General features: G+C 33.6%; 3 protein-coding genes across 7 annotated transcripts; 1 reads left to right on the top strand and 2 right to left on the bottom strand.

The window, feature by feature from the left end:
* Positions 1-9,284: 9,284 nt before the first annotated feature.
* Positions 9,285-10,576, bottom strand: LOC110649507 (uncharacterized). Its single transcript, XM_021804096.2, has 2 exons — positions 10,097-10,576; positions 9,285-9,961 (listed from the first exon to the last, which is right to left on the bottom strand). Exons 1-2 carry the CDS (start codon positions 10,506-10,508, stop codon positions 9,450-9,452), a joined length of 924 nt encoding a protein of 307 aa, XP_021659788.2. The 5' UTR covers positions 10,509-10,576; the 3' UTR covers positions 9,285-9,449.
* Positions 10,577-17,562: 6,986 nt separating this feature from the next.
* LOC110649503 (oxygen-dependent coproporphyrinogen-III oxidase, chloroplastic) lies at positions 17,563-38,710 on the bottom strand. Of its 2 annotated transcripts, XM_021804089.2 has the most exons (8): positions 37,939-38,710; positions 37,784-37,859; positions 37,376-37,470; positions 20,239-20,322; positions 18,321-18,408; positions 18,116-18,240; positions 17,908-18,006; positions 17,563-17,806 (listed from the first exon to the last, which is right to left on the bottom strand). In XM_021804089.2, the coding sequence occupies exons 1-8, from the start codon at positions 38,506-38,508 to the stop codon at positions 17,738-17,740; spliced, it is 1,206 nt and encodes a 401-aa protein (XP_021659781.2). In that variant the 5' UTR covers positions 38,509-38,710; the 3' UTR covers positions 17,563-17,737. The 2 variants fall into 2 exon arrangements, with proteins under 2 accessions (XP_021659781.2, XP_021659783.2); XM_021804091.2 differs by lacking the exon at positions 20,239-20,322 and having other exon boundaries at positions 37,939-38,689.
* Positions 38,711-38,833: 123 nt separating this feature from the next.
* Positions 38,834-42,518, top strand: LOC110649504 (jasmonate-induced oxygenase 4). Of its 4 annotated transcripts, none has more exons than XM_021804095.2 (5): positions 38,834-38,987; positions 39,722-39,774; positions 40,281-40,798; positions 40,962-41,283; positions 42,138-42,518. In XM_021804095.2, the coding sequence occupies exons 3-5, from the start codon at positions 40,302-40,304 to the stop codon at positions 42,384-42,386; spliced, it is 1,068 nt and encodes a 355-aa protein (XP_021659787.2). In that variant the 5' UTR covers positions 38,834-38,987; positions 39,722-39,774; positions 40,281-40,301; the 3' UTR covers positions 42,387-42,518. The 4 variants fall into 4 exon arrangements, with proteins under 4 accessions (XP_021659787.2, XP_021659785.2, XP_021659786.2 ...); XM_021804093.2 differs by having other exon boundaries at positions 39,722-39,770; positions 39,843-40,798; XM_021804094.2 differs by having other exon boundaries at positions 39,722-39,770.
* Positions 42,519-70,963: the final 28,445 nt, after the last annotated feature.

Here is a 70,963-nt window from a genome sequence, read left to right on the forward strand (position 1 = left end):
ATCAGCAACAATTTCATCTATTGAATCTCAACCATAAATAGTACTTCCTCCAGCTCATAGTTTAAAACAGTTGCAAGCCTTAGTAGCTAACTCAATTTAACTCCTGTCATTACTCTGTTCGTCCTTTCATACTTAATACTAGGTATGCACTTACTGTTATTCTCATATCAGGAAATTATGTATGAATTTGTGCCTACTAAACTCTCAATAACTAGGTCTCCTTGACTCAGTTTCTGTTCCTTATATAACCTTCTAGAACCAAAAGCACAAGCTAAACTTGAAAAGAAAGAAAATATCCTCTTATATTCAACTACACCCGATTGTCATATTATAACGTTTCACCTAAGTTTCTTGGTCTTTCTCTCTAAATTTCATCATCTCCTAGCACAATTATGCTCTACCTATAAGGTATCATCTGCATGAACCCTTTACCGTACCATTTTCCTTCTTGACATAATATTTTATAATTTATTAACTTTACTTATACTCGACCTATGATTCATATCTATCATCGTTTTTATTGTGCCCTTAACTTTTGTTGATTCCTGAAAGATTTCTCTCACTAATAAATTCTTCCAACACTAATTCCACCCTTATCTAGGGTCATTAATTTGATCCTTGAACTTTCTAGTGATTTATAACCATCCAGACTTGTCACTTTTCGTTCTACCTCTACTATTGTCCTGTCGTTATTGCTTCACTACAAAGTGATTCTGTTGATCACACTAAAAATGTTTGCCCGACATTCATAACGAACCTCTAACTACCTTCTCACTATCTCAAAAGTCTAACCTAAAACCTATGTGGCATTATCTAGAATTCTTTTCCTCTCATCATACCTATTTGATCCTCAGATCGACTTTTATTCAACTTACTGCTTACTAACTTCTCTTTCTCTACCTATTTAGGTAGTCCGCAATACCATCGCACACCTTCTAACATTTACTCATTATTGTTGTATTCCATACCTCCATCACTTTTCTCACTAATGTGGTCCCATTTTGGGTTTTCCATCCTTGTCATTCTCCTTGCCAAGAATAACACTTAGCCTATCCTATATCTTAACTTTGTTCCTTTTATTATGCGCTCTTTAGGTTGTCCTTTCATTTATTTCCTTTGTCTTACCCAAAATAGAACTTGACTATTCTATCCCCGGTTCCATTCTTCTTCCTAACATAATAGCCAGATTTGCTAACTATATCTTTCAGAGTCTCTATCGCGTTATCATATGTCTGTGCTACTCAGATTTGGTCCTTTGACCACTCTAGCTAGTACTTCCACTAGCATTTAGATTATATTGCATCTGCAATCAATTGCCCAAACTTTCATTCTGCACTTTCTTTATCCATTGGCCTTCTGTGATTTATCTTCGCTAATTTATTACTCTTAACACTATTATAATTAGATTATACTATTGTTTTGAATAATTTGAAATTAGAAAGGAACTCAAAGAAATTACAGTCATACTTTTATTGTATGATCTCTATTCTTATCCTTTAACTTACATAATACCCTTACTACCTCGAGAACTGATTCTGCAGTAATTTTATTTATTATTATTTTTATTATTATTATTATTATTATTATTATTTTCCATGTTTACTCAATTCCAAAACTTAAGATTTCGGGCACCCAAACCCGTCATCCAATTCAAAGGATTTACATCCATCGTGATCTGATTATATATGATTCTGTAATGGAACTTGTATCCTCTTCGTGATACCCGAGCCAACTACTCTCTACCACACTCTACTCCCCATCCGGGACACTATTCCATAAGTCATCATTATCAGTAATAACCTTCGATCCATTCTGAAAAGATAGGACTATATCCTAACTTGCTGCAACAAAGGTACTACATCTACCACCTTGCCAGAACCATGTCAAGTTAATGACTCTTTTATCATATCATAGCTCTATAAATCATCAATTCATAGTTTCGACCTTCTCTAGGTAGTAGAGTTGTACTTTATTCCATATTGATACACACAAGGTATACTATTCTCACTATATAAGTGTCACCTTTACTTTGCAACTAGTCCAAACCTGCAGTCCGATGGCAACTCTTGATGTAACTCTAGCTCATCTCAGTAATCGAGTCACGACTCTAGTTATCACCCAACCGTGACCTTTCAATATTCTAACTCTAGACTCTTAGCCGAGTTCCCAACTCCTCTGCAAATATAGAACTCTGCTCGCATAATCGTACCAAAACAGAAGCCATCTCAAACACCCTCATTATGGAGCACCACAGGAATGCACGCAGCTCTACACAATAATCTCATGTCGGTATTGTAATCTGCAGCTTACAGAGCAGACATCGAGAACATTGTATAGTTACTACGATACGTCCTGACAGACTAGGTCTCCTAATTTCTTATCTCTCCTGAATCTTTTATTATCACAAACTTATTCTGACTGGGTCATCTACTGATGACTGCAAGAGTGGTATCCTCATCCTTATCTAGGCAACTGCATTTTTAAGACTCACTTTTATGTACTCGTGTCTTTCACGAAATGGGCACACCATTTAAACCCATACTGACAAAAATATAACATTTCTTGGAGTACGTATCCTCATGATAGATCTCACATGTCTACTAACTCTATTTCACATTTCTGTGTACTCCACGAAAATCAAGACACTAACTGAGGTAATCTTATATTTCCCGAGGTATAACGTAGAATCTAGAAACAAAGAATTACTGGAAAAGACGAAACAGAATCCTATACTCCGCATGTGACTCCTAGTAGACTCTTCCCAACACTTAGATAATTTTTCCCTATGAATGGAGCCTAAGCTCGATACCACATTTGTCACGACCCAACCTATGGGCCGGACCAAGACTAGGACACAGGCCACCCTAAAGCCCCGAGGCCCGTAGTAAGCCTAACTGCTCATTAACCCAACTCTAAGGCCCATTTGGGCCCAGATCAAGAAAACAAACGGACAGAGTCCGCCATAAAATGGACTTTCCAACGGGGAGTTTTCGACTCACCCGACCTGTAAACACAATAAATACTCAATTGGGGAGCTCAGCTCACCCTCCACATACTCATATCCTCATAATAATAAATGGGAGCTCAGCTCCCTCATCCAATCCATCAAACATGCATATCATTATACGTTTACAGGTCCAACATGATAATAATATTACAGACCATAATCAATAAATACTTCTAACACATGCGGAAATTCTAGGAGTAAATAAAATTACACAAATATTGATAAACAACCTGCGAAGTAGAAAAGCAGGTTAACCTAGAATAAAATATCCTCCGTGGCTCAGAAAATTTTTGAACAGGAGTGAGCGTTCGACTCAGAGAGTAAAATATCAATTTTAACCATAATCTCTATAACTATCTAAAACTAATGCACCCTGTAGAGTGAAATGCAACATCAACAACATTTTCACATCATAACATCAAAAAGGTAAATTTGGAGCACTCACGCACCCTGTAACATCAATCATAATATATGGGAGCTGATCCCCTATACAGCTCTCTTAAATCCAACACAGTGCCAAAGAACTCAGCTCGGACTTCCACTTAATAACCAAATCGAGGGTCCCAGCGAAGAACTCAAGCCGTGACTACCCCTCGAAGGATCGGGTCCCAGCGAAGAACTCAAGCCATGACTACCCGTCCTATCCATAGTCCACACCACATCACACGCACGCCAACGCACGCACACTGCTCCAAATTACCGGAACAACATTCATGGCACTTTAACAGTTATCAATGCAACATAAATCGTGCCTAGAGTTTAACTACATAATTATATGCATATAAGTGATGCATGGGCATGCTGACATATAATAATATCGAAATTACAATTAAAATTAATATTTTACTCACAGACTTGACGGCAATCACTGTGGCGGCTGGGCGGAGGAAGAAGGCTGTCCCGGCTCACCTGACAATTATATTACAATTATTTAATACAAATGACTCAATACAAATCAAGAAAAGACCCAATACGTCCTAAGTCGTGCCGAAAATCCGGCAGAGTCTCCCCTATACCTAGGACCTACCCAACCTGCAAAAGGGCTCAAAACACACTTCTATATCCACAATCCATATATCCACAACTCAATCACATCACACAGCCCCTCCTGGGCCCATCAAATCAATCATTCATCACAATATGTAAAATTTCAATTTAGTCCTTATAATTGATTATTTTTGCAAAAACTGCACAAATAAGCTCTAAAAATTATAAAACTCTGCCCCGCGGTCCTTAGAAATATTACTAAGCTATTGCAAAAAGAATCGTAATTTTCTAAGCTACCACGAATATTTTATGGATTTTGAATATTTTATGGATTTTTAATCCTATTTAAGCACTAGAAAATTACGAAAAAGCAAGGTTCGGGTTTACCTTTGCCGATTCCGACTTCGGGAACGCGCTCGGGATGCCTGACAATGGTGGGGTAGCTAAAACCTCGATCCAATTCGGAGACTTTTCCGGTAGCTGGTCTGTCTGGCCGGAAATTCACAGATCCGGACAACTGTCGAATTTCCGCGAATTGAGGATACCTACACGAAGCCCAATAATAATATATAAAAAATCAGGGGTGTTACACGACCTATAACATATAATATCAATATTATGGGGAGCTCAGCTCACCCTCATAATCCTCAAAATGGATAAATAAACATTTGGGAGCTTAGCTTCCTCCATCCACAGAAATAAATATCATATACACCCAATTAATCTCCCATAATTAAGTTTACATTTCTAGAAAAATTAAGTTATTATAACCCCATATAAAAAATAATACATTTACTAGTACATGCGGAGTTTTAGAATTGAATGAAAGATAATAAAAGTAAAACTAAACTTTTCTGATTTAACCTGCGAGAAAAGAAAACAGATTATTTTTATTAAGTCTACCTGTCACCTGAGGAAAAAAATAGTTGAACAGGGGTGAGCGTTCGACTCATTGAGTAAAATATTGATTTTAAATATAATTTTTATAATAATCTAAGCCTAGCGAATTCCTATGTATGAGATGCAACATATTCACATAGTTTCAAATAATTTAAACAATATTCACATAAAAGATAATTTGGAGCACTCACACACCCGTGTGTCACATCAATAAATATATATGAGAGCTGATCCCCTACATAGCTCTCTTAATTTCAATACCTGCCACCGAGATCAATTCAAGTTGAACTTTCTCTTAATAATCTAAGTGCGGGGGTCAGCGAGATTAACTCAAAGCCGTACTCACCCCGACTTATCCATATATAAGGATTGGGTCCCAACGAGTTAAGTTTCAACCGCGACTACCCATCCTACCCATATCCATATTCACACCACACGCACGCCGACACACGCACACAACTTCAAATTACCTTAAGGCGACATCCACAATAATTTCATCAAGTAAATATGCAATACAAGGTGTGCCTAGTAATTAACTATATACATATATTTATAAGTGAATGCATGGGCATGCCTTAAATATATAATTAATTTCTACTCACAGATTAATCGAAAATCACTAAGGTGGCTGGAAAAAGGAAGAGGGTTAACTCAGATCATCTAAACAATTATATTAATGAATTTATCAATATTAAAACAAAATAAGGATTTAAAGAGTTAATGATACCCTAAATTTATGTCGGAAATTCAGCTAAGTTTTTTTTCTGTATCTATAACCTATCCAACCTGCAAAACAGCTCAAACAACACTTCCTAATCTAAAGGCCTTAGGCTCGAAATTTAATAACATCATAATGCCCCTCCTAGGCCTGCCACAACAGCCAAAACTCACATATTTACATTATTTAGCTATTAAGTTTAAAACTAACATTTTGCAAAAACTATTCAAACTAACCCCAAAAATTCTATAATCATGCCTTGCAGTCCTTAACAATGCTATTATACTAATACAATTAGAATCATAATTTTCTAGCCACCCACGAATATTTTATGAATTTTATTCTAAACTCAACCTTAGGTAAAATGGGGTATTTGGAGTTTGGATTTACCTATGCCAATTATGACTGCTGAAACATGTCCGGGGCATCTGAAAATGGTAAGAAACACTGTAATATTGACCCACTTTCGAAGTGGGTCCGATAGGCCATGTGTTTGGCTTGAAAATACAACCCCGGTCGCTGATGGAGTTTTCTCAAAATGAAAATACCTACGCGAAACTCACAACACCAGAAATTAGAATATAATTTTTATTTAAAAATTTGAGATGTTACAATATATGATTGATGTTACTTTTACTCAATATAGGTTTTGCTCGACTTGTTAGGCGAGCGACAACATTGCTCCCTTATTCAGCTTGTTGTTGCTTGGTCTAGGTCTAGATCGAATTATCTTTTGTTCGACTGAGGACTACTTAGTTTAGGATGTTGAGTAGCCTCTCAGTTTTAACTCTCTGAATACGCATTGACATTTTGACTGTCACATTAGATATTTTGTTATAAGCGCTGACTATTTAACTCAGCCTAGGGTGAGTAGTATCACTATCATAAATTTATTTTTTATGAAATAAAATTTACTTTATCAATAATAATTACTCTTAAAAGGGTTGAGAAAATTTAATTTAATAGTAAAAAAATAAAGTATAAAAATAAATTAAAAACAAAGTAACCAAAAAAGCATCAAATTATTTAACAATTTTAAATAAAATTATTTCAAACAATATTTCTTATTTTAAGGATATATTTTACTTATCTTATCAATAAAAAATTTACAAAATATCGAATATATATTTTACAGGTTTAAAGGGTCTCATCTCATCAAATACGTATGGTTGAATACAAGATGAGTATCACTCACGATTGTAAATTTTTTTTTTTTAATTTTTCTTTTGTTATGCATCATGTATTCTTACTTAAATAAATATATATAGATTTTTTTATTGCTAAAAAATTAAAAAAAAAATGCTAAAATGTATTATGACCAAATAAGAACCTTAATATTAGGTTCTTTTTCTTTTATTTTTCTTTTTGAAGAAGGTAAAATCATTTTTTTTCCCTAATCGATGTGTCATTAAATTATCATGTCTAATGAAGAATTATTTTTTTTAATCCATCCTTAAAATTTTCTTTCTATTCTTTTTTATCACATGGAAAAATCTTCATAGAAAATTATTAGCACAAAATCATATAAAATTTGACAAGATGCCTAAATCAAGATGGAATGTGATATGATTTTTTTTTTTTTTTCTAATAAGCAAGTAATCTCATGTTGTTAGTGATTAAGATTGCTAAAGGTCTATTCAAGACTTAACAAGGTGCAAATCTAAAGGACAAAGGTTAGTGGCAAAAGAATTATGATACAAATAAAGCTATTTCAAGACTTGACGATGTGCAAATCTAAAGGACAAAGGTTAATGGTAAAAGAATTATGATACAAATTGAGCCATGCACGTAAAAAAAGGGTGAAGAGGGAAAAATTATAAAGTGGTTTGCAATATAAAAAGGGACTAAGGAGAAATAACATATTAAGTCCTTACTAAGTAAAATATAATAATTTTTTAAAAAAATTTTTTGCTCGATTTTTATTATTTTTTTTTGAAAGACAAAATATTAGTGGCATTTCATAGATAAAATATAAACATTTAACGTAAAAGTGTAATTTTTTTTTTATCAGTGTTTTAAATACAATTAAGTCTTAAAAGGAGATTCATTTATCAATGCAACCAATTATCAAAAATTTTGGCCATCTAATTGGAGTAAAATTGCACTGTGTTAGTTTGAAGAAAGGAAAATATTAAAACATGTTAATTTCACAAGTACCTCTAATGGTAATGGCATGGCAGAGTTAGTGGTGACCATATTCCTATTTGAAATTATCAAAATGGATTAAAATTAAATAATTTAATTTAAAATTGAAATTTGAACCACCAAAACCGAACTTTAAGTATTAACATGTATTGAATTACATTATTTAATCGTCAATTGAATTCCTATTTCATTGGCTAAACTTTAAATTGTAGGACCATACAATGAAATAACTATTTTTTTTCTCCTTTACATGCTATATAATAATTACCTTTTGAATTAAAAAACCAATCACTGTAAACAACAAAAGTTAAACTTTAAAATAATTATAAATTTAATTTAAATTAAAGAATAAAATTTACAAAAATAAAAAATATTATTCTAATTCAAAATGCTGTATCTTATTAGAAAACTAAACTCACCCAAGCAATCATGCATTTTTTTTTTCCTTTATATTCCCAAATCATATATAAGGTTTGTTTGAGATTACTATTAAAGTTATTGTTCAGAACAACATTTTTGAAATATATTAGTTAAAAAATATTAAATATTAATTTAAAACTAAATTTAACCTGCTTTATTTATAAGAACTTTAAAATAATAAACACAGTTTTTTTTTTTCAAATTATTTTTCCCAACAAGATTTAAAATAATTTTTTTTTTTAACTCGTAATCTCAATGTCAAATAGGGAAAGGTTCTATATCAAAACATTTTAATAATTTAAATGCTAATTAATACGATTTAGCTTTTTTAATTTTTCTTACATAAGAGTGTATTTACTCTTGTTGTCAAAATTAAGTAAATTCATTTAGATGTTTCTTGCATATCAATTTATTATATATATTTATATTATTTTTAATAAAAATAATTTAAATTTAAGTATTTATTTAAATTAAATAAATACAAATGCTATTTAATAATGTTCCTTTTACCTTTATAATTTATAATATGATCAGCCTATTAATCATGTTCAATCTCAAAATGCTTACATTTACACATTGCAACCTAATTAATTAAAGAAACCTTATTATTTTATACAAAATTAACAATAATTTTATTTTATTATCCCGTTGCATCACGATGGATTGTCAGCTAGTATGATATATTTAAGAAGATATGGTTTTTTAAAGCATAGCTTTGAGTCTTTGACCTGGTTTAAGTGATGGAATCAGACTATTAATAGTGGCAATTTATTAACAATTTACGTGAATGATTGGGGATTTGAAACATCTCCACTTGTGCTCTGATTTTACAGCTCCCAGCAAACATATCCATTTCAATTTAGTGATAAAATGTTTTATGTTAGGGCCAAAGGCCATTGAAAAATTAATCCTTGTTGACGTCGATGAATTAAGGTTTACACTTTGATATAATTCGCGTATCATGATTTTGCTCTCGTAATCGATAAGTTGTATGCCGTCCTGTAGTTTCACTAGGCCTGATGAATTGGGGTCAGGTCAGATATATGGCACCTCTTCTGTGCACAAGTCCAATATCAATCCAATTACTTTCAGAACTCCCAGCACAACTTCCTTAACTTGGGCAATGTAATAAAACAAATATAATAAATGATCATCTGAAATTATCTACTAAAACAATGCATGCCACTAATTTTCCTATACAAAAAGTTCAGCTGCAGCAGCCAATCCATGAGAGCTTAATTTTGGCATGCAGTGATGTATTCTTTTCTATTATTACATATCCAAGCTGCTGCCATTTAATGCAGCAGTCAAATAGCCAACTTTGAAGCTCATCTTATTACTGGCAAAATCATCTCTGCAATGGTAAGCCTTCACTGGGAAAGCCTCAAAACCAGTTAACAGTTTTGTAGTAAAAGAATCGTCGGGTTCTGGTCTCTTTGAAGCCGGAATTTCATTGATTGTCCGCTTGTAGTGACCAAACCATTTGGCCTGCATGAACCCATTTCTCCTCCATGGTGGTACATGCAAATCCCTCTCTTTCATCGACCTTCTTATTGCACTGCACATTAATCTCACAACCTGCTTGAGCTCCTCATGCTTGCCAATGAATACTTGTGGAAAAACATCAAGCATTGCAGCGTAGCCGGTGGTGGGACGAGCAATTTCGAATTCTCCGGCTAGAAACACTTCAACTATGAAGCGATTCCCACCAACATTCACATCTACATACTCGTATTCTCCAGGTGGGTGCCTTCCAAATTTCTCCCAGCGGGATTTGCAAAGACCTATATGCAAGCATACACAATTGCACTTAATATACATAGGACTTTATGAAAGGCAAAAATTGAAAAAGTAGGCAAAAGGTAGACTTTTATTGTTAATTTTTTTTTTTTTTTTTTTTTTTTTTATAAAGCACTAACCAGCATCAAAGCCCTGATCGCGTAAATGAGACATCAATCTTCGCTTGAATCTATGTGAAAACTTTTCCCCTAGGATCCCACATGCAAATTGTGTTTGGGCGCGAATCTTTCTCTTGGCATCGTCGTCTTCATTGTCATTAAGCAAACTCTCCAACATATTCTTGTAGTTCTCAGAATCAGAGCAGTAACTTTCCAATGGTTCGAGTTTGGAATCATATTCAGGATCATGATTGTTTGCATTGTCTACTTGAATTCTACAGTCTCTTTCAATAAAGGAATTGACAAGCTCAGAAAGATCAGCAGAATTGTCGGGCGAGTAGTGCTCTCTGCCGCTGCTATCGCAAAACCTCGTTTGAGAGGCGTCGTTGAAAACAGCAAGCGTGTTCTTGAACCTGACAGGTCGCTTTGCCATGCTGTATTGAGAGAGAATGAGACCGAAGTCAAGGACGATAGGGTTCCAAGCCTCGTTTACATAAGAAGAAAGAGTACTGATTTAGAAGGAATAAAGAGGATGTTGTAATGATAACGATATATGTTGTGAAGATGACACTATTATGAAGAAATTATGTGTAGAGCTATAAATATGAACAAGGCACGTGGAACAGATTGACAGTGAAGTCGTTTGAACATGGGCTTGATTACGCTACTCTTTAAAGAACACGGCTGACAAACATGAAGTCCAGGTTCACTACCGTGGAATATGTAATTAGGATTCATTATTACTGATTGACTTGATTAGAAAGAAATATGAATCATCATATAAAAAAAAAAAGTTATATTAATAAACTTTTGTGCGGACTTGATGATGATGATCATTACTATTATTATTATTTCAATAGATAAATTTATTGCATTATAAAGGCTTATGATCCATTACATAGAGAGAGTCCATTTAGGAACCATACATTACAGGTTAGAAATATAAATCCATAAATCTAAACATTAGCTTGAAAAAGAACCACATGACCCCACGCTAATTTGAGCTGAATAACCCAAAAACCCCAAATACAAAGAAATTATAGGGTATAATGGGTATCCAAACCGGATTGATCTTGACCCGACGTTCCACAAAGCTGAACTCCACAGCGCTATTTCCATCATTAGGTTTGCCTTTCGTCCTCAAAATGACTCACTCAAATCAGCACCAAAGAGTCTCATTGAGCTAAAAAGTCAATCATGCAAGGTGTTGTGTTGAAGCATACTCGGAGGAACTCTTCCCAGACGCATCCAAGGACCTCCCAACAGTTCAAACAGGGCAGGGCATAAGCACCTCCAATGGCTGCAGAAATCGATAAGCACAGAGGTCAAAATGGCGATGGTGTTCTTTGGCGTCCCATTGGCACCTTCTGGGCTAGCTTCCTAATCCGAAAGCAGGGAATGAGAACTCGGGGCGGGAGGAAGTCGCTTGGTTGACAGAAAACAAGGCTGGAAGCCTCAAGAATGAAAGAAATGCAGAGAGAAAATTTTCTCTCTCCATCGCAAAAGAGACTCTGTGATAAAACTTTTTTGGACTTAATTAATTTGGCTGCCATTGAATTTAGAATTTTTTATGGACATTGTAAAATTTTGAGTGTAAGTATTAATCATATATATATTAATCATATGATTTTTATAAGCAATATAAAATTTTTTATAGATAAAATTAAACTAAAATAATGCGGTTCATGCATGTTTAAATTTGCAGAAGAAATTGACCGAGTTTCAGCAGCAAGATGGCTTGAGACTGAGTTGCGAGTGAAACTTTACCAAGGGTTGTTAGATTTAAGTTGGAGATGCCATAAGGAATATACCAACTATAATCATTTTAACATTCTGATATACTATCCACCATATATCTGAACGTGGAAAATCGACGCAGTGGTAGCATCAATGGCGACCAGATCCAATGAATCCTTTTTACTTGCGTCTAGATACATTGAATCTTGTTTTCCTCCAATTGAGCTTTAAGCATCTATGGGTCTAACTTCCAGAGTGTGGGCTTTTTAGGCCGATATTGGAGATAAAAAAAAAAAAGTGGGCTTTTGCCCATAGTCACCTCACACTTCTCTCGCCCAATTCCAGAGTTCCAGCACTCAACAATCAAGTAATCAACAACATGAGACGAATAAGATAGATTCCGCAGCCAAAAGCAAAAAATAGCCCCAATTTTAATCGAAGCGGTCACTGCTTCTAATTACTCCTCTTTCTGCCTCGAAATGCCGAAAGAGATTCTCGTCTTCTGCCCTCGTGACAGAGTGATATTTCTTCACACAGAGAGAGAGAGAGAGAGAGAGAGAGAGAGACTGCCAGGCACAGCGGAGAACAGTAGAGCACCAATGCCTTCTTTCCGATGAAGAAAGGGTCAATTTATTTTATGTGCGCGGCAGTTTTTAATATTTCTGTTTAAATTTACTGGGGAGGCTAGGGTTTCGAATTAAGGAAACTGAAAACGAATGTTGTTTTCTTGCTTATTCATTAATTATGGTAATATCAAATTATCATGACTTTATTTTATTTCTGATTAAAGTTTTTTTTTTTAATTTTTATATATAATGCTAAACAATTTTTTTAAACTATTATATGTTTGATCATACTATTTATATAATTTACAAATTTTTTTCTACTGTTTATAAATATTTATATAGTTTAAAATTAAATCATCTTCTTTTATTATTATTAGCAATCCACATTCGATTTTTTTATTTTTATATCAAATATTTTATAATTTATAATTATTTTAATTAAATAAAAATAAATACTAAAAATTAAATTACTTGATTATATATATATATATATATATATATATATAACTTTTTACAATGAATTATTAATTAATAATATAATTTACTATATAAAAATAATTAAATTAATATCATAAAGAAAATAAAATATTGTGAAAGTAAATAGAAGAATAAAAATTGCATTTTTCTCTATAGCTTTATTTATGAAAATAAGAGATTAATATAATACTACTCCATAGTTATAATTTTTAGTATTTTATTCATATTTTAATAGAAATTTATGTCAATGATCTTTTCATAAAGGTAACATATTTTTACTTAAAAAGTTTACATTAATTAAATTTAGATTAAAATAAATAATTAAACTCAAATTAAGTAAATAAATGTGCTTACTTTCTGACATAGATGGTGTTAATACATACATATTGGATTTAGTCAAATATTTTATATACATGTTTCGATTTTTTTTTTTAATTTTGTTAAACAGTCAACTTTCTTCAAATTAATTAGTTAATTGATTTTATTTTTCATATTTATATATATCAATCCAATTCAAATTAATTAATCAATATTGACCATCTTCAATTCAAATAAATTAATTTTCTTAATAAGTTGATATAATGTTGATTGGATTTTTATCATATAATTTTTTATTTAATTGATTAGTTTATATTATAAGTTTTTTAATATAATTATTTCGCAAAATTTCACGCTTGCTTAATTTATCATAATTAATATGATCGTTTTGATTATAAAAAGAAAAGAATTATCTAGCTGTCATTTAATTTAAGCTCAATTGATATGCTAATAAAGAAAAGTTATAAGCAAATGGATCGATCAAGTATAAAAAGATAAATCTATTGATGCATAATTAGCATATTTTGATTATTATGTGCAGTTGGTGTTTTCAATACATACAAAATTTGATATCATTTTAAGTGATGGCAAGTTCTTGTTGCATTAGAGCTTAGGCAGCAGCCGTATCGCATTTGATGTTAGAACTTGTCCATGGAAAATACATGCAGGTTTAACAAGTTTTGAGCCTAGTGTGATCTCTTTGAAAGAGAAGCAAGGTAATCCATTCCAAGAAGTAAGCATCGCTACTTTCTAATGTGGAAAATTACCTCCACATCCACCTATGAATTGAAACAGCATATATGCTAGCGAGAAACTTCTCTGTTGCAATATATTATAAATACATTATATATGTAGTTTTAATTAAAAATTAAATTTATAAGTCCTATTCAAATACTAATACATTTATTGAAGGTATTTTCTAGGAATGGCAATGGATCAAATTTTTTTGGGTATTTGATCCAACGAAATCCTAATAGAACATATTTGAATAGTGTATAATTGGGTTTAGGACATATTCAAATTTGAAAAATAATATATGTTCAAATTTTATATATTGGATATCCGTTATTCGAACCCGTTTATATAAATACTTAATTAAATATAAAATATATATTTTTATAATAATAGTTATAAATTTTTACATATTTTATTTTATATAAAATAAAATTTAAATATTTTATGAAATTATTAAATTTTTTAAATATAAGTTACTAATCAAAATAATTTTTTTTGTAAACTATTGATTAAAATCTATAAAATTAAATGAGTTCTAGTTTTTCCGAGTAATAATAATCTAGTTTGGGACGGGTTCAGATAATTAAAAATAAATTTTATTCGGATTTGAGATATGTTTGAATTTTGAAGATACTAATATGGTTCAGGTAGAGTGATTTTTACAGATATTCTGTTCATTGTCATCCCTAGCATTACCTTAATATAATAAAAATGCAAATAGGATTTTTTTAAATATCATAAATAATATAAAAAATTTTACTTATTTTAAGATTAAGTTTAATTTTTGATAGTTAATTAAATTTATTCTTTATTATCATAATTAATTTCAAATTACATAGCCAATTAAATTTAATCCCTCATTATCATAACATTAAATTGCCATGGGTATTTTAGAGGAATCTAATGTCACCCCTTCATATATGTATGTGATAATATTTGATAATAAAAATATTTAAAATAAAATTTTTATAAAGCAATAAATAAAAAAATTTTATATACTTTATGATATAAAATTATAATATATACAAATAATTTAATATTTAAATTAATACATTAATAAATAAATTATTAACTTAATTAATTAATCATATCATCATTTATACATATATATATACTCTTCTTTGCGTGGGTAATGTCTATCTCAATACTTTTTGTGTTGTTAAATATAAAAAAGGACAAAGGTCTATTTTGCCCTAAACTATTGCTCAATAGATAAATTGCACCCTAAATTTTTTTTATCCAATTGATCCCTAAACTATTTAAAATAGCTCTTATAACACTAAAGTTAAACAGCTTTAATTGCTAACAGTTTCCCAACTAAGATGGTACAAGCCCCACTCAATAAATTTCTAGACAAGTCAAGCACTTCAAGATTTTCCAATTGCCCAAGAGTAGAAGGAATATCATCTTGCAACAAATTTGAAGACAAAATCAAAGATTGAAGCTCTTTGCATTTTCCTAAACTAGAAGGAATTGAAACTAAGAGTGAATTCGCATCAAGAAGAAGATGCTCAAGACTCCCACAATTGTCACCCAAATCATCTGAAAAGTAATCACTTAATGAAATGTTAACACCACTCCACCATTTGTCGCTGTTAAAGTTGAAGAAAGATAAACAAAAGGGCATGTAAAATTGTTATTGGAGGATAGATTAAAGGCTTTGACTTGCCAGAAAAGAGAGTGGCAAGTAATGCCATACCAGGAACAAAGGTATGGATCCTTAGGGTACCAGTTGGAGGTGAGCCCTAATGGATCTTTAATGAGTGCATATTTGAACAACAACAATGCTTGCTTATTATCAACGCTTGAAGCAATCAAATCAACTAAACTGTACACAATTGGAACAAAAATAAGAACAACCACAAACAAAGATTTACAGAGCAGACCACAGTGAAGATGGTAATGATTAAAATTGAGCAAGATTTTTTTTTTTCTTTTTCTGGTTTTAACTGGAGAGAGAGAAGAGATGGTGAAGAATAAGAAGCTCCAAAGCTTCTACTCCAACTTTAAAGAGAAATGACAATCTGAGGTCTCTGATGGAGGAGATGATGGTAAGGTTGTCAATAATTCAACGTCCATTCATGATCACGTGATCATGTTACTTGTGTTCGGTTCTTTCTAAATTGATTTTTATCAATTTTGGTTTCAAATTTTCATTTTAAATAGTTTAAGGGGTGAATTAAAAAAAAAATTTTAAACGTAATTTAATTATTGAACAATAGTATAGAGAATAAAATAAACCTTTGACCTATAATAAAAAAATATTGAAATAGACCCATTTTCTTGCAGTGAAAGGATAGGGCTCTGAGGTTGTCATCAGTTACTAAATACAAATAACTTATTCATCGTTTGTTTTGTCGGAATTGGCTTAGGACAACTTATTATGGTTTCAATATTATTACACCCTCCGAGAACTAATACAAGATGTAGCCACAACGTCCACATCACAACCACAACTGTCCGGCCGTTGTTGAATTGTGTTGCTATGGACTTATTTTCGTGCAAGCCTGTTTCTCGTCATGCCTATTGCCTAATTGGCAAAGTTACTTTGATAGGATTTTTTTAAAATAATTTTTATTTTTTTAAGTATAATTAATTTTAATGGGACTTTGTTTCCTTAGAAAATATACATTAAATCTATTATTCGTGCACTATGACTTTAAGATCAAATGAGTGTGAGAACTTGTATTGATTACTTAGGAATTTGAGTACAAAGTTGAAAGTAATTAAAAGCAAGATTTAGAAAATTAAATGATAAATAAAATAAAATTAAATAGACTGCTAGAGTTTATTGAGTTGATTAATTTTATTGTTGGTTTGGTTAACCCCTTTCCTTTTACATAGCTATGAATATTTATAGTAGCACTTAATTTCCCTGGAGAATTCTGGAATCATCTCACGTTGCACATTTTGTCAGCAAATGCTATCCATTACACATTTTGTCAGTAAATGCTGTCCATTATTTTGTTAAACGGCTGATAACTTCCCCGGCTGCAACTTCCATCACGATCAGATTACTTATTGTAATTTTTTGTTAGTGTATTAAATTTCTTTAAAAATTATCCACTAACCACTAGAAATAATTAAATTATATTTATTTCAAACATCATAATTAAATTAATAAAATTAATTTTTATAAAAAAGTAATTTAATTAATTATAAACTTATAATAAAATTAACAAACTGATTTAAATATTTTTAATATAAATAAATTCCAATGCAAAATTTCATGACTTTAGTATCTATTAATCATTTTGAAAAGATATTTGTTCAATTATCTTTGAGTTAGACAACTTGTCCGGAAAACTGCTCAACTTGATCCAAATCTGAACATTCTAAGCTTGGATAAGTAATTATCTAGTTATTTAGGGTTTATACCTACCATTTGGCCCAATAATTTTTTCCAATTGGATAGAACTAGAATAACTACTACTCGATCATTTGATCAGACCTGAGCCTAAATGTGAGCGGTCACCTCAACCGACCCTGCCTAGCCATGCTTAATAGTTATGTCTTCAAGCCGTTAATCATTGAGATAGAAACCTCACTCGCATGTAACTAATCCAACATGCGGCAGAGCAAAATGAATTCACTTATTCGCCAGATTTTTTTTCGTGATCATTACAAACGATAAGGATCAAAGTAAATAGCATGTTTTGAAACCAAAATCATTTTACCTTTCATGATTAGTAAATGGCAGCTTTTATGCTAGGCTTCTTATTTCAGCTACAAAAACATCTGCTAAATAAAATATAATATAGATAGAAGCAAAGCAGGAAAAAATGAGGAGAAATAATAAGTCTAAACATCATGCTTATTCGGAGGAAAATTAGATCCATTCTTTTGGATTGACACACGCATCCAATAACTTCCACTCTTCACTTCCCTGTTCAGGTTTCTGCAAGCCAAACAATAAACCAACTTATCACCGTCAGCTCATAAATTTCCACTCAATTTTTAAAGATGGCATTCTCATGCAGAATGTTCTTGGAAACTTACATGGTCATATTCCCACCGTGCAGTTAGTGGTAGAGAGACAAGAATACTTTCAATTCGACCCCCCGTCTTCAGCCCAAATGTTGTACCCCGATCATAAACCTTTGATAGAAAAAAAAAAAAAATTCAGCCAAAATGGCACTCAAGGCCTGACCTTCAAAAAAGTTATATAATTTGAATAAAAAAAGAGATCTTCAAATTTAGCTGATACCAAGTTAAATTCTACATAGCGCCCCCTTCGTAACTGTTGCCATGCTTTATGGTGATCAGTGAATGGCATATCCTTTCTTTTTTCTATAATGGGAATGTATGCAGGTACCACAGAATTCGCACACTCTGCAATTTAACAAAATGTTTGCACATGGAGATATTTGAACCCCAAGAGAAAAAAAAGAATATCATAATAAATTAATTACCAGTGGCAAAGGAAAGAAGCATATCTTGATCATAGTCATTTAGATCATCAAAAAATATTCCCCCAAGTCCTCGCCTCTCACCTCGATGCTGCATATAGTACAGGCAAACTAAAATCCAATTAAAGAAGGTCAATTTTAAAGCAAATTTCAAGTTATTGGAAAAATACTGAAGCAGGTAAAAAGTTATCTAGTAAAATTTTAAAAGATACAATAACTCAAATCAACCATGGATAGTATCGGATGCAAAAATTCGATTTAGAAGTTCAATTAAAATATATAATTTGTAAAAAATAATAAATATAAAGTGATGAGATTTTTTTTTTTTAAAAAAATTGACTCGCTAAAAATTAAATGGAATTGCTATTAACTCAAATATATATTGAATGTTTGATATTATGAATTACTAAACTTAATATATATTGATCCTCTAAAAAAAAAAGTTTGTCCAATTTATCTCAAATCTCATTTTTTAAAAATAATCATGAAAAAGAAATTCAATTAAAATTATAGATTAAATAATAAATGACATAGTTCTAACTTATGAAAGAAAAAACTTTTTTTTTTAAAATCTGAGTATGATGAAATTCTAAGAAGGAAGAGATTGCAACAATAGCAATGATATTATGAAAGGAAAACTACTAAAATTTCAAATTGATGAAAAAAAAAAGAGAAGGGAATTGTGTTAGATTTCCTTTGATGATCTTTTCTAATAATTCAAAATTCAAAGAATAAAAGTTGGTAATTGTGGATTTCTTGAAAGAGGAAACTGATAAAATAAAATTGATGAAAAAGAAAAGGCCAAGAGACAATGATGGCTTGGGTTTTTTTCGGTAAAAGTATTTTTATGTCACTGCTGATACCATTCTTTTGATAGAGTAGTAAAGAATTTGGAATTTTTTTTATAAAATTACCAATAAACCCTAAAAACTTTTAAAATACTGTGGGGCTGGTGGCCTATCAAAATCTGGTAGGCAAAAGAAGAAAATTCTGAGCCAGAGGCCCAATGCCCCTTTTGGCCCATGAGTAGGTCCGTCACTGACCACAGAGAAAATTACCATAAATTATACTTACACTATGTTTTGATAGGTGAAAAGGGGGGAAGAAGGAAAATAATTAGAGGAAAATCACTTTGAAAAGACACTTTACTTTGTTTGGATAAGAGAGGGAAAATAAGGGAGGAGAGGAAAATAAGTCTCATTTTCCTCTAGATATTTTCTCTCCAAATAAGTGAGAAAATAAGAAATCAAAAGAAAAAATTAGACTTATACCTGAGAAATTATATATCTACTCTTTATTTTTAGTGTCAACTTTTTCTTTCCCTACAGTAGTTTTTACTCATCCGAACACAAGGAGGGAAAATAAAGAATAAAAAATAAAAAAAATATTTTCCTTCTTTTATTTTCCTTTCTCTCCCAAAATTTTTCCAAACATAGTGTTAGTTAACAAGGGCATCTAAGAAGTAGATCTAGTTGGAGTAATCATTTAGGCTTATGCATTGTTGAAACCAGTCTTTTTGTAGTTACATAGAAATATTAATGGAATTTCTTATAATTTCAACATTTTCTTTTCTAAAACAAAGGGATAGAGAATATGAAGTAATTTTAGACAACAGATTTGTCCATTTAAGTATTTTCATTATTTATGTCTCAGAAATGCATATGTTACATGAGGATCAAATGTGAGAAACATAGAAGCACCAGTAGATCCAAATAGCACCTTCACTGTAATTTTCCAATTTCCCTCAATCCCCCATCAGATCTCCCCCCACCCCCAACCCCACGTAGACACAAAAATAAATAAAAATAAAGAAAGATTGTTAGCAGGAGTAGTTGATATAATAGGGGCATTTCTAAGATAAACTTCAACGATCAGAATTTCAATGCATCCACGCTCCAAAATAGTTTAAAAGGATGCTTACCTTAATATAGAAATAGTCATCACACCACTTTTTGAACCGGGGATAAAAAGTAGGATCAAATTTATCACAGGCTTTTTTTTGAATCTACAATGTAAGATAAAATTAATTTAAGTCAAAAAAAAAAATTCAAAATTGCAGATGCGATAACTCTTCAACTATGCAATAAAATTCCATTCATATAAAAACTGCAGCTAGTAACAAAATATGCGGGTGCAGAAGTGAATAGGTAATGGCAAACCAAAATTGAGAAATTACTTTGAAAGAAAATAAAAAAGAGGGAAAATCTTTTCCTATTTTTTGTCTTTTCTTCCTCCAAAAGAGAAGCATGAAGTATAAAAAATGAAAGAATTAGGTGCTTGTAAGTTAAGGTATTTTTCACATATTCAAAGGTGTTAATACACAATTATATATATATCTCCTATTCTACATGGACTGAAATTCTACTTCTACATTGATTATGAATCCTTTTCTAACAAGGATACCCTAAAAGAGTCAACTTCTAATAGGAAAAGACTTCTATAACACTCCTCCTCAAGATGTTAATCATGCCTAACTTACTACAAATGTAGTCAACCCGAGTTCCACTTAAAGCATTTGCAAACATATCTCCTAATTGCTCTCCAGTTTTAATGTGTTGTATTGAGATAATCCCTTGTTGAAGCTTGTCACGGATAAAATGATAACCAATTTCAATATGCTTGGTACGTTCATAGAACACAGGGTTAGAAGCAATATGGGGAGCAACTTAATTATGACACCATAATTGCACAGGCAGAGAGGTTTTAAGGCCAACCTCATCTAATAATTGAAGTATCCATTATTTTACACATTGATTGTGCCATAGCTCTGTATTCCGATTCAACACTAGATCGAGAGAATACTGCTTCTTACTTTTCTAAGACACAAAATTACCTTCAACAAAGACACAATATCCGGTAGTTGACCTTCTATCAACCTTGAAACTTGCCCAGTCTGCATCTGAAAAACATTCAACATTCAAATGCCCATGATTGCTATATAATAAGCCTCGCCCTGGAACTCCGTTCAAATAACACAATTTGTCTCAAAGCTTCCCAACTAACAACAGTTGGGGAAGACATAAACTGACTTGTCACACTGACTGACAATGCAATATCAGGACGAGTTATTGTAAGATAGTTCAATTTATCTACCAACCTCCTATAATTTTCTGGATCTTCAAATAACTTACCATCCTCTGCTCCAAGTTGCAAATTTGGGATCAATGGTGCATTGCAAGGCTTAGCACCTAATTTCTCAATTTTTGTCGGTAGATTAAGAACATACTTCCGTTGAGACAAAAAGATATCTTCCTTACTTCTCATAACTTCAATACTCAAGAAATACTTGAGTTGGCCCAAGTCTTTTGTTTAAAACTAGGTCTGAAGGCAGTGTTTAAGGGATTAAATACCTACAGAGTTACTCCCAGTGATAACAATATCATTAACATACTATAGAAAACAGAGAAATTGGAAAATTTTCTTTTACAAGTATTCTAATTTATATACAAAGGCTAGGACTAACTAGGAAACTAATAATAACCAATTAATATAATGATTCCTAATTATATTCTAATATACAGCTATTTTACACCAATTAAGGAATTTACACTAATTGAGGGATTCTAACACTCCCCCTCAAGCTAGTTTATGTATGTTGCACATGCCCAACTTGCAAACTAGGGTATGAAACCCCTTACAACTTAATCCCTCAGTGAACACATCAGCCAACTGGTCTTTCGACCCTACGTGAGAGATACTTAAGGAACCATTGACAACTTTTTCTTTTATGAAGTGTTTGTCAATCTCTATATGCTTGGTCCAATCATGCTGAACTGAATTGTGAACTATACTGATGGCAGCTTTGTTATCACAAAACAGGGACAAACCACTAGTTTCCAGCAATTTTAATTCCTCCATCAACTTTCGCAACCACAATAGTTCACAAATACCTTGAGCCATTGCTCTAAACTCAGCCTTTGCACTGGATCTAGCTGTCACATTTTGCTTCTTGCTTCTCCAAGTGACTAGATTACCACCAACAAAAGTACAGTAACCAGATGTCGATCTCCTATCATCAAGAAATCCACCCCAATTTGCATTTGTAAAGGCCTTAATCTGAAGATGGCCATACTTTGAGAAAAAAAGTCCTTTCCCAGGTGCAGATTTTAAGTATCGCAAGATGCGGAAAATAGCATCCAAATGAGGTTCACAAGGATCATGCATATACTGACTCACTAGACCCACTGCATATGCTATATCTGGTCTGGTATGTGAAAGGTAAATCAGTCTGCCAACTAATCTCTGATATCTCCCAATATCCACGGATTCCCCAACTCCAGCTTGCAATTTGTGATTTACCTCAATGGGAGACTCTGCTGGTTTACAACCTAGCATTCCTGTTGTTAATAGTATGCCCTAGAGCATATTATTTAGTGTGTATCTTGTACATGTTTTATTAATAAAAAGCATTTTTACTTTTCCATTTACATAATATATTTATGTGTAATAGAAAAGGTCCATTGATATTTTGTTAGAAATTCTATTCTTAAGTTGTTAAGAATATGAGTGACAGTATTTCTAGCACAAAGTATCATAAATTGGTTCACAATCAAGGGTACTTCATAATAAGGACATGACTTATCCAGAAAGATTGTAATCATGTTTGTTCCCAAGTTATTTATATGAGATGTAAATAAGATAGAATGGTGAGTCTCATGCCATATAACAAACATGATAGACACTTATGCATGATAAGTAGGCCGAACCAGTGATATTTATGACAAGCACATGGAGTTTACTCTTGTCAATGCATTATCATAAATTATATCAGTGCATATAATCTTTAGACCTGAGATAGCACAGTTATCTTGTATATAGGTGATTTGAGTTTGATACTGCTTTCATACTTGTACTATGTATGGGTATATGGGCATGTGTTGGCTCCTACCAGTTATATATAAAGATAGGTGTTGATCAAGATGGAATTTGTTACTCTAAGTAAATAGGGATAAAATCCTATATTCATTTAATTGTTCTTGATTTTTCAAGTTCCTGACTAGGACAGATAGATTTAATCAGAAAAGAGTTTCTGATGAGAAAATCTTTTTAATCAAGAACTGGAATTAAAAGAGAACATAATATTTATAGCAAATAGGGTTTGACATAAACCATGACTCCAACTTGAATTGGGATTTTGTAACAGAGAGATTCTAGTGCATGTTAACATATGATCATAGGTTCATTTAAGGTAAACCTTATTACTGATTGGGTGGCTTTGGCATGCTATGCTAGGTGTTAGCCATAGTCTATGATCTGCCTAAAATGATTTAGAGAAATCATTTATGGTAAGAAAGAGTTCTGATGATATAAAGAGTTGATATCATATCTCATTGCCAATTAGTGATGAGCCTAGTGAGTCACATACATACACAAGTAATCACCAAGTTAAATGTGATTTAATTAATTAGTTAAAGAGTTTAATTGATTAATTAAATAGGTTTGGTTTGCAATTAGATTGCAAAGTCTCTAATATGACTTGAAACCAAATCTAGATCATTGGATGTATAGTATAAGTTAAATTTATATTTAAATTATTTAAATATGAACTTAATTATGAAAAATTAATTAATAGAGATTAATTAATTAATTTATATTTAATATAAATTGATTAGAAGAAGAGAAATAATTATTTTGGGTTGAGAACTCAAAATTACAACACAAGGGTAATTTGGTCATTTTACAGGGTGACATGTGGCACCATGAGATGGTGACATGTGGCACCATGAGATGGTAACACATGGCACCATCAGATTCTCTCCAGTCCTGAGATTTCCTTTTTGCATGAAACATTCATACGGGTCCTTCGTACAGAGAGTACTCAATCTTCACAGCCTGCCAGTAGTGCTCTTATTAGCCGTAATCCAAATGGACAACAGAGTAATAGAAGAGGAAGTAGAGGAGGAATTACAGGCAACAGAAGTAATCAGCGTAATGGAGAGGCTAGTTCTAATCAGAACTCAAGAGTAGTCATTTGTTATTATTGCCATGAGTCTGGCCATACAAAATATAATTGTCCGCAACTTCAGAGGAAAAATCAGCGATCACAGATGGCAAATATGGCAACAGAGAATTCTACAGTATCTTCCTCTGAGAAAACTATTTTGGTATCTGCAGAGGATTTTGCACAATTTTCCCAGTATCAGGCATCTCTAAAGCCTACCAGTTCCCCTGTCACTGCGATCGCTGAGTCAGGTAAATCCACTACATGCCTTGTGTCTTCTTCATCCAAATGGCTTATTGATTCTGGTGCGACAGATCATATGACAGGTAATTCTAGTCTTCTATCTGCTTTTCAGTCTAATCTCACTTCCTCTACTGTTATTTTAGCTGATGGTTCTACTTCTTGTGTCATGGGTTACAATCGCGAACCCGACCCGTCAATTTCTTTGTCTTCTGTTTTGTGTCTACCAAAATTCTCTTTTAATCTACTTTCTGTTAGTAAACTTACTCGTACCTTAAATTGTTCTGTTTCCTTTTTTCCTGACCAGTGTTTGTTTCAGGATCTTACGACGAAGCAGATTATTGGTAGAGGACGCGAGTCAAGTGGTCACTACATTTTGGAAAATCATGTACCGCGGTCGCTTGTTTGCTTTAGTACCTTAACACCACTTGAAGCTCATTGTAGATCGGGTCATCCTTCTTTGTCTACCATGAAGAAGCTGTATCCTCAATTTCAGTCTTTATCAGTACTAGAATGTGAGTCGTGTCAGTTTGCAAAACATCATCGTTTGCTTTCTGTGTCTAGAGTCAATAAACGGGCTTCATCCCCTTTCGAGTTAGTTCATTCTGATGTTTGGGATCCTTGTTCTGTTACATCTAAAACTGGATTTCGTTATTTTGTTACTTTTGTTGATGATTACTCTCGTGTTACCTGATTATATTTAATGAAGCATCGTTCTGAGTTGTTTTCTATCTTTTGTGCCTTTTATAATGAAATCAAAACTCAATTTAATATTTCTGTGCGCATATTAAGAAGTGACAATGCCAAAGAATACTTTTCAGCACAATTTCAGCCTTATATGACACAAAATAACATTCTTCATCAGTCTTCCTGTGTGGATACCTCATCCCAAAATGGCGTGGCCGAAAGAAAAAATCGTCATCTTCTTGAGGTAACTCGTGCTCTTCTTTTTCAGATGAAAGTACCTAAACACTTTTGGGCGGATGCAGTTTCCACGGCATGTTTTTTTATCAATCGTATACCGTCTTCTGTCCTTAATGGGGATATTCCTTATACTACTTTGTTTCCTACAAAATCTTTGTTCCCTATTGAACCCCGTATTTTTGGTTGTACCTGTTTTGTGCGTGATGTTCATCCACAGGTTACTAAATTAGATCCAAAATCTCTCAAATGTGTCTTCCTTGGGTACTCTCGGCTCCAAAAAGGGTACTGTTGTTTTTCTCCTACTCTTAATCGTTATCTTGTTTCTGCAGATGTCACATTTTTTGAGTCCACTCCATTTTTTCCTCCATCATCTGTGTATGAGAGTCAAGGGGAGGAGGATCATCTCTTAATATATACTGTCCAACCAATGTCTAGTCCTCTCCCACAGCCTGTTCCTTCTGTCTCTAGACCTACTCAACCTCCCATTGTTCATGTTTATTCCAGGAGATTGGAGATTCCTGACTCAGATCCTCCACCAGCTACTTCATTGGGAGATCCTGTACCTCATACTGACCATGATTTCTTATCTAGACTTACCCATTGCTCTTCGTAAAGGTAAACGTTCATGTACTTACCCTATCTCTTCTTTTGTTTCTTATAATCAATTGTCTTCTTGTTCTCGGTGTTTTGTTACTTCTTTAGACTCTGTTCCTATCCCTAATACTATTGATGAGGCATTGTCTCATCCTGGCTGGTGTGATGCTATGAAAGAGGAAATGGAGGCTTTAGATGCTAATGGTACATGGGAACTATTACCTTTGCTCACTGGTAAGAAAGCTATTGGTTGCAAATGGGTATTCTGATGAGTAAATCCTGATGGTTCTGTGGCTAGGTTAAAAGTACGCCTTGTAGCAAAAGGATATGCTCAGACATATGGGGTTGATTACTCTGATACTTTTTCTCCTGTAGCTAAACTTACTTCTATTCGTTTATTTATCTCTTTAGCAGCTACATATGATTGGCCCCTGCATCAATTGGATATCAAGAATGCTTTCCTTCATGGTGATCTTCAGGAGGTGTATATGGAGCAACCACCTGGGTTTGTTGCTCAGGGGGAGTTGGGTAAAGTTTGTAGGCTTCGGAAGTCTCTTTATGGCTTGAAACAAAGTCCTAGGGCATGATTTGGGAGATTCAGTGAAGCAGTACAGAAATTTGGTATGCAAAAGAGTAAGTGTGATCACTCAGTATTTTATAGGCAATCTGAGGCTGGTCTAATTCTCTTGGTAGTCTATGTGGATGACATTATCATCACTGGGACTCTGCAGGTATTTCATCTCTTAAAACCTTCCTCCAAACTCAGTTTCAGACCAAAGACTTGGGATTGTTAAAGTGTTTCTCGGGTATCGAAGTTATGAGAAGTAAGAAGGGTATTTTCTTGTCTTAAAGAAAATATGTCCTCGATCTATTGATAGAGACAGGAAAATTAGATGCTAAGCCTTGTAGCGCACCAATGACTCCAACTTTACAACTGTTAGCAAGGGATAGTGAGTTGTTTGAAGATCCAGAGAGATACAGGAGATTGGTAGGAAAATTGAACTACCTTACAGTCACTCGTCCTGACATTGCTTATGCCGTTAGTGTGATAAGTCAGTTTATGTCTTCCCCAACTGTTGCTCATTGGAAAGCCTTGGAACAAATCTTGTGTTATCTGAAGAGCGCTCCAGGAAGAAGTTTGCTATATGGTAATCATGGGCATTTGAATGTTGAATGTTTTTCAGATGCTGACTGGGCTGGATCTAAGGTTGACAGGAGGTCAACTACTGGATATTGCATTTTTATTAGAGGAAATTTGGTGTCTTGGAGAAGCAAGAAGCAGAGTGTAGTTTCTCGATCTAGTGCTGAACCCGAATACAGAGCCATGGCACAATCAGTATGTGAGGTAATGTGGATACTTCAATTACTAGATGAGACAGGTTTTAAGACCTTCCTGCCTGCGAAATTGTGGTGTAATAATCAAGCTGCTCTTCATATTGCTTCTAATCCGGTGTTTTATGAGCAGACCAAACATATTGAGATTGATTGTCACTTTATTCGTGAAAAGATTCAACAACAGATCATTTCAACAGGACATATCAAAACTGGAGAGCAGTTAAGATTGACTACATTTGTAACAAGTTGGGCATGATTAACATCTATGCTCCAACTTGAGGGGGAGTGTTATGGAAAGTCAATCACTATATTATTTCTCTGTATATTCTGTATTCTGTATTCTGTATTCCTATTTAGGATTTCTTATCTAGGATTTCTTCCTAATTAGTAGAACACAATTATAGGAATCAATTGTATATATATACCCATGTACAGATCAATTGAAATCAATGAGAATCATCTCTTTCTACAATAAGCTTGCCATTTGTTTTTCAATCATGTAAGATGATCAAAGTCAAGATTAAATCTAGGTTTGACACTTGACACAATGTGATTGGTTCAAATTAAACTAAGAGCCAATCAGAAGATGACATGTGGTAAGAGTTTTAAGTGATGACCTAATTATATAATGTGATGTTATGAAAGAATGAAAAACCAATATGCTATTCTCTCATATGTGCCGCCACCTTTGAGCCTCTCTTCCTCTCTTCTTCTTCATCTCTCATCAATTCAAAGAGAATTGCCAATATTCTCTTAAATTAAAATTGCTAGAAATCGTTTCTAGTGTCCTGTATACATCTACAACCTCTCTAAAGGCAAATACCTATTTCCTAATTGGTTGGCAAGGCTTTAGAAGCTGTTCAAGGGGCTGCCATTGTTGATCTAGGTGTGGACAAGCTAGAGGGACAACATCTGGGGTCCTAGGTGCTTCACAAAGGTACCAACACAACTACAGTGCATCAAAAGATTAGTGCACATGTTCTTGATTTAATCTAGGGTTCTAATGAATTAATCTGTTAGTTCTAAAATCTTAAATAGCAAACATAAATTCAAACACATATTAAAAGAGTTTTAATATGCAATTGAACATTGAAATCAATAGGTAAAAATTGAATCTTGCATAATGCATGAGACCCTTGAAGAAAATTTTTGAATTCAATGTTCTAATTTAATAATTTTCATACTTTCGCTCCTTCACCTGTTTCCTCCAACAGATCTAGTATGTACTTCCTTTAAGAAATAAAGATTCCTTTATCTGATCTGGCAACCTCTATTCCAAGAAAGTACTTTAGCCTTCCCAAATCTTTGATTTCAAACTCCTGTGCTAGTTGTTCCTTTAGATAAATCATTTCTTCCCCATCATCACCAGTTACCACAATATCATCCATATAGACAATAAACAGAGTGATCTTACCCCTATAGTGTTTTATAAATAAGGCGTGATCAGCATTGCTTTGGCAGCATCTAAAAGATACCATAGCTTTACTAAACTTGTCAAACCATGTCCTAGATGACTGTTTTAAACTATACAGTGCTTTCTTCAATCTGTAAACTTTTCCTTTGGTCTTCCCATTCTCAAATCCTGGAGGGATTTTCATATACACTTTTTCTTCCAAATCACCATGTAAAAAGACATTTTTTACATCAAACTGTTGCAAATCGCACTCAAGATTTACTGCACATGATAGTAAAATTCTGATGGCATTCATTTTAGCAACAGGAGTAAACGTTTCCTGTTGATCTACCCTATAAGTCTGTGTGAAGCCTTTTACTATCAGCCTAATCTTATACCTTTCAATTGAACCATCTGCTCTATGTTTCACCGTGAACAACTACTTGCATTCAACTGATTTTTTCCCCAGTGGAAGAGTAACAAGTTCCCATGTCTCATTCTTTGCTAGAGCTTTCATCTCCTCCATCATGGCTGCCTTCCATTTTGAATCAAGACATGCTTTCTTCCAATCCTATGGAATAGAAACAGAGGAAACAGACGATAGAAAGGCTCTATAGGATGGAGACAAAGAATCATAGGAAATGAAGTTAGAAATGGGATGTTTAGTACAGGTTCTAATACCTTTTCTGAAAGAATATCAAGATCATTATTAGAACAAGGAAAAGTAGACTGAGAATTAAAATTACTCTTTAGGAACCAAAGGAGACTCATCAGTTATTAAAGGCTCAAGGCGCACTAAGGTGCCAAGGAGTTATAGAGCCTAGGCGCAAGGCGCAAGGCTCAGGCGCATGCCAGAGCGAGGTGAGGAGCAAAAGTAAAAAATTTAAAAAGTTCATAAAAATCAAATAAATGTGATGCTTTTCTTTTTTTTCCTTTGGCATATATCTTGAATTGGGTTTACTGGTTTAAGTTTAAGTGGTTGTCCTTTTTGCCAATGAAAGTGCTTGCTAAAGATAGAAATAAAGAAAGCATGCCTTTCTAGAATCTTATGCCTGGAACAAAGGCGCACACCTAGGCGCATAAGACGCTAGGGTTCGAGCCTGGTGAGCCTTGAGCCTAAGGCGTGCCTTTAATAACTATACTCATCACATACCTCAGGATGTTCAGAAATTGAATCCTAAGATTCCGGTTGATCAGCAGTCTCCTGCTTGATGGCTATATCTGTCTTGTTTTGCCGAATATAGATTCTCAAATCTGGTCCATTCAGTCTCCCTCGAGATTTAAGTGACTCTCCATGAGTATCATTATTAGGTATAGGCTTTAAACCCAGATTTTCCCTTTGAAGTTGAAACTTGTGAGAGCACAAAGACGAAGGGAAAGGGAAAGACACCTTTTCTTCCTTCCTATGCTCTCCCTGAAGAGGTGGGTAGAAATAAGATTCAGATTCCCTCAAGATAACATCCATGCTCACAAAATATTTCCGTGTAGGAGGATGGTAACACTTATACCCCTTCTGAGTACTGGAATAACCAACAAAGACACACTTGAAGGCTCGAGGTTCTAACTTCCCCCTATTAGGCTGATGAACAAAGCAAACACAACCAAAGATCTTTGGAAGAACATTATATGAATTTTTACCCTGCAAAACCTCTAAAGGACTCTTAAACTCCAAAGTCCGGAGTGGCATCTTATTAATAAGATATGCAACAGAAAGAATTGCATCCCCCCACTAAGGTTTGGGAATATTCATTGTAAACATAAAAGACCTAGCAACCTCAAGCAAATATCTATTTTTTCTCTCAAACACTCCATTTTGAGCACTAGTGTTAATACAACTAGTCTGATGCCAAATTCCGTGTGACTTCAAATATTCCTTAAAAACTCCATTCATATACTCTGTGCCATTATCAGTTCTCAGTATTTTAACATGAGCATCAAACTGAATACTAATCATTTTCTGAAACTGCTGAAAACATGAAAATACTTCATTTTTCCCTTTCATCAGATATACCCAAGTTAACCTACTGCAATAATCAATAAAGGTCACAAACCATCTATAACCTGAAAAAGACATAGTTTGAGTAGGCCTCCACACATAGGAATGGATAGTCATAAAAGGAACTGAAGCTTTATTATTTATTGCAGTATAAGATTGTCTAGCATGTTTGGCAAACTCACAAGCATCACATACTAACAATTCAGTTTTGCATTGCTTAAACAAAATGTCCAAGTCTCCTATGCCACTGAATAATTTTTTCCTTAGCATCCATAGACTGTCCCAACATGACCTGATCAACACAATCATTCAATAGATATAGCCCATTTTGCAGTCTACCACTGCCAATCGTTCTCCCTGTTATCAACTCCTGAAACACACAGTGAGTGGGAAAAAATTCAATTTTGCAGTAGAGAGCTTTCGTGATAGAACTGACAGACAAAAGATTAATAGGAAAGCTAGACACATGTATGACAGAACTAAGACTTATAGTAGGAATTCATTTAACAGAACCTATTCCAAAAACATTATATAAGTATCCATCTGCAATGCGGACTTTTTCTTTGCTTGAACATGGAGAATAGGATATAAATTTATTCGAAGAGCCTATCATATGTTTGTTTGCTCCAGAATCTATAACCCAAAATGAATTATTATGTTTGGCAAGAAAAGCATTATCTAAGTTGACGAAGCTAGAAGAGGCAACTGTAGTGGATTATGATTCAAGCTGTGATTCAAGCTGTGATTCAAGCTGTGATAGGAATCGTCTCAGAGTTTGCACCTCTTCATTGGAAAACATTCGCAGTATCTTCAGAAACACTCACAGCTTCAAATACATTGCTTGTGATCTAGTAGGGCCCATCCTTTTTCCTCCACACCCTTTAGTTGGGCAGTCGTGCAACTTTCAATATTGTTCTTTGGTGTTCCGAAATTTCCCACAGTAGTCACAATGCAAGTGATCCTTATCTAATGGACCATATGACTGTTCTCGTAAGGAGTTAGCAGCCAGTCCAGCCTTATCAACAGCTGTAGAATTGATCATGACACTCCTTCTACTCTCCTCCTTTGAACATAAGAGTATGTCTGCCTTAAGGTGGGCAAAGGATCCTTACCAAGCACTTGGATCCGAATCTAATCATAATCCACATTTAGCCCAGCAAAAAAATCATATATGCGCTCCTTCTCAATCAATTTCTAGAACTTAACGGCATCAACGGACATGAAGCCTGAAAGTCCTAATAGAAATCAAACTCTTGCCATAGACCACTCAGTTCCGCATAATACTGAGCAACAATCAACTCACCTTGTTTCATTCCATGAACTTTGTTTCTAAGCTCATAAACTTGTGCATCATTCCCAACTTAAGAATAAGTCTGAGAAACAACACTCCAAATGGTAGCAGCACTGTCCAACAGTAAATACCCACGAGCTATATGAGGTTGCATAGAATTGATGAACCATGACATAACAAGAGAGTTCTCCAACTCCCACTAGCTGTAAGTAGAACTAGTACTTTCTAGCTTTTTTCTATCTCTAGTGATATATCTCTACAATCCTCTAGCCTGAATGAACAATAGACAAGATCTAGACCATGCCAAATAATTAGTTCCATCCAACTTTACACGACTAATTTGTAAAGAGGAATTATCACAAAAAAAATCCAGCCTGTGTTTCAAAGGCTTTTTTCTTTTCATCAATCATTTTTCAATTAAAGAAATAGGTACTAAGACAGAAAGCAAGAAACTGGGCAACGGAAGATACCAAAAAAAAATAAATAAATAAATGTGCAAACCAGGTGTGAAAACACATTGGTTAGAGGCGCATCGGACAGGGAAGGTCATCAACAAGAGGCGCGGTAGGAGAAATCACCGAAAAAAAAGGGTGCACACGCAGACGCGCGAAGAATGACGCAAGACTTCTGGAGAAGCGTGAGCTCACGCACTTCACCGTACGGCGGCGGGGACTCCGGGCGTAGGCCGATCGGCTGGTGTCCTTCCTCCTCAAGTGGGTGGTGACAGTCACCTCCCTTCCTAGAACGACGTATAAGCTTGACTAAAAAAAAAAATTATCCAGAACTACACTATTCACGCCAATAAATTTTGGCACTGCTCTGATACCATGTAGAAAAGAAATTTTAAAAATTTTCTTTTATATTTCTTCATACCAAAATGATTTACAAGCATTCTAATTTATATACAAAGCTAGGACTAACTAAAAAACTAATAATAGCCAATAAATATAATGATTCCTAATTATATTCTAATTTAGAGCTAATTTACACTGATTAAGGGATTCACACTAATTGAGGGATTCTAGCATATGCACTAGCAGTAAAATTAGGCCCGCATTAGTCTGCCTATAAAATACCGAATGATTGCACTGACTCTTTTGTATACCAAAATCCTGTACTACTTCACTAAATCTCTCAAACCAAGCCCGAGGACTTTGTTTTAAGCCATAAAGAGACTTTCGAAATCTGTAAATTTTACCCCATTCACCCTGAGCAACAAATCCTTATAGTTGCTTCATATATACCTCCTCCTAAAGATCACCGTGAAGAAAGGCATTCTTTATGCCTAATTGGTGTAAAAGCCAATCATATGTAGCTGCTAGAAAGATAAACAACTGAACTAAAGCTAGTTTAGCTACAAGAGAACAAAGTATCAGAGTAATCCACCCAATATGTTTGAGCATATTCCTTGGCTACAAGACGTGCTTCTAATCTGGCTATAGAACCATCAGGATTCGTCTTCATCAAAAAAACCCATTTGCAACCAATAGCTTTTTTACCAGTGGGCAAAGGTACCAGTTTCCATGTACCATTTGTATCTAAGGCCTCCATTTTCTCTTTCATAGTGACACACCAACTAGGATGAGATAATACCTCAATGACTGTTTAAGAGATTTTTATATAGTCTAAAGAGATAACAAAACGTCGAGAAGGAGAAGATAAATGATTATAAGAAACAAAAGAGGAAATAAAGTAAGTACATGCACGTTTACTTTTGCGAAGAGCAATAGAAAGATCTAAAGTAGGATCATGATCAGTGGTAGTAACCGGATCTTCCAATGAAGAAGATGGTGGAGGATCCAAGTTTGGAGTCTCCAATCTCCTTGAATAAACATGAACAACATGACGTCTGACTGAGACTGGGACAGGGACAGAAGGAGGAGGAGAAGGAGAAGAATTTTGTTTAACAGTGCAACTAAGAGAACATCATCCTCCCCCTGATTCTCATACATAGATGTTTGAAGAAATAATGAAGTAGACTCAAAAACTGTAACATAAGTAAAAACAATATAACGATTAAGAGTTAGAAAAAAGCACCTGTATCTTTTTTGGAGCCGCGAATATCCAAGAAAAACACATTTGAGAGACTTTGGATCTAATTTAGAAACCTGTGGATGAACATCTCATACAAAACAAGTACAACCAAAAATCCAGAGTTCAACAGGAAAAAATGATTTAGATGGAAACAAAATAGTATAAGAAATGTCCCCATCAAGGACAAAAGATAGCATGCGATTAATCAGAAAAGATGCTATAGAAACTGCATCGACCCAAAAATATTTAGGTACCTTCATTTGGAAAAGAAGTGCTCTAGCTATCTCAAGAAGATGCCGATTTTTTCTTTCGGCAATACCATTTTGAGATGGTGTATCAACACAGGATGACTGGTGAAGAATTCCATTTTGAGTCATATAGGTCTGAAAGTGCTCAGAAATATACTCTTTAGTATTATCACTTCTTAACATACATACAGAAGTATTAAACTAAGTTTTAATTTCAACACAAAAAGCATTAAAGATAAAAAAAATAATTCAAAACGATTCTTCATTAAATATAACTATGTAACACGAGAGTAATCATTTATAAAAGTAACAAAATATCTAAATCCAATTTTAGAAGTAATACAACAAGAACCCCAAATATCAAAATGAACTAATTTAAAAGGGGATGAAGCCCATTTATTGACTCTAGGCACAGAAGGTAAACGATGACACTTAGCAAACTGACAAGACTCATATTCTAATATCGACATAGTTATTAAAGGCTCAAGGTACACTAAAGCCCCAAGGAGTCCTGAAGCCTAGGCGCAAGCGCAAGCCTGAGCGAGGCGAGGTGAGGCGCAAAAGTAAAAAATTAAAAAAATTCATAAAAGTCAAATAAATGTGATGCTTTTCTTTTTTTTCCTTTGGCATGTATCTTGAATAGGGTTTGCTGGTTTGAGTTTAAGTGATAATCCTTTTTGTCAATGAAAGTGCTCGTTAAAGATGGAAATAAAAAAGGCATGCCTTTCTAGAACCTTGTGCCTGGAACAAAGGCGCACACCTAGGCGCATAAGGCGCTAGAGTTCGAGCCTGGTGAGCCTTGAGCTTGAGGCGTGCCTTTAATAACTATGACTACCGACAAAGATTGAAATTGAAGACATAATTTTTTCAAGATAGATAAGAAAGGATGACCCAATCTACAATGAACTTCAAGAGGAGTTAAGATACTAGAGCAAACAAGAGATCGCGATTCACGTTTATCAAGGATGTAGAGACCACCTGACTCGTGCCCTTCACTAATAATCTTCTTCATTGTAAGATCCTAAAACAAACAATGATAATGGAAAAAGGAAATAAAACAATTTAAGTTTCAAGTAAGTTTACTAACAGAGAGTAAATTAAAAAAGAAGTTAGGTAGACATAAGACAGATGACAAATATATGGATTATATTGGATTCATAGTTCCAGAACTCATGATACACAAAGTAGATCCATCAGTTAAAGTGACTGGGTAAGGGGTAGTAAAAGACTAAAAATCAGATAAAAGATCAGAATTACCTGTCTTGTGATCTATAGTACCAGAATCAATGACCCATTTGGATAAGGAGGACACAAGGCACGTAGTGGATTTACCTAACTCAGCGATAGTAGTGATTGAAGAATTAGTAGGCTTTAGAGATGCCTAATATTGGGATAACTGTGCAAATTCTTTTGTAGACACTGAGATTGATTTCTCAGAGGACGAAGACATGTAGAATTTTCTGCTACCATATTTGCCACCTAGGATCGCTGATTTTTCCTCTGAAGTTTCAAACAGTTTCGTTTTGTATGTCCAGGCTCATGACAATAATAACAAATAACTCTTTCCGAGTCCTGATTAGAACTATCCTCCCAATCACGTTGATTATTTCTGTTGTTAGTAACCCCTCATCTATATCCTCCTCTATTTTCCTGTTGTCCACTTGTATTCCGACTAATAAGAGCACCGTTAGTGGGTTGTGAAAAATGAGTGCTTTCTATATGGACACGTGAAAAGGTATCACGGAGAGAGAAAATCTCAGAACCAGAAAGAATATAAGATTTAACAGTCTCATATTTTGAGAGTAAACCAACAAGTAAACTTATAACAGCCATTTGCTATTGTTGAGCTTATTGCACCTTTACATCAGGACTGAATGGTAACAGAACATTAAGTTCTTTATAAATACGTTCAAATTCCATAAAATATGCTGTAAGAGTCTTATCTTGTTTTTTAGGTTGATAAAATACTTTACAAACATCATATATGCGAGAAATATTGCCTTTGCGGAGTATAAAGATTCTAAATGCTCCATCAATTCTTTAAAATACTCATAGTGATTAATAAGACTCATTACCTCACTGTGAATTCAATTCTGAAGCTGTAAGAATAAACGAGCATATTCCCTCAGCCAAGCTTGTCTGGTATCATCATTCGGTAGATCATTTGTAAGATGATCATCATTTGTAAGATGATCATCTTTATCAATACTTTGCAAATAAATCTGAACAGTTTTGTCCCATTCCAAGTAATTCAAGCCATTGAGTTTGTGTTTAGTGATTTTAGTCATAACCAGGACTACATCAGGAATTATAGACTTCGTCTCACCCTCAGCCATTGCACTTTAACTATCCACAGTCCACAAACCAAGAGATTGTCAGATGTTAACAGATACTTATGAAACTGTGACCCGAAAAGGAGGATCTTCAAGCCCCACCAAGATCGAAGCCTCAAAACTTAACACAGCCTATAGGAATGGAATCACTAGGTTGGGGCGATTCCGGGGGAGGAGGTCTAGCTGCTAGATGTTGCGGGAAAATACCACACACGCGGTCACACGCCGGCGCGTGGAATAGGAACCAGAAATAAAAGTTGGCGTGTGGAGGCCACTCACTCCAAGTCCAGTCACCGGACTTTCAGGGAAGGCTGGTCAGCACTTGGGTCACCTTCCGAGGGTGGTTGTGAGATACCATAATAACCCTAGGGGGTTCTCCTAGGTTACAGGGGGTCAAAGGAAAGAACAGGGGAACGGGAACAGGAAAGAATTCTCAGGGAAAGAGGGCTACGAGACCAGGCTCTAATACCATGTAAGTTAAGGTAATTTTCATATATTCAAAGGTGTTAACACACACACACACACAATTATCTCGCATTCGACTTCTACATTGATTATGAATCCTTTTCTAACAAGTATATCATATAAGAGTCAACTTCTAATGGGAAAAGACTTCTATAAGCTCAACTTCCAATACAAATCATACATAAAAAATCATGACATTTACCAAAGAAGCTGAATTTTATATATATGGAAAAGCAGAACAAGCTATCTAATTTGAGAATTTACTGAATGGAAATGCTTCACATCCTCCTCAAAGATGTAAGCAGGAGTCAAATCAGTCCCGCCACCAAACCACCATTGCCTAGGTGCTCCAGGGACGTCTGCATATCATGAAGAGAGAGAGAGAGAGAGAGAGAGAGAGAGAGATAAAGCAATAGTTTTAATAAAAGTTTCTCGCTGGCCACTTCTGGCAGAGAAAAAAAAATGTAAGTTTCTGTTTGATCATATGCTGATGATAGTTTCTCATAAGTGCAAATTGTAAATTGCATATATGTATTGTGGTTTAAGGATTTTTGAATTCTTAGAAAGCCAAGCATTATCCAATTAGTCATGCATATATAACATATCAGCCTGTGAAGATGACAAATGATTTGTTGTAGAGTTTCTTCATGAAGCGTATGATGTTATTAATACCTTTGGGAGCATCGGTCTCGAAATAGCGATAATTAAAATGCAATGTTGGTGAGAATGGGTTCTTTGGATGCAACACCTGCAAAACAATAGAGTTTAATGTGAAATAAAGAATACATAAGAAATGGACAAAATCTTAATTGAGGTGGGGAAGTTACAGAGCTGATCCCAGCAGCAAAAAATGGGATGGGTCCAGGCTTATGATCGGCAGAAGCAGCTTTGGCAGCCCTATAAGCTTCCGGGGGCATGACTCCGTAGACAACCGACACATTGACTCCAGCCTTCTCCCAAACGGCGCCATCTTGCAAGACTCTGCTGATGCCTCCCCCACCTCCTGGTCTGGACCAGACGTCCTCCTTGAACTTACCCGCTTCATCGACTGCCTCAATGGCCTCGCACACACTATCCTGGGCGTCCCTTATCATCTTCTCGAAGCGGGCTCGCACGTCTCCACCTTCAGATTCCCGGAGAAATGTATTCGGCCGCTGGGTCTCCGGCGTTTCCTTCTCGATGGAAACGGTAGCTCGTATCATGAGGGTGGGTTGATTAGAGGGAGTATGGAATTTGAGGCGTGAGGAAAAGGGCAATAAGAGTCGTTTGCAATTATAAGTGGTAGTGAATTTGGCTAGACAGCAAACAGAAGGGGGAGTAGAAGAAGTTACAAAAGAAGGAGAGGAAAGTGGCAAGGGACAGGTGAAAGACGATGAGGCTGTAGGAGGCATTTGCATTTGTAATTGCAATCAATTTCACTGCTTTAAGCTTTCTTCTGACTCAGAGTATTCTTTTATATCAGTGATTCATGTGAAAGACAACGATAACCAGAGACAAGTAGGAGAAGAGGATAATATAACAGGTTGGTCTGGATTTAGGTTTAGGTAACGAAAACAAAAGGTCTGGCACAAGGATAAGGATATGATCCCCTGTTTTTGACCATTACTCATTGACTCTCGCGCCCACTGTATATGTATCGCAGTAAAAGAGCCCCACGGCCCACGGGCTGCAAAACCATTATCTGTTTGATAAAAAAAACAATAAATCTTTATCAAAAAAAAAAAAAAAAAGATTTCTATAACTCGCTGCCATTCCGACCTGTATCTGAGAAAGGCGCGTCTCTTCCCTTTCAAGGGACGACCTCCATATCAACTTAATCAAACGACCTTGATCTCCATCTCTTCTCTTCTCTGTTCTGCCCTACAAAATCATTCAGGTAAGTCAACTTTGATTTCTCACTTTAGATAAAGTTGGAGCTTGGGCAAAAGAGAAGGACCGAATTAATTGTTTGTCTCGATTGCAATTTTCTCTAGTCCTTTTGTAATTCTATTCTCCTTCATGTCACTTAACCCAGACCTTTACATGCTTCTCTTTCATAGTAAAGCTTAATTGAATATGAGCTTCTTTACATGTTAAATCTTGTGAAAATAAAACCAATTTACCCTGTATTTGGTTGAAAGGATGGCTTGTATTTGGTGTTTCAATTGTTTACTTCTCAATTAAGGTGGTGGAATTTGAGTGTCTATCTAATAGGGGTTGACAACATATGCGGTTTCATGAGTATCCAACTCAGAGCATTAGTTTGTAGTTTGTAGCCTCTGATTGGCTATTCTAGTTTTGTTATTTTTCCATTTGATTTCTTTCTAACCCTCTGAAAATGAAAAAGCACATTCATGCTTTATTTCTTCAGTAAATTAGACAAAACTATAGGTTAACAATTCATTCACATTTGGTATTCTAATGGGATTCTTTTTGCGCTTGCATAAAAGGTCCAAAATTCTGCAGCAGAACACACCCCCCGCGGCGCCCCCCCTCCACCCTGCTTTTTCTTAAACAGTTCTTTTGTATACTTAAACTGAGGCAATTTTTTGTGATAGATTATCACATCTATATGTCCATTGTATGCAATATTTTCTAAAGCCCTACTGATGTTGTAAAATTTCATGACAGATTCTGGTCTGCTTTTACTGTCAAATCTGTATCAGTTGGTGAAGAACTGGTAGGTGAATCTCATACTGCTGGAAAGCTTTTTCATTCTACTTCATGACACAACTAACAGTATGTGAATCAGAATTTCCTGCAAAGAGATATTGTTGATTTACACAGAGGCGCCAGAAAAAAGTGGATTGCATCTTCGAATTTTCTATTGGAAGATATCGTCAATTTTCTAAGCAGTGCTCAAACTTTTCGTTTTTCTTACAAAATTTCTTTTGCACAAGATAAGTATCCTTTATATTGATATGAAAGGGAAAAGTGTTTTTGAAAGTGAATTATTTAATTTATTCAAAATTTTACATTAGTAGATAGTTTTCCAATTTCAGACTACAAAAAGCTTTTCTAACTCAACAAACAAAAGCGTTTTCTAACTTAACAAGTAAAAGCGTTTTCCAAAATTTTCTTTTGAGCAGTAATTTTTCAAATGGGAAAGAAAAATGGAGCTTGAAAGTGGAAAACTTTTTTTAAACTTTTTTTTACAAGTAAATGGCTTCTAATGATTTATACTTTTCAGTTTGAGTTTGAATTACAAGGAATGGAGGCAGGGAGAAACACTGTGGTGAGAGTCCAAAGCCTAGTACAAGCAGGCCTAGCAGAGATCCCTTCCCAATATATCCAGCCCCATGAGAATCGACCCATCCATAAGAAAGACAATGGCGCTGGTATTATGAATATTCCAGTGCTTGACTTGTTTGGGTTTGATCCAGAACACAGAGATTCAGTTAGAAAGGCAATTGGTGAGGCTTGCAGGGAATGGGGGGCATTCCAAGTAACCAACCATGGGGTTCCCATCGAATTAATGGACCAGATAAGGAGTGTTGGCTTTTCTTTTTTCAATGATTGCCCCTTTCAAGACAAGCTCAAGTACGCATGTGATCCCACTTCCGCGGCCTCCGAAGGATATGGAAGCAAGATGCTAGTTGACAACTCTAACTGTGGTGTCTTGGACTGGAGGGACTACTTTGACCACCACACTTTACCTCTTTCTCGACGTAATCCTTCTCGTTGGCCTCACTTCCTTCCCAATTACAGGTGTCTTCAGCCTTTTCCTCCTCATAATCTGCTCCTCATCTTTTAATTTTTTTTTTTTCTTATGATCATTTCTCGGTGGCTTTATGTTTACTTTTCTGCTGTTGGCTAAATGAACTTAAGTTGGAGTTGAATTCAAATTACTTAGCCATGTGGTAAATGACAGGGAAGTCGTGGGGAAGCATAGTGATGAAATGAAGGTGCTTGCTCAGAAGTTATTGGGCCTCATCTCAGAAAGTCTGGGGCTACCATCATCTGGCATTGAGAATGCAGTTGGTGAATTCTATCAGAATATTACCATCAGCTATTACCCTCCTTGTCCTCAGCCTGACCTCACACTAGGACTTCAGTCTCATTCTGATATGGGTGCCATCACACTTTTAATTCAAGATCAAGTTGAGGGTCTTCAGGTTTTGAAGGAATCTCAGTGGTTCACTGTGCGCCCTTTATGTGATGCCATTGTTGCCATTCTTTCTGACCAAATTGAGGTATTACTTTTTCAATCCTTATCGTCATCATCTGAATTGTTTTGGTATTATTCGTATGGAATGATTAATGCAGTTATGCCTTCATCTAGTTGGTTGCGAGGAGGGATACTCCCTTTATACTTGAGTGTAGCTTTGGGGTTAACTTTGGAGAGGAGTGTGGGGGTTTCAAAAATGGAAACATTTGAGCTGAAATTAGCTTGGCTGAAAGAGGAATTACTACTGAAAAGGTGGGAGGCTAAGCCGTATAAGATTATTCTATACCATCACTCATCTCTTTCTTCTTTCTTTCTTTCTTTCTTTTTTCGTCTTGCTCATAATCTGCTGCTTCTTTATTTCTTTCTTCTCCTTCTTCTTTTCTTCTTGCTCGTGATCTGCTTTTTTCATTCTTCCCTTCTTTCTTGCTTTCTTCTTCTTCTTCTTCTTCCTCAATTGGGCAATAAGGTTAGTGCAAGAGTAGTCGGAGGCTTCAAGGAGTATTTGTTGGTTCACAGGAGGGAAAGAAATGTGTATAAATTGATCTCTCCTGTCTGTGGATAATATCTCCTTTTAACATTAATTTATGTTGGCCATACATCTGGTTTTGAGAACTTTTGATTGGATGTATGCTTTAAAAGGACCTAGGCAGTATTTACAACTAAAAGGCTTACAGCAAGTCCAAATGGTTATCAAATAAATGCATTCATCATTGTACATGAAGTTCATTACACTGGTAGGCTGGTAGCTATTCAACAATCTTGTCACTTATCATCACCCTTATGTTTTTAGTCATTTTATATGTCTGACTATATTCCATTGAAACAAATGGACGACAACTTTTTTGTATTATCTTGTTAATGCGACGTTGTTGCTTGCAGATTATAAGTAATGGGAAGTACAAGAGTGCTCAACATCGAGCCATAACTAATTCAAGGCGGCCAAGACTCTCCGTTGCGACATTTCATGACCCAGCCAAGAAAATGAAAATATCCCCTGCTTTTCAGCTTGTTAATGAGTCTTCCTCTCCTAGGTACCGTGAGGTTAATTATGAAGACTATGTGTCATCATGGTACTCTAAGGGCCCAGAAGGAAAACGAAACATTGATGCACTTCGTATTAATTTTTAGATCATTGGGCTCAAAAAAATGTGGCCTACATTTGATAAGACACATTAAGAATAATCATGAATGTTTTGATAATCCTATTTGTATTAATGTAATTTTCCTCTTTTTGGTTAATGCAGTTGTCTTTCATGAGTATTTATGCTCTTTAACCTGCAATAAACTTTTGTACAATGGGATCTCCAACATATCCATGTCGGGCTGTTCACATTCTGAATGGGACCAACCCTAATACAAGTCAAACTAACCTTTTGGTTTAAATTAATGGATCAGGTAGCAAAATGGTTGATTTTCTTTAAAAAATCCTTTCCGTCAGTCAGTTAATTTTATCATCTAAGCTCCTTTGTTGACTCTTCGGTTTTGTTTGGATGGAGTAAAAAACGGTTTAGTGAAGTAAGATGTAGTAAAGTATGGTAAGGTAAGATAGTAATTTATTTTATATTTAGGAAAGAGATAAAATAAAGTAAATGAATGTTTAATAACATTGTTTTGTTTGGAGGGAAGGTATTGAAAAGTAAGGTTAAATATGAATGTTACAAATATACTCTTTTTATAAAATAATTAAATTCATTTATTTCCTATCAATTTTTTTTACTTCTATTTTTAATATTTATGTAAATTAAGAACATTAAATTTGAATAAATAATATATCATTTGATTAAAGTAAATAATGTCTAATAAAATAATTTTTAAAGGTTGCATCTAATTTTACTAGTATGAGAGTGTAAGCACTCTTTACAACGGAAAACAACATATAATGTTGGAGGATTGCCAAGGGTAATGCATCTGGCACAATGGGTAAAAAAAACTAACAAAAAATCTCTATCTGTAATCCTACTTTAATTTTCTTATATTTAATAATATCATATTCTTTTATTTATATGCAGGAGGACCTTGTGGGTATGGGAATCTCTACAGTCAGGTTATGGAACAAACACAGCTGAATTGAGTACTGCTCTTTTCAACAATGGCTTGACCTATGGAGTTTGCTTTGGAATTAGATGTGCAAATATGATGTGTACTGGTGCCATTAAGAAAAAAAAGTATGAGCATAAAAAGAAACCATTAAGCACAATTTGATCAGCACATTCATTCAACAATTTTTTTAATAACCACATCCATTCATTAGTATCATGTTTTAAATAATTTTAAATTACCACATCCATATAAATACATCTTGTTTTAATTTAAATAATTTTCTCCCTTTTCCTCCCACAACTATCATGTATATACTTAAGAAAAAAAGGGGGGAAATTGATGGTAAAATCAAAGAAACCAACTATACTAAATCACAAAAGCCAACCTTCAAATGGTAATCAATCACAGATTAAAAAAGGGTCATCACCAAACACCCGAATCATTTCACTTGACAAAAGATATATAATGTTGTTTGTGCATAATAGTTTCAAAAGTCAACTCTATAAAACAACGAAATACTAATGCCTAACTAGTTGGGCATACAAAGTCCAAAGAGCTTTCACATGATGCCTTCACGTAAATTGAATCAATTACCATAACTCATAACTAATAAATATGAACCACAACCCACAGTATCTTCTTAACATATTATTCATATAATTGCCAAAACACTAATTATGTGGTCAATTACCTATAGCCATCATATGTGGTGGGCATCCAATCATAGCTCTCAACATCTCCGATTTTTGCGCAAGATAGACATAAGCAGTAGACATCACCTCTGACTTGATTCCTATATCCTTTATTAAAGTCCATATCTGACTCTCTAAAATTTGAAGTCTTTTATTGGCATTCAACTGCTCAGTGGTTGATTGCACAATAGTATCACCATGTAATTGCTTGATTGGAAAAAAGCATTGGCCACCTTACTGGTTGACTGCATAATAGCATTAGCCACATTATCAAGCCCCGCTTTGAAAAATAGCAGTTCAGCATCAACTCTAGAACTTTTTGCCTTCTTTGAACTTTGAGATTTAGATTGTGCTAGGGATCTACCTGCTTTAGGAGCTTCAGATTGTGCCTGGGATCTACTTACTTCATGAGATTCTTTATCTTGACTATCATCTTCAAATAGATTGAAATTTTCCAAAGTAACCTCATTCTGTGAAACCATGAAATCAATTCCGTCATTTTATTCCCTAAAGTGGGTCACCAGTCTCTTGCCCTTCATTACTAGCCATTTTCCATCTCATTTCTGATGCAATCTCTGCATGTTTTTCAGTAGCCCTATCTTGTCCATAAAGTTGAACCAACTTCTTAAAATTTCTAACACTTTTATTCATCTATTCAGCAGCATTAGGTTTGACCTGTATGAACAAAAATGCAAAGAATAAGATAATTATTAAAATTTTTCAAAAAATATAGAATAAGTACTATGGATAAGAAACTAACCTCAATCAACTTTTCCCAAACTTCAGGTTCAGCTTTCCACATTTCTGTAATTGGTTCCCAAGCAAAACTACTCATTCCATTCTTGAAAATATCACAGCATCAGAAAAATTATCTTTTAATATTTTTCATATGGTTTTAGAGCTTTTCATTGTCTTTTGGCTTATCAGGAAATTTCTCCCTCAACTCATTCACCATGTTATTCATTGCATGAGTCGTAACAGTTCCACCAACTCTATTCCCAATTATGTGTTGGTGCAAGTATGCATCAATTAAAGCATCATCCATAAGATGTGTCCATGAAATATTTACATCCATATGAGGTGCTATTGTTAGATTTTTCTTTTTTGCCATATTGATAACTACATAAAAATCATAATAAAATAAAACATAGAATAAATCACACTAACAAAATATAAGCAAACACATAAATGTAACAATATCATGGTCACGTGTTAATTAAATTGGAGAAATACATAAACAACACGACACTCTAAATATGAAATAAAAATTCCTTCTATGTTTGGCTCTTCTAACTTACATGAGCCATGTACCACTGCACAGTGCACCCCATGTAAGTTTTTGTTTCTTTAAAACTCCTATTCTTGTCTCCTTTCCTTGTTACATGGGCTGTGTGTCCTTGCACGGGGTATCCCATGTAACTTTCTGTAGTGCTAAATTTGTGTGTGTTTTATGCTCAATAGGTTACACGAGGTGTGCTTCAAAGAATAGGGTACCCTATGTATTTTTCTGGACCAAAAATCAAGGCACTTCAGATGCATACTTTTTCTTATCCCTTTAAGTTTTTATGCTAACTTATTTCTAAATGTATGAATGAAATGCATAATAAAGATTAGCAATAAATGTACTTCCCCTTTTGACCATTCAAAATTATGATATGCAACCCTCTCTAGAAGTACAAGAGCTTCGTTTACTATTTTCTCCATGCCTATTGCTGAATCAAATGTACTCCTTGTAGATGGTGGTAACCATTATAAAAGGTCTAAACTAGAAGTCAGTCCTCTATGCCATGGTGTAGGCACTCCCTTTGAAGGTCTTTGTACCTTTCCCATGTATCATACAATGATTCTCCTTCCCTTTGCCTAAAAGTATTTAGCTTTACTCTTAATTTTGTAGTCTTTGCAGGTAGGAAGTACCTTGCTAAGAAGGCTTATAAAAGATCTTCCCAGGTAGTGAATGTTTTAGCTAGTTGAAAAGGAAACCACTTTTTTGCCTTATATCTGAGAGAGAATGGGAATGCTCTAAGTCTAATAGCTTCAATAAAGACTCCATTCATCTTGGATGTGTCACATAGAGGAAGAAATCATTGAAGGTGATAGAGTGGATCTTCCATAAGTGAACCTTCAAACTGAGTCTATTGAATCATCTGGAGCCATGTGATTAAGTCAAATTATATAGACATTTAAAGTTAACATTCATTGTATTTTGTCAGCATTTAGTCTCCTTTTATGTTTATTTTTATGTGTTTTTATTATTATTTTAGAAAATATGTTAATCCAACTCAATTCATTATTTTTTATATTTTATTATGTATTTTTATGTGGTTCTAGAATCAAAGACAAGTTTGGAAGAGATTTAGAGGTCAAAATATGAAGAATACAGGGCCAGAAGCATTACATGGGCCGTGTAACCAGCTCCGTGTAACTTCTTAGACCCCGTATAACTTTCTAAATTGAAGAAAACTTGAAAAACAAAGTGGCAAAAAGTTACATGGGGCGTGTATCACTACATGGCCCGTGTAAAGTCTCCTGACAACAATTCTGATGTGACTTTTCTTGCTTCCAACCCGATCCGAATGGACTCCTAATACTTTTAGGACTCTAAAATTAGGATTTTTACACCATATATAAATATAATAAGTCAAGAATTGAAAAAGAAAAAAAGAAAATTACATTCAAGGATACACATCAACTTTAAGGGAGGCAAGGGAGAAACAAGATCTGCAAGATTGCTAGAAGGGATTTTCAGCTAAAGTTTCAAAAGTCAAATGCTGCAACTCTCTTTCTGGGTTCTTTCACTCTATTTTTTTCTCATGTCTTCTCTTTATCTTTTTATAAACTTGATTATAAAACTCACTACGTGTGAGTAGTCTCTTTATTCTAGGGTTAGGGTGTAACACTCTTAATTTAATTATGGATTTGATTTTATTTTATTTAATATATTGAGGGTTTTGTTCTTTGATTCAATCTCTTGTGTTCTTAATGCATGCTATGTGTTGGTACCAACCTAGTTATAATCTAAGATACTAATTGAAGAACTGAAAGGTAAAGATTAGTATTAGAAAATTAGGATTTTGAACCTAGAAAATCTGACCTAGAGATAGGTTGATTACCTTTATAGAGTTATAAAATTAATCAAAGATCTTAAAGGATTTTAATTAATTTAATCACTATGAAAGTATGGTTTAGATTAATTAAAATACACCTTGAGTGCTTTGAGAGAGGACTTAAGATAACTTAGGATTAATTTTATCAAGGTAATAATCTTCCAATTATTGAATGAATTAGATTGATTCTATAATTAATTAAAGTGTGAACCCCTAGCTCTAGAATGCCTTTATCCATTAATATTCAAACTTAGTTAATTGTTTAGATTTTATTTCTTTTAATTTAGATTTAATTACTATTTCCATACAATTCGATCGTCTAGATAATTAAAATCACTATAGTTTGGTACTCAACACAGTCCTCGTGGGAATGATACTATACTCATCACTTTATTACTTGTTAGCGATCTATGCACTTGCGGTAGTTGTAAAATCAGCAAACAAGTTTTTGGCGCTGTTGCCGGGGACCGGTGCTTGATATCAAATTATTAGTGATTTGATTACTCTAGACTTTCTTATTTCTTTTATAGTTTGTTTCTTGTCTAATTTTATTTTTACTTGTTTTTCTTGTGAGGTACATTGAGATGTTTCATCAAAAAGTCTTCACAAGCTTTATTCAACAACACAATGAACCTTTTCATGATGCTTGGAGAAGATTTAATGAATTGGTGAGCAATTTGCCAATTATAATCTTTCAAATTATGAACTCACTCTCAATTTCTACAATGGTTTAGATGAAGCAACAAGAAATTGGGTAGATTATGGAGTTTGGGCTATAGGTGATCATGTTCTTCAAAGAGACCCTGAAGATGCCATTTATTTGTTGAATGACCATGTAAGTTTAAGCTCAAAGTTGTTGGCCTCTACTGTGGGCCTGGTAACACTAGCTTAAAATCCTTGGATGGTTAGGGCTCCATAGTCCCTTAAGGGTCTTGGCCTATTGCTGGTAGCCATGGTTGGAGTTTTAAAAACTATCGGTTCTAGTTCTTAATGTCTCCTTTTCTCCCTTGATGAATCTAAAAGTCTTGTCTATTTCAGGATTCAATTCAAGCAGTTCCTCTTCAAGTTTTTTTTCTGATCATAAACTAAACAGAGAGCCTGAAAAAGAAATAAAAAGTAAAAACAAGATAAGTAAATTAAATAAATAAAAATAAATGCCTAAATCAACTAAATTCTCTATCACTCAATATTACTAAATTCCACGACAACAGTGCCAAAAGCTTGTTTGTTGGTTTACAACCCTGCAAGTGCACAAATTGTGAACAAGTAATATAGTAATGAGTAGAGTATCATCCTACAAGGAATTTATAAATGTAAGTACCAAGCTAGACAACAATTTTGACTGTTTAGACTATCGAATATATTGAGAGATTAAATTTAAACTAACTAAAGATGTGAAAAATAAAAGAAGACAAAGCAATAAACTTAGATTTAGAAAAAAATTAACTAAAGCAATTCTAGAATTAAGATTTCATACTTTAACCTTATTATTGACTCAACCTTACCTATCTAACAGATTGAGAATTATTACTTTGATAAAAATTAATACTAAAATATCTTAAGTCCTCTCTCAAGACACCTAAGGTGTATTTTAATTAACCTAAACCCTACTTTTGTGGCAATCAATCTTAATTAAAATCCTTTAAGTTCTTTGATTAATTATAAAACTCCACAAAGGATTTTAGCCTATCTTTAAGTTAGATTTTTTAGGTTCAAAATCCTAATTTCTAATACTAATCTTTACCTTTCAGTTCTTCAATTAGTATCTTATATCATGACTAAGTGGATACCAAGACATAGCATGCATTAAAAACACAGAATATTAAATCAAAGAATAAAGCTCAAATCTATTAAATAATTTTAGTATAGATCCATAGCAAAAGTTGAAAATGCTGCTCTCCTAACTATAGAATTAAACAAACTATTCACTCATAGTGAGTTTAACAAACATAATGAATTTAAAATTAAAGAACATAAGACAATATGAAGAAATAAAACAAAAGAACCCAGAACAAAGATCCACAGCCTTAAACTTTTGGAACTTCAGCTGAGAGTCCTTTTCCTAGAGTCATGATGCAGAATCTCTCCAAACTACTTTGAAAACTAGGGTTTGAAAGTAAAGGTGAACTCTTCTAACTCCCCTGCCTGTTTCAGTCTTCTAATATTTATATCAGATGCCTAAAAGTCATGTTTCAGAGTTCCAAAAGCCTTAGAGGTCTGTTCAAAATGAGTGCAGGAGAATCCAGATCAAAACAAAAGTTTGTCTATTGCAAGGTACATGGCCCATGTGGCATTACTCGGTCTTGGCTTGTGTAATTCTATAGACACTTTCAAGCTTTATATTTTGGGGGTACAACAAGTTACACGGGGTCTGGTGAGTTATACGGGGCAAATTGTAATACCCCTCACCCATCTACAGTATAGCCGAGCAAGGTGCGCTACATTCAATGCCGGAGCAACCTATCCTGTCTTATCGTGTACAATATTAATTTAAATATATTATCTTATGTGTAATTTTTTTTTATCACATCTTATTTTTATGGAGACCCAGATAGAGTCTCCTCTGTTTTATTAGTATTTGGCGGGTGTAGACTATTTATCTGTTAAAACAATTTCATATCTATCTCATGTTTCTATATGTCATATCATAACATTTTTGCTCATACAATTTCAAGAAAATATAAGTTTCATTCATTCATTCATATAAAATTCTTATAAAATAATTTACAATTTATTTACAACTCAAAATAACTAAAATAACTAAATATAAATATTTAGTTTACTTATATACAATAACTAAAATACAAAATATAAATATACATGAGCCTTACTAAAATAGACTGCTGAGGTAATAACCTACACTGTAGAAGATCTGGCCAAATCCTATCTAGATACTACTGCTGCTGATGCTGCTGCTGCTCTCCAATACCTACGCGATGAGAAAACCAACGCGCTAAGCATAACGCTTAGTGGTGCATAAAATAAAGGAAAATAACTAAATAATTAAAATAATTATTCTAAGTGTAATTTCATAAATTTCTAAATCATTTACATATTTTATGAAATCTTAGGAGCAAGTAAGTTATTAAGATCTTCTTTGTTCATTTATATTATTTTCAATCTTATTACTCATATCTATGGTCTCTTCATGTAATTATTTAAATTTAAGACTTATTACTCATATATGTGATCTCTTCGTGCACTTATTTAAATTTAAGGCTTATTACTTTTATCTGTGCCCAAGTAACCTATAACAATCTATAAAGACTAGATACATGGGAGTATACTCATTAAACATCCGTATGTCTAACATGTATACATCTATCATGTCAGACATAAGGCCAGTGGGCATGCATAAAGCCAGAAATAAAATTAGACACAATGGCTAACGGACAAGCATAAAGTCAGTAGAATAACCATCTTAGACATATATTATCTATCAATGATTATTTCTGTGGGCAATACTACAATCTGTGGTCTCTAATTGGTGTACCAATCGATCTATGCTATATAAATAAGTCTAGGTATATTTTGGGCAAAATTAATATTATTAAGCGTTTATAGTTTCATATTATGTGCTAGTTGTATTTAATAATATTTTCATGTTACTTATGATGGGAAACATAAGTTTCACATGCATATTCATGTCACTTTTATAATTAACAATTCATTTTGATTAACTTCATATCATATAACAAGTCATTTTATGAATCTTTCTCAAGGTCCATATTTGATGTCTTAAGTTCATCTAACAAATTGGCCAAGATGTGGCCACTGTTTGGCCACACTTCCCTCATGGAAGTTGTTCCTCTATATTTTGTCTTTGTTGTCCTTTTTGAATAATATCATTTGAAGTTTTAGAACTCAAGTTATGGTCAAATAACCACAACTGGTTCACCATTTCTTTCTAGGTCTAGAATTAGGCAGATTCTGGAGTTAAATTTTACCTAATCAATGGGACATGTTACAGCCACTTTTAAGCCTAATGTTCTTCATATAAGTTGTTACCCTATGTCTTATGATCACTCAAAATTTCGAATTATAATTTTTCAAGTTTCGTAGAATTAGTTATAGCCAATTAACTGGCCTGGACTTAGGTACCTTTGTCTACAGGATTCCAGGTTCAGGTCAGTGGATTTGACTCCTATTTTAGGGTTCTTACACTCAAAATTTAAGACAAGTTTTTAAATCAAAGTTGTAGCCTTGTCTCTTAGGTTTCCAGAACAGTTTGGCTCATCCCATTTGGGATTTCCTAGTGGGAGATATGATATAAAAACTATTCTGGGGTCAAGTGTAGTTTGGTCAAATTCTAGGTTTTGATGTGTTGATTTGTTCTAGCTATTTGACCTAGTTTCTTTAGGTTTTGGGTTTGGTCCAACCACCAATATTGTAGATTTATGTCATATGAAAATTTTGCCATTAGATTCACTGCATTTGGATTTTTGTAGATTAAGTTATGGCCTTTTTGCCAAAACTAGTCGGGTAGGCCTAAGTTCAGAATTTCTGGACAGTTTGGTTCTGGACAATTTTGTTAACCTAAATTTTACTAACAATTTGATTTAGTTAGAGGAAGATATGAGTTCTATGATCTGCATAAAAAATATACTTCTATGTCTAATCTTTCCAATGGTATAAAAATCAGGTCATTCTGACCTTTCTAGAGGGAGTTATGGCCAAATGAATATGTACTGTTCATTTGATCATTTTTCTAGATTTAAGTTATGGTCATCCGAATTCAAGTAGTAATTAGGTTAGGTTGTGGATAGTTTTTGGGCATGGTTTCTTCATGAAAAACGGGACATTTTGACCATAGTTTCATCTTCAATTGACCTCACACCAATTGGAGTAACACAATTCAAGTTATGGCAATTCAAACATGCTGGACCCATAAGTCCAGAATTCCTGCATGAAAAATTAACACTCCCAATTCAATTTTTCCCAACTCTCAAACTTCAATTAGCATTCATAGCATTTCTAGTGATCAACAATTCATCTCAACAAGGTCAAATTCCAGCCATAGCACAAAATCCTCAATTTATAATCAAAACCCTAACTTTAATTTCATAGTTCAATCAAATTCAATCCCTACAACTTCTAATGTATATAATCTTATCAAGCATCATCATTGAACTAATTTACATTAATTAAAAACATCAAACTCCAATTAATCTCATGGCTGCCCAAATTAAGGTTATTCGATTCCTAATTAGTTTCTTTCAATTTCATGAAATTTCAACCTAATTTAGCATGCTTACCACACCTAGAAGTGAAAGAAAAGCTTATAGTGCACTAACCTTTAATAAGCCAATTCCAAACTTCCCAATTCTTCAAGTTCTCTTCTTCCTTTTTGCTACTAGATACTTTAGCAAGGCCCTAGGACAAATTTTAATGTTGGAAACTATTGGTTTTGTGGTGAAAACCTAAGGAAATTTAAGCTTGAATTGAAGAAAAATGGAGGAGAGGGAAAGAGAATGGGATTCGGCCATGGTAAAGAAATAAGAAGAAGATAGCTTTTTCTTGGTCAAATTTGTCTTATACCTTGTATTTATCCTCTTAAGTTTAGGTGTTTAATTTTAATTAGTAGAAATTTTTAATGAGGTCATCATTTAGTCATACTTAGGTCATAATTCATTTAAATTTTCTTTCCCCTTCTTTTCTTCTTTCCAATTCATATTTTATTTAGATTTTCATTAAAATTTCATCATAATTTATTATATAAATTTTCACTTAAATTAATTATCATTTTCGTAAAAAATCACCTCTTCATGTGAAATGACCAAAATGCCCTTCATTATGCTTATCGAGTTATACTTGTCTGTACCGATTGACTTAATATTTTTAAATTTTCTTTGACATTTTTAATGTCATTTAATCTTCATAATTCCTTCAATTAAGTTTCAATATTTATTTCCTAGGGTTTCTCGCCGGTCTGGGGTTGGCAACTTTCTTCACAGTCACTTCTCATTAGAGTCACCCATCGTCGTGACTTCTGGCTCTTTTAACCTATTTACACTTTATTTCTTTTATTTTTTTCTTAATTTGTTTGGTTTTTATTTAATCATCTTATAACTCCTCACTCTAGTTTAAGTGTAGTTTCAGACATCCTGACTGTCCTAACAGGCGTTAGTTATTGGAACAGTAGAATGTACTGACTACCTAAAGTGAGGGCGTTACACAAATCACACAACCTATATGTTGTGGTCCTTCCATGTTTCTTCAAGATTTGATGGCCAAAAAGTTACATGGGACCCGGTTCATGCTTACACGACTTATATAATGTTGTATAGTAGGCTTTCTTGCTTGACTTCTAAACCTGTCAAATAGACTTTTACGCCCTAAATCTTCATTAAAATACTTGAAAAGATATATAAAATATGAAATTAAGCAGAGATTATCAAAACTAAAAAAATAATGAACCTAAGTAAAATGCATGCAATTAACTACCTAAATGCTATGAAATACAATGCAAAAGTGCATAAAATACCTATATGATACAAGTGTATTAGGGTTTTGTGGTTTGGGGTTAGGGATTTTGTAACGTCCCGAGAATTTCGAGCTCTAAATAGTACTATTTTCGATCTGTGAATAGTATTATTCAAAGCCAGCTGGAGGACTGAAAATGTAATGGAAATTAATTAAGATAAGCAGAATAAAAACCGAAGTGACCATCGGGTTATGGATTTAATCGGTATTATTGAAAAAGATTGACTATAATCCGATGAAGGTGTCACACTTTACCCCTCCGTAAGACATAATATGTTCCCATAATATACGTAATGAATTATCAAATTTCGCCTACTGATAACCCATTAAATACACTATAAGGGATTTTAAACAATTTTTTATGTCTTTTTACAGTAGTGAGCACTTTTGACAGGTTTTAAAAAATTTACTCAAAGTTAAATTACATAACAAATCTGCAATATCGATAGATTCTATAAAAATTTCGGCAGAGTGCCGTCTGTATTTTGAACAAAATAGTTCTTCAAAAACCTGTAAAAAGCACTTCCAATATATTTATTTCAATCTCCAACTCCAATGATAGTTCAACTCAAATCAATTTTCATAAACCAATTCAACTCAATTTCATCAATTTAAACATAAATAAAATATAACTAAGTAATTTAAAAGCTAAGATAAGATAATTATAATACAACATTGATAGGCCAAAATATAATTTACAACTTTATTTGTACAACTTAAGTTTACAACTGCTCAAGACCAAGTACAATATATACATACAGTTCACATACATTACAATAAAATTACAAGGAAGTGGTATACTCAATATACCCAGCAAAATTCCAAAAGTATAGTACAAGCAGCCTACTCTGCTGCTTTATCTATCTGTCTACCTATGACAGCAATGAAAAAGCTATTGTTGAGCCAATGTCTCAGTGGTACACAACATTAAGAAAATACAATTTAAAACTATAAACCATAAATCACATAAACTGTGGATACTTAAAATCATAGTTAATTTCAAAAGACAGAGATTATCATAAAGAATTAGATTCCATTTCATAATGTCTCAATAAATACTAATAAATCACACACACAACTTAATCATGATTCCAAAGTCCAATTCGTCCCAAAAGCTAATGGCTAATGAGGAATAACATAGCTAGCTAGCAAGTATATGAGTATTTATCCTATTCGTCCTCAACTGGCACACACCTCAACACTTCAGCCAGAGAGGAAATTCAAAGTCAATTTTTCTCACTAGACAAGCTAGCAAGGAATTCAATCAAACATACATGATAGCTGTGGTTTCATACCATTTGCAATATTTTTCAAGCAATAAGTATCCATCAAATTTCATTCAAACAAAATTTTCACAATTTAAGCAATAACATACAAATTGTCATAATTTATTTCAAGTGAAAATTCAAAAGAAATAACTATTGTGCACAAACCTCTGATGAGTAGCCTCTTGGCCTTGACGCAGTGGTTCTTTCCCCTTCCCCGAGTCTTTGCTAACTGAAACACACAATTTACAGTGTTTCAGTACTTATTTAAATTGTTTCTAATAATAAGGTTCAATAATTAAATTTTATTAATACTATTACTTTTATTAGTCAACCTATAATGTTAACCTTTGATGCACTCTAAGTGAGTCAACTTTAATGTTCCCAATTTGTCATATTTTATAGTCTCTAAGTGTTGGTATATGTTACCAATTTTATTTTAAAGCTTATTGCATTTTATTACCATTTTCTAGATTTTATATACTAGATTGCTATAGCTAAATGTCTTATTTTCCTTGGTTTTTAGATTCTGGTCGAAAGAGTAAAATTGTAGATTTATGTCTTAGTGACATATTGGCACTAATTTCATGTCATTTGGAGTTTTCTGGACCAAGTTATGGTCATTTTACTATTGTTGGTCAAATTACCTTTTTATTGTGAACTTAGGTCATTTTTAGGTCATTTCCAATTCTGGCAGGTTTTATACCCGAATTTGTGCAAGTATTTTGACTTACTTATGGTCATTTCTAAATTTGGTGGTCTCAACCAAAATTTTAGCCCTATGTATAAGCTTTCCAACGATATAAATTTCAGGTCATTTGGACCTGTGTACAAGGAGTTATGGTCATTTTCGTAAATACTGTTCAATTGGTTAAATTTCAGGGTTGCAATGTTAGCAATCTGGATTAGGTCAGTTTTCATGTCACTTTCCAGATAGAATTTAGGTCTGCTTTCTTCATGAAAGTTGGCCTATTTTATGTCTAGTTTTACCTCAAATTAGCCTCATACCAATTGGGGTCACAATTTCACACTTACAGCTCTGTTTAGTTACTGCCCTTGTATACTTTCCTCAAGACCAATCACATACATTTTTACTTGGTAAATCTCATACCAATTCTGATTTTGTATGATACCAAATCCATTCCTCACTTCACATTATAGTTAATTTGGGCAGTATATAACCAATTGACAATACACCAATTACACTTCCAATTCACAAAATCTAATTCTAACAATATATACACATAATCACTCCTAACGATTACATATAAATTCACTACTAAATTACATACACATTTAGCAATCTTTAAGATCACAATTCATCAAATAACTTCATGAATTCAAGCATTCATCAAGAAGTTTCAAGGCTACTGAATTGCTCCAAAATGCAAAAGTTTTCCATAATTGCTTCAACACCAATTTTTCGCTTGCTCAATCATCACTTACACAATAAGTTAACTTACTAACACCTTAAATCACATTAATCAACATTAATTCTCCACAATACATGTAAGAATTGTTCATTAAATATATAATTCCATGGCTAAACACTTAAGCAATTACACAAAAATTTTCAAATTCAAAATCAATTTCCAATTCAAGTACTCCACTTCAACATACACCTACAATTAACCTACTAGAACTTTTATTTACTTCAAACATCATCAATTCCCATCAAATTCATGTGAAAATAATTCAAAGCCCTTTAATCACCATGGCTGCCAAAAAATGGAGCACCTCCATAACTCATTAAAACCTTCAATTCCTTCCATAAACCCACTCACCACAACACCAACACAAATTTTAACAAAGAAAGGAAGAAAAATGGGATATGTACCTCAAATTGAACTTGTTAAACTTCTTCAAATCTCTCCCTTTTTGCTCCCAAAATGCTGTCCAAGGTGTGTACTCCAACTTTAATGAAGAAGACTTGATGTTTGGATGGCTTGATCTTGAGTGGATGAAGCTCCACACATGAGACGGCAATGGAGTTTCTTTGGAATGAAATGGGTTCGGCAATTTGAAGATGAAATTAGGAAGAAGAAGTGAAGTGGCCAGCCTTGTCTTTATGTGCTTTTTATACTTCACTTAGTGGAGCACTAAGTCTAATTAAGCATTTAATTAATCTAAGTTTTCATAATTATAATTAATATCCTAATTTGTCACTATTTACATTTCATTTCTAATTTTCATTTTTCATGGAGTGACCAAAATGCCTATATTCGGTTTGTACTCTCGATTTTTCGATAACACTAATTTTTGTTGATTTCTCGATTTTTCATTTTTTTTTGTACTAATTAATTAAAATTTCTTCGATATTTTCTAAGTCAATTATACCACAATAGATGTTTGTTTAAGTCTCTAAAATATTTCCCAGGATTCTCCGCGGTCCAGGGCTAGTCAACGGTCCTCGCCGCAACTTTCCGATGCGGTCACCCATCGCTAGGGTTTTTGGCTCGTTTAACTTAATCACATTTCATTGCTCTTATTTTTCTTTTGTTTTTCTTGTATTTTCCTCTATTGTATTTCATTATCTTATTTCTCTTCATTAACATTTAAGTATAATTCCAGACATTCTAACTATCTGGACAGACATCGGTTACTGGAACAGTAGAACGCACTACCGAATATAGGGGTGTTACAGAAGGGTGTTTTGGTCAATTCACTTAAAGAGTTAACTTTTGATCAAAATGTTAATTAAATTAAGTGAGATTGGTGTATTAAAATGGGATTTAATTAATTGAAATGAGTATGAAAGTTTAATAGGGATATAGATGGAATTATTGAATTGTAACAATTGTAATTAAAATAATTATAATTAGTTAGATATTTTGTAAATAAGACAAAAGTTATTAATTAAGATAATTTCTCATTAAAATACATCACCATCATCATCAACACATCTTCATCTTCTTCTTTCTTCACTTTGCCATCCCCACTCTTTGTCTCAATCCTCCATTAAAGCTTCATTTCAAGCTTCAAATCCCTTAAATTCTTTCATAATTTTCATAAGAAATCAAGAGAAAACGTTGAATTAAACCTTGATTTGAAGAAAGTAAACAAGAATTCAAAGAAATTTGGAAGATTGGAGATGAAAGGTTATTGGCCCATTGAGGTAAGTTGTGATTTAAGCTTATCTAGTTGTGAAATTATGAAATTCAAGTTTGATTGTGGGGGATTTCTATGTAAATTTATTGAAATTATGGGAGTTAGGATAGAATTTTGGTTGGGAGACCAAGAAAGAAGATCAAAGTTTTGGTGGAATTAAAGGTTGATTGAAAGTGATTAAGGCTTGAAATCAAGGTTAGAGTTAAGAAATCCCTTAGATTTTCAAAGTTTTTGCTGTTAAATTAGGGTTTTATACAATTAGGATTTTTATTGTATGAAGCCTATTTAATGCTTTTAGGCTTATATTATGACTATTTCATGAGTATTTATTGAGAAACATTAATGATATAGTGAAGAAATTAAATAACTTGGTATTGTGCATTTAAGTGTGAATCTGGACAGCTTGAGTCTGATAAGTTTAAATGCTCATAACTTGGGCTTCATAATTCCAATTGATGTGAAACCAAAGGCAAATTAAAGATAAGACAATTTACTAAAACTTTCATAAGACAAGTTGCTCAAATTTTGTGTGTAGATACTTTGAAAAATTGCTAGACTTTGAGTTACAAAACCTGAAACCTAGGAGCAGGACACCTTGAGCAGTCCGGATTAAATAAGTATAACTCATAGTAGGAAACTCCATTTTAGGTGATTCTTGATTTTTTAAAAATCTAAGACATAAAGAAGTAACTTTCCTGGAGAACAAAATGACAAATTCTAATTGATACTTATTCAAATCTAAGCTCCAAAAACTACCTAGACCATGTCCTGTGATTAGTAAAGAATGCACCTGAACATATCCTGTTTCCTTAGACATAACTCACTGTATATAATTCCAAATGAGGTAAATTTTATCTTGTTCGAAAGCTATGACATAAAGGAATAATTTTCATGAAAAACACATGACTCAAAACTAATTAGAAGATACTTAAATTAGGGCTGAAATCCGGAAATGCAAATCTGGAATCCTGAAAAATGACTAAATAAATAGTACACACTAAATTGGACATAACTCACCCTACAAAACTCCAAATTGAGTAATTCTTGAACTTGTGTAATCTTGAGATATAGGGGAACAATTCATATGAAGACCATAATGCTAAAGTATAACTATAACCTATCCAAATTTGCTTGATAAAGTGATTCTAGAAATCTGCCTGGATTCTAGGAGTGACCTGAAAATTGGAAATTTGGTCACCGGAATAGTTTTAGCAAAATTGCCATAACTCAAGTTACACAAATACAAGTTGAATGATTCTAAAGCTAAAATAAGCATAAGACATAGATCTACAATTCTGATGAAGAAGGTATGGCCTAAGTCCTGCTGTACCTTAGCCAAATTTACTAAGGAAGCTGAGGTACCAAACCTGGAAATTATGAAATGTAAGCATAATTGTTTAAAATGTGAATTATGATAAATGCCAATGGTATGTTAAGCATGAATGGCATGTGAAATTGTGTTTGGGATCTATGTTCCCGTGATGAAAGTATGATAACGAAATGATGAAATAATGAGAACATTGAATTGCTAATGATAATAAATTAGCCTAAGTATGCTATTTGCTGGTTTTTCAACCTCACAAGTGCACGGATCGCTAACAAGTGATAAAGTAGTGAGTAGAGTATCGTCCCACGAGGAATTTAATTAGTAAGTACCAAACTACACAGTAATTTCGACTATTTAGGCTATCGAATAAAATAGGGAAGAATGTGATCTATTTTGAATGCTTAAGACTAGAAGAGTAATGAAATAAAAATGAAGTAATCTATTTGAAACAATTCCAGAATTAGGATTTCACATTTTAACCTTATTATGGATGTAATCTTTTCTATTCATTGGATTAACAATCGTTTGTCTTGATGGAAATTAATCCTAAAGTATCCTAGGTCCTCTCTCAAGGCACCTAAGGTGTGTCTCAATTAGAGCTAAACCCTACTTTCGTAGGTGATTGATTCTAATAAAAACCATTTAAGATCTTATGATTAATTATGGAATTCCACAAAGGTTATCAGCCTATCTCTAGGTCAGATTTTCTAAGTTTAAAATCTTGATTTTCTAATATTAACCTTCACCTTTTAGTTCTACAATTAATATCTATAATCAATACTAAGTGGGTACCAACACATAGTATGCATTGAGATTGTAAAAAATTAAATCAAAGAATAAATCTTAAATCCAATAAATAAAACTCAATGTTTGTCCATAATAATGCTTACAAGCGTTACTCTCCTAATTCCAGAATATGGAAATTACTCACTCATGGTGAGTTCAGCAAACATAAAAATAAAATAAAGAACAATCCGCCTAAAGAAATAGAACAAAAGAACCAAAGAGAATCTACAGCTTTGATCTTGTGGAACTTTAGCTAAAGGCTTCTCTTTGATACTGATACACTGCTCTTTTAAGCGGCTGTGAGAAAATGACGAAGGTGTTATTGTCCGCTCTGTCCCCCCTCTTTCTATTTTCTGTTGCTTCTCTTTATATTTAGTGCCTAGGGTTAGGTTTTCTCAGTCTCCCCTGTATTAGAAGTCTCTTTTCTTTGTTAAAAACTGGAGCTAGAGCTAAATTAGGAAACTGGTTGTCGACTGATACACAGCCCGTGCATCACTACATGGCCCCGGGTTGTGTAATTCACTGGAGCTTCGAAGATTGCATCTCATATTAACATAGGAGATTACACAGGGTATTGCTAGTTACACGAGTCCAAGTACACGACCTATGTTCTTTTGTTCTTCAAGGAATTCTTCAATTCAGGCTAGCAGAGACTTACATGGGTCTTTATGGTTTACACGAGTTGGGGTACATACTTCGTTTATTCCTTGGCTCTTTAGTTTTCTCCTGGCAGTATATTACACGGGTCTGTGGCTTTACTTACATGACCCGCCACAGACCCTTGTAAAGTGTATCAGCAATACTTCTATTTCCTTTAGTCTTTCCAAGCTTTCTTTTGCACTCCTATGCCTTGGAACTTCATCTAAACACCTGAAATGATGCAGAAAACATGAAATTTAGAGCTTGACAATAGAATTTATAAAAGTTGATGAAATTAATGATTATAAATGAGATTGCTTATCTAAATGCTGTGAAATAATATACAAATGTACTTAAAAACATCTATATAATATAAGTGTATCATATGCGTAGACAATAGTGCAAGGGTTGGATAGATTAGTATGCTAAGAAGGGATGAGATTAGCAGTACTGCCCATGAATTTTATGCCTGGATATCGTTGGCAGGCACCTAGTGTCTGATATGGTTATCCCTTATTCATGATTGCTTTGAATAATCATTGGCAGGCATCGAGTGTCTGATATAATTATTTTTATGGCTTTTATACCCAATTATATTGCATACTCAGCAAGCACCGATGTGTCCGATGGTATGACGGCCTGAGGTATCGAGTGTCCAGCACCAGTAAAACCCACGTATCCAATCCAAACAGTTCTGTAAAGATTACTTTAGGCATCGAAATAAATGAAAAAAAAATTGAAAATTGAAATAAAGAAAAGAAAAGATCCTATGAAAGTAGATATTTCCAAAGATCATGAAATTATGGAAACATAAGAAAATAAATGAAATGACTACAAAAGTTTGATGTTATAAATTCTATATTCTTATGAATAATGTGTCAATGTTTAAAAGTGCATTTTCCTTATTTCATACAAGCATGAAATTATTTTTATTTGCATATGATATTTTTATTATGTTAGTGCACTACTAAGCAGAAATGCTTAGTGTGATGGTTTCTCCTCGCGCAGGTCCAGGCAATAAAACTTAGTAGATTTGGACAGAAATTTTGAAACTTATCTACAGTAGTAGTCTTTGTCATCTCAGCACACCATTCTGGTAGAGAACATTGGCCCACATTAATGCCTGACTATATGTACTGTACTTAGATACAAAAGTTGTAATTACATTTTGAAATGTATGATAAATACACATATTTTATAAATGAATGTAATGAAGGAAAAATTTATGTATAGAAATGGATGTGATTAGAAAAGGAATATGAATTGTGATGTTGAAATTCTTATAGAATTAAGATTTCCAATGTGAAAAATTTTAGCAGGTCAATTCTCTAACAGGTAAAATGTTAATGATATGGGAAAACTCTTATAGTTTTCATTTAAAAATTTCTTGATTTAAATTATGATGAAATTAGATTGATCATCAATTGAATAGGATAAGATTAGGTACTTTGGCACTGGATGTGGCATTCCTTTACTCGGCTACACTATAGATCAGGAAAGGGGGTGTTACAGATTTAGGGGTTTAGGGTTTAGAGTTCTTGGATTTAGGGTTTAGCATTTTACGATTTAGGGTTTGGAATTTTAGGGTTTTAGGATTTAGGTTTATGATTTGGGATTTAGGGTTTAGTGTATAGGGTTTTGGGGTTTGGGCTGGGGTTTGGGGTCTAAGATTTAGGGTTTTATGGTTTGAGATTTAAGGTTTGGAGTTTAGAGTTTAGGGTTCAGTGTTTAGGATTTAAGGTTCAGGATTTAGGGTTTAAGGTTTAGAAGTATTGGGTTCACTACAAGAAAATATCGAAATAGAAATCGAATTTAAAAACAAATTTATATCGGTTTGTAATTTGAAATGGCTTTTGAAAGAGAAATTGAGAAGAACTGGTTAAATATATCAGAAACCAATTTGAAACTGAATTTTGAAACAGAAACATATCAGTTTCTAAATTGCGCGCCTCGATTTGGTGGGAAATTTAGAATCGATTTAGAAACTAATTACAGACATCTGAAACCAAATCATTTCTGTGCCTAATTTGAAGTCTTAAAACTAGTTCTATTATATTTAAGTCATATTAGAAACCGAATAACATCATTCCTAACTTGCAAAAGTTAAATTTAGAAACTGATTACTTTCAATTTCAAAATAAGTTTATATTTAGAAACCGATTTCTATCGGTTTCAAAATTAATATAGTTTTTATTTTATTTGCTAAATATTAAAGTCAAACTAAAAATAGATTCTTGTCAGTTTCTAATTTATTGGTTTACATTTAGAAGCTGATAGCTTTCGATTTCAAAATTTGTCTATGATACATTTTATTTAAAAAGTTTTAAAGTAAAGTTAGAAACCGATTTCTGTCAGTTTTTATTTCCCTCAGTTTTATTATATTTAGAAACCGATTCATTTCGGTTTCAAAATAAATCTATTATCAATTTTACTGATTAAATTTTAAAGTCAAATTAGAAACCGATTTATATCGGTTTCTAATTCCTTATGTTATTTAGAAATCGATTTGTTTCAGTTTCAAAAATTAAAGTATATTTACAAACTTATTTATATTAGTTTCAAAATTAATACAATTCTGTTTTATTTAGTAAATTTTTAAGGCAAAATAGAAATTGATTTAAATTGATTTCTAATTCCTTAAGTTATTTAGAAACTGATTACTTTCAGTTTCAAAAATTAAATTGTAATGTAATTATATTTAGAAACCGATTTCTATTGGTTTCAAAATCAATATAATTTCTATTTTATTTACTAAATTTTAAAGTCAAAATAGAAACCGATTCCTGTCAGTTTTTAATTTCTTAATTTACACTTAGAAACTGATAGCTTTCAGTTTCAGAATTTACGTATTGTATATTTTAAAGTCAAATTAGAAACCGATTTATATTAGTTTCTAATTTCTTTGTTATATTAGAAACCGATTACTTTCAGTTTCAAAAATTAAAGTGTTATCTAATTATATTTAGAAACCAATTATTTTCGATTTCAAACTTAATCTATCTTTTATTTGTAGAATTTAGATTTCCCTCCAGGCTTTCTGATTCTAAGCAAGCTCGCTCTCGTTTTAGCTTTCTCCTCTATTTCAATGGCTTCACCAGATCCAAAGCTTCTTCTTCTCTTGTCAATTCTTATCGCTATTCTCTCCTTCTCTGCCTCCATCAGGCCCTGCAAAATCCTTTTCATCTCCTCTTACTCCTTCTCCATAAAGCCCCTTTACCCTAACTAGAACTGTGACCACCTTTCCTCCTCTAAATTTGTCACCGAAATCACCCAATGATGTTCCTCATCTGAGATCTTCCTTAATCGTTAGGTTTTCTATCCTGGGTTTTCCTCCATTCAATATCAACAAAAAATGTGACTAATACTGGCAAAAAAAAAAGGAAATTAGGAAGTTCACTCCTAGTATTAGGAGTAGGCAATGGTGACACTTGATGTGTCTGCTGGTTAATTGAATTGGACAATCAGTGATTGCCGTCCTAGGTGAGTTCCTTGCTACATAGTTATGTTTTGTGTTGTCATCATTATGGATAGCAAAAAAAATTATAAGTTTGTGGTTTCCTTTGATTGATGTGAACTATAGAATTTCACTTTGATTCTTGGGCACTCTTGCTTCGCAATTCTACCACATAGGGCTTGAAAAGGTTTTGGTTAGTTTTATATGTTAAAGCAATACTTTGATTGTTGAATCATGGATTCATGGATTTTAATTTGGATTTGAATTTTGAAATTTAGATTAACTCTTCAATTCTTAGGTCATGTACTTGATTACCTCTTAGAATCTAGTTTTAACTTTCTTACAGTATTAAATCCTAATATGTTTGAGTTTTTTTATGAGCAAATAGTTGTTACCCAACATCTTGATGCGGTTGTTCTTTCGTTTTAGGTTTCTTCTGTCAATATTTATTACCTGCTAGCAATGACACTATTCCCTATTCCAAATCCTGGATTAATCATTTAGTAAATGAGGACTAATCTGGATGTGGTTTGTTATATTTTTTCTGCTGGTGTATTTCATATCACCATTTATGCACATGGAAGGACAAGAAGCATTGTCAATGAAAATATATTTTTTTTCTACTTGGGCATTATCTGGTGAGTGACCATAACAGGAGTGTCTTCTGTACTGGCATGCCCATTTGTGAATTTGGAGGGATTTCTTACGTGGATGATGCTAAATGTTTTAATGATGAGCTCTTTAAAGTGATCTTGTAGTCCTTTTCATTCAGTTATCTTCATCAAAGTTGTTGTATTTAAGTACTATAGCTTTAGGCATATGCAGTCTTTCTACTTATTGGAATTATGCTAACAAGCATAAAAAGCTGCTCTTGCTCCTTTCAAGTCATGCATCCAAATATTCTTTCATTTCTGTATGGTACTGAGGTTGAAACTTTTAATGGTTCTATGTTTGTTGGTTTTACAACCACCGCATGTGCACGAATCGCTAATAAGTAATAAAGTGATGAGTAGAGTATCAGTCCTATGAGGACCGTGTTGAGTACCGAACTATAATGATTTTAATTATCTAGACGATCGAATTGTATAAAGAAATAATAATTAAATCTAAACTAAAAGAAATAAAGCCTAAAACAATTATCTAAACTAAAATAGTAATGGATGAATACAACCCGAGTTAGGGGTTCACACTTTAATCAATTATGGAATTAACCTAATTCATTCAATAAATGAGAGATTATTACTTTGATGGAAATTAATCCTAAGGTATCCTAGATCCTCTCTCAAGGTGTCTAAGGTGTATTTCAATTAGAGCCAAACCCTACTTTCGTTGGTGATTAGTCCTAATCAAAACCCTTTAAGATCTATGATTAATTTTGGAACTCCACAAAGGTTATCAGCCTATCTCTAGGTCAGATTTCCTAGGTTCAAAATCCCAATTTTCTAATATTAACCTTCACCTTTTAGTCCTTCAATTAATATCTGTAATCAATACTAAGTGGATACCAACACATAATATGCATTAAGATCATAACAGATTGAATCAAAGAATAAAATACTCAATGTATTAAATAAAATCAAGCCAGATCCATAATGAAATTGAGAGTGCTACACCCTAATCCTAGAATAAAGAACCTACTCACCCATGGTGAGTTTTACAATCAGGTTTATAAAAAGATAAAGAGGAGACATGAGAAGAAAATAGAGTGAAAAAGCCCCAAAAGAGAGTTGCAGCCTTGGACTTATGGAACTTCAGCTAAAAATCCCTTCTAGCAATCATGTAGGTCTTATTTCTCCCTTGCCTCCCTTGAGGTTGATGCGCATCTTTGAATGTAAATTGGCTCCCCTTTCAATTCTTGGCTCCCCTAATCCTAGAAGCATTAGGAGTCCATCTGGGTCGAGTTGGAGGCAAGAAAAGTCGCATTAGAATTGCTGTCAGGGGACTTTACGCAGGCCGTGTAGTGATACACGCCCGTGTAACTTTCTGCCACTTCGTTTTTCAAGTTTTCTTCAGTCCAAAGAGTTACACGGGGTCCAAAAAGTTACACGGGGCAGGTTACACGCCCCGTGTACTGCTTCTGGCCCTGTATTCTTCACGTTTTGACCTCTAAATCTCTTCCAAACTCATCATTGATTCTAGAACCATATAAAAACACTTGATAAAATATAAAAATCAATGAATTGAGTTGGATTAATATGTTTTGTAAAATAATAATGAAAACACATAAAAATAAATATAAAATGAGACTAAATGCTAACAAAAGCAATGAATGTTAACCTTAAATGTCTATACAATTTGATGTAATCATTCTACCTCAAGGATTACATTGTCTATGGTAACTGAACTTTTTATGCCACTATCTGAGAAGATCAAGGAGCTAGGTTTAGAAGGCACACAAAGGTATAATTGCAGTAATTTGCTGGATTTATGGACCTTTCTTTATGCAAATTTCGATGCCTTTGGTATGCTACATAAATCTAGTTAATGCATTACTCATCATTCTTTGCATGATGATTTGTACATTCTGTTCATCCACAAGTTAATGTTTCAAGCTCCTGTCACAACTAGTCATTGACTGGGTATTTCACACATACACATGGACAGAGTTAATTTGGAGTCAGCAATTTATTGTAATTTCTTTTTAACTTCAGTCTGGCATGTGCAGTTATCTTCAATTTACTACTTAAGCAACAATTGTGAGTAGGGTAATCCCTGATGACTATGTTCAAAAGAACATCATAAACTTCGTTCCTTCCTAATTACATTAATTCAGTTTATTTTTTATTTCTTCTCTCCCCCCCACCTTCTCTTCCTGGAAAGTCTTTGACTAAAAGGTTTCTGCAACTCATTTAATGAAATGTTTCACTTAATTTTTATATAAAAATACTTTTCCACATTCTTCTTGTACTCAACTACATAATTTTTTTTTATGATGATGGATGTTAAACTATGATTTCTTGCTATCATTCATTCTGGATGATTCATGTGGATTTCCTTCAACACTGGCTTTTTAGTAAGAATCAGATATTGTTTCTTTTTCCATCAGCAATATGAATGGCTTGTTGGACCACGATACAAACCAATGGAGTTGGCTAAGTCTGACTGGGTTGCAATAAAAAAATCTCCAACTCAGGCCTTTGATTCTTCGGGTTTGGGTAAGACCTGCAGCTTGTCTTTTTATTTTGGTGTAAATGGGTATCATATCTTTCCATGAAACTGAAATTGCTACCTCTTTCATATTTGGTTGAGGAAAGATAATATAAGTTCAATTGAGTTACACTAATGATTCCTTCTTCCTTCTGCTCCTTGCAGGGATGTTTACAGGTTTATTCCCACTTTTTATAGAAGTTTATGTGAATATGATGTTATTTCTACATTGATAACTCCATCTCTAGGATTGTCACATGAGCACTGTTAAGCTTAGGTAATTCTATAACAATAACAAATGCCATCAAATTAATATTATTTATGTAACATTTTGTATTCCAGGAGAAACATATGATCAGTTTCTTTGGGAAAACATTCTTTTCACTTAACATTTTATTATTTCATGGAAAAAAAACTTTTGTTACTTATGGTCGTGGTCCTTTTAGTACATTCTTATTTTTTAAGGGGGTACTATCCCACCCATAAGTACCCGGTGGTGGTATAAAAAAATGAATTTGAATCTTTTTTCATTCTTTAGATCATCTAGAAAACCCCTAGTGGAATTCCTCCACATCTTGAAATCATCCTTGAAAAACTCCAGGACTGTTCATTGATCCTTTGAAACTAGTTGCACACATAATAACTTATTTAACTGTTTTCCTGTCTTCCGTAATTCCTTCTTCAGTCCGTTGCCACCTATTCCATATTTTCTAATGACTCAACTCATTTTTCTCTCATATTTTCTCTTTTGTGTCACTCCCTTAATTGTATATGTTATGCATTTTCATTTACTCTTCTGTTCTCCAATAAGATTCTACTGTTGTGAGCTTCCACTTCCAAGACAGTTTTACAAAGTAAGAGAAACGTTTCACTATGTAAAGTTTGTTTAACTGTTACCCATATATCTTTCTTCGTTGTGCATTGCATTGAATCATAAAATTCAGCATCCTAAAATTTGTTGTCTGACAGGGCATTAAATTTATGGAGTATTGTATTCTTTTTCTTAACTTCTTCCATAGAGGGCACAATGTAGAATCTAATTTGTCTTTTCCTTTTTGGATGTAATTCGTAGGTTGTTTTATATATGAAATCTTTTCTGGTATCAAGTTGGGTAAAACAGAGGAGTTGTGCAACACTGTTTCTATTATAAAGGTTTTATTTGTATTTGAAACAATGATATTATTAAATTCTTTTTTGTTTTTGTGTGCGATTTACTGCTTTTTTATTGGTTGCTTTGAATTCATCTCAGGACTCATTTCTATTTACGTCTATGTTTCCTTTAGTCATTACTTCAGGATTACCAGCGGCTGTTGAGTTCTATGCCCTCTCGCTAGATAAATACATCAAAGCTTATAGAAAATAGTAATGAGTTCTTATTTTGGGTCTATTGTATATTTGTATTTCTTTTCTTTTTAGGAACTTCATAGCAGTACCAAGAGTTACTATGAGATGGGGTATGTTATCCATGTGTTTGTCTATCATAGTCTTTATTATATATGGATTGCTCTGTATTTGTAAGATCAAAGGCATTGGTCATTGTTAGATTGCTATGTTATTTGCTACTTTCTAGGTTTCATAAATTCTCTCGTTAATTATGTGAGTTGTCTGATATTTGATTATTGTTTCAAGTGTTGGTTCTATTATTTATAAAGGTTCTCCTAAGAGGTCCAAAGAATGCTCGTGAAACTATGAAAAACATTTGCCCAGCTTTTGGTGTGCTACACAGCCATACCAAATCAATGTGCGATCAAAGAGAAGGAAGTTTGAGAGAGTTAGAGGGACGAGGAATAGTAAGGGATTTAGGGTTTGAGCTGTTTTTAATTCCAAAATGTCAGGCAATTGTTTTATTTTTAATTATTATGTCCTAAATTTTGTTAGACTATAGGTTCCAATGGAACTTATTTATGTTATTATTAATTCCTAGCTTGAATTGTTTATGTTATTTTGTTCTTATAATATTTTATTTTTCCATACAGTATATTACTGTCATAATCTTTTACTATGTTATCTATATATAATATTGATTGATATCTAATATTTGATACCCTTATATCATAAATATTGTGATATTAAGCACTATTATATGCTTTAATATAGAAAATAATGTATTAAAAAAATTTACAGTAATTTAAAACAGATTGCAATTGGTTTTAAAATAGAAAGGATTTTTTTTTAATGTTTAGAAACAAATTTGAAATGGAAATTTCGATTCTATTTAGAAACCGAATGTATTTCGATTTTAAAAAAGTGTTTTATTTTTGTTTTGTTAATACTACAAGTTAGAAATTGATTAGAAACGAAAATTCGTTTCAGGTCAATAGAAACCGAAAAGTGTTAGTTTTTTAGAAATTGAATTAATTTAGTTTCTAATTTTCATTGATTTGAAATCGATTTTTCAGTTTCAAATTCCCTTTTTTCTTGTAGTGGTTTCGGGTTTGGGGTTTCAGGTTCAAGGTTTTAGGTTTAGGGTTTAAGGGTTTAGGATTTTTAGGATTTAGGGTTTAGAGTTTAGAGGTTAGAGTTTAGGTTTTTTAGGTTTAGGGAATCAAGGCTAGGGTTTTAGGGATTTAAGGTTTAGGGATGAGAGTTTAGTGTTTAAGGGATTTAGGGGTTTAGGATTTTAAGGGTTTAGGGTTTAGGCTTTAGGATTTGGAGTTGAGGGTTTAGTGTTTGATGGGTTTAAGGGTTGAGAGTTTTAAGGGTTTAGGGTTAAGGGTAAAGGGTTAAAGGTTTAGAATTTAGGTTTTATAGTTTAAGATTAAGGATTTAGTGTTTAGGATTGAGGGTTTAGTATTCAAAGTTTAGGGTTCAAGGTTAAAGGTTTAGGGTTTTAGGTTTTGGAGTTTAGGGATTTCGGTTTAAGGTTTAGGGTTCTGAGATCAAGGTCCAGGATTTCATTTTCAGGGTTTAGGATTTCGAGTTTAGTGTTCAGAGTTTCAGGTTCAGGATTCAAAGCTCAGGCTTTAAGGTTTAAGGTCCAGGGTTTTAGGTTCAAGGTTCAGAGCTCAGGGTTCAAGGTTCAAAGTTCAGGGTTTCACAGTTCAAGGTTAAGGGTTTAGAGTTTAGGGCTTAGGGTTCAAGGTTCAGGGTTAAAGGTTCAATGGTCCGGGTTTAAGGTTTAGGGTTTAAGGGCCAGGATTCATGGTTTCGGGTTTAGAGCTTTGGGTTCCAGTTCAAGGTTCAGGGTCAGGGTTTAAGGTTCAAAGTTCAGGGTTTTAGGTTCAGGGTTTAGGATTTTGATTCAAGGTTCAAGGTTCAAAGATCAAAGTTCAAGGTTTAGGGCTTAGGGTTCACAGTTTAGAGTTTGTGGTTCCAGGCTCAAGGTTCAGGGTTTTGGGTTCAGAGCTTAGGGTTTCGAGTTTCAGGTTTAGGATTTGGAGTTTCAGGTTCTGGGTTTTGAGATTACGGCTTAAGGTTTTGAGTTTCAAGTTTAGGGTTTACGACTTAGGGTTCTAAGTTCGGGGTTTCAGATTGAGAGTTTAGGGCTTAGAGTTCAGTGTTTGGGGTTCAGGGTTTAGGGTTCATAGTTGAGGGTTTAGGATTTAGGATTCAGGGTTTCGGGCTCAAGGTTCTGGGTTTTAGGTTCAAGGTTCCAAGATTAAGGCTTAGGGTTTAGGTTTTCGAGTTTTGAGTTTTGGGTTGGGGTTTTGAGATCGTGGC

The sequence above is a fragment of the Hevea brasiliensis genome, chromosome 18 (genome assembly GCF_030052815.1).
Source record: "Hevea brasiliensis isolate MT/VB/25A 57/8 chromosome 18, ASM3005281v1, whole genome shotgun sequence".
NCBI classification, from domain to species: domain Eukaryota; kingdom Viridiplantae; phylum Streptophyta; class Magnoliopsida; order Malpighiales; family Euphorbiaceae; genus Hevea; species Hevea brasiliensis.

Coding starts and splice junctions, on each gene's coding strand:
- LOC110649507 (XM_021804096.2), bottom strand. CDS start 10,508: ATGGCAAAGCGACCTGTCAGGTTCAAGAACACGCTTGCTGTTTTCAAC. Junction 9,962..10,096: donor CGATCAGGGCTTTGATGCTG/GTTAGTGCTTTA, acceptor GCTTGCATATAG/GTCTTTGCAAATCCCGCTGG.
- LOC110649503 (XM_021804089.2), bottom strand. CDS start 38,508: ATGCAAATGCCTCCTACAGCCTCATCGTCTTTCACCTGTCCCTTGCCA. Junction 37,860..37,938: donor TTGCTGCTGGGATCAGCTCT/GTAACTTCCCCA, acceptor ATTGTTTTGCAG/GTGTTGCATCCAAAGAACCC. Junction 17,807..17,907: donor CACGGTGGGAATATGACCAT/GTAAGTTTCCAA, acceptor TTTGGCTTGCAG/AAACCTGAACAGGGAAGTGA.
- LOC110649504 (XM_021804092.2), top strand. CDS start 40,263: ATGATTTATACTTTTCAGTTTGAGTTTGAATTACAAGGAATGGAGGCA. Junction 40,799..40,961: donor CACTTCCTTCCCAATTACAG/GTGTCTTCAGCC, acceptor GGTAAATGACAG/GGAAGTCGTGGGGAAGCATA. Junction 41,284..42,137: donor TTCTTTCTGACCAAATTGAG/GTATTACTTTTT, acceptor TGTTGCTTGCAG/ATTATAAGTAATGGGAAGTA.